Raw genomic sequence first — 60,948 nt, forward strand, 5'->3', positions numbered from 1 at the left:
CACTAATCTAAACTCCCTCACTGAGCAACACATTCATGACCAGCTTCTGAAAAACACTCAGAAAATGTCTCTTCATATCAGGGCTCGCCAGAACCACATTTGATCCACCACTTTTCAAAGTATTAGGGCAACGGCCCACCACTTTTTGAGTTCAGGACATGAACATAAAACCTCCACTTTACCTAAACTGCATGAAGCGCTGACCAGCACGGACAGGCAGAGTAAAACTGAGGGGCAGAGCCAATCAGAATCTCCATTTCAGCTGGAAGGGGGTTTCAGACTTCCCCAGGATGGTGCAGACTGTCCAGCCTTTTCTTTCATTCGGTTTTGACTTGGACTCCTCCCGAAATTGGGCAGCACCAAACAGCTGAGTCATGCAAATTCATCACAGCATTCAACACCAGAGCATGTTTTTATCCAGTGCACATTTTTGCTGCACACTCTCAAAAATAAAGGTAGTAAACTGTGACTGGGGCAGTTCCCCTCTTATCACTGGGGTGGGACCCTCAAAGGTCCATCTCAGTACCTTTAGTCAGGGAACATAACTGTACCATAATCCACTGAAATGATATTTTCTAAGCTGTACTGACTCCACACACCCCGTCTCGTCTCCAGGCTTTTTATTTTATTGTTCTGTTTTAAAACATTCGGTTATAAAAAGATACAAATACAAACTTTTCACCTGGAGAAACTTATTTAAGGTTCACATTCAGACCCTTAAAACTACTGTTGTACCTTTGAGGGAACATTTACATTGTTTGTGCCTTGATGAACAGAAAATATACCTGCACAGAACCTTTATTTCTAACAGTGTAGTGTCTGCAATATCTGCTGCTTTAACATGAGACTCTTTACAGACGCTCATTTCATTCCTGCACTGCGTGCTGCTGTAAATAACGAGAGACAAGCAATGAAATAATTATATGCATTTGATGATGGATTATGGTGCAAGTTTTTGGCCGAGCATCAGCGACCGGAACCTCGTCTCTATTTTCTAGTTTTTATGGTGGTGAATGAGAGTAACAGAGTATTTACATCTCTGCAAAACTCATGTGTGTAATTTAGTCCACCTTAGCTCTTACAGTCCACCAACTGAACCAAAGGAAAGAGATATAATATCACACAAACTGTAGTTCGGCCTTTAGAAAATGAACCAGGTATGAAAACAGCCTGATGTTCTTCAGACATGTTTGCTAACAAACACTGCTATCTGAGTCTACAGTTACTGAAGCAGCATCAAAACAAACATTGACATTGTTAATGCAAGCAGTACAAATATTGCCACCATCAAAACATACAGAAATAAACACAAACATGGCTGAAATGTAACAGAATAAAAAGATCCTTTACTCAATAATATATTTTAGTAGAAGTAAAAGTGTCATGATTTGAAAAAAACTCAGGGAAGTAAAAATCCATCGATTTTTACTGAAGTGCATGTATTTCAGTAAATGTAACTAGTTACTACCCACATCTGAATAGGCTTCTGAATAAAGACAGTCATTAGCATAACATGAAAGAAACTTTAGTCAGTGGCTTAATTGCATTTTATTTTATTTATTTATTTTTTTTGGTGAAACAATATGCTTTGCCCCACCACTTTTTGAGGTGTGGCGCCACCCCTGCTTTATATCAGCATGAACTCTATGAGAATGTAATCCCTTATATTCCCTTAAATTAAATTTTATATCAGTATTTCTCCAGTTAAACAGAGTTATTCTGTCAATTATCCATTCTGGATCAATACATACATGTGTCTAATATTCACTTACACATTTTTAAAGAAATCTCATTAACGAACACCTCGAGATACAATTATACGTCAATATTCACTGTCATTCACACATTTGTAAACCCATAATGTGATTTAAGTCTCTTTAAAAGTGTTTTTATAAATTATGTACATTTTTCAGCTCTTTCTAGTAGAGTTATGTGATCTGCACTGTTCTGTTGCTGCAATTTCCTTCAAGATTAATAAACTTTCTGTTTCTGTCTGTTTTATAAAATGCTGGGAGTGATATGATATAGAAGCTAATATTACTCATATTAATCATTTTAAACACTGACTGAAAGATTGACCTGGATATAAACTCCCTTTATTAAATCAGGCTCTTGTGGGAGTTTATTAAGATCAAAGCAGTTGATTTAAAGTGAAATATTATTCTTAGTGTAGTATTTATTCCAGTTAATATTTCAGCTCAGTTCAGTCGTTCTGTAAGCAGTTAAACTATGTGGTTTAGAACCTGCTGGAGCAGCTTTAAACATTTAGAACTGAGAAACTATTTGGAGCACAGCTTTGAGATTCTGTATGAATTAAATGGAGGATCTGATTGATTTTTCCATGTATATCTATGTGTGACCTGCCAGGCTCTCTGTGAGCTGGAGTGAAACAACTCATTCACATCATAATCTAATGGTTTTATTTTCCATCAGCTGTGTTACTGAAACACTTCTGGCTCTTTATCTGAACCAGCAGAGAGGCTGAGTGAAGGAGAGTCAAACACTGTGGAACAGCAGGAATAATAATAATCATGTGAAGAGCTCATAAATGGGTCAAATTTAGTTCTCACAGTTCCCTTGTAAACCCAGAACCCAGCGTAGAGCAGCTGAGTGAATGTGGTGTGGACTGTGTGTAGGAGGGTCATTGTGTCAGAGACGCTGTAGAAGGACAGAGTTCCTGCACTGTGATCCACATACACTCCTATTCTGGAGGATGATGGACTTGAGATCTCAGTCTGAATGTCGTTGTGCAGGAAAGAGAGAGAGGGAGAACACTGCAGACGCCAGGACTGACTGTTGAATCCAAACAAACACTCATCACCCTCTCCTTTCCTGCTGATCCCTTTATATGAGACTGATACATCCACAGTTCCCCAACGGCTCCACTCAACCTCCCAGTAACAGCGTCCACTCACACTCTCCTTACACAACACCTGTAACAAGCAGTCAAATCTCTCTGGATGGTCAGAGTATGACTGGAATGTGAAATTGTAATAATATACTTACGCATTTTTATATTAACTATTTTCAGGCTGTGTAATGTCGATCGTCATGCTACAAATGTTTTTTTTTTTTTCTAAAATACAAATAATATTTATTGGTTATTAGGCATGAGGGGAAAATCTATTCTTAGATGCATCACGATTCGTACGTAAACGATTCTAAATCAATTCACAAATGTCAAAAATCAATTTTCTAAATTTTAGTTTATAACATAATGTTGACGGAACACAAAAGGGGGAACTTGCAAGTGGGTAAGTGCAGCCCCCGGACAGTCTGTGACGGCACATAACAAAAACACAACTGGATGAGCGAGAAATTCGACTGGCAGCCTCTGCATTAAAGCCAGGTTATATCAGGAGTCACAACCCAAATATTAAGAAGAGCCATTTTGTCCTTTCAACAAAAATCAAACCACCTTGGGAGCCGCAACATTTAATGTCCAGTATGTCTCAGTATGTGCTGATGTCCTGGTATAGGGCTAAACAATATAAACGAAAATGCAGACTTACTTTGCTCTGCTTTAAGCTTTAGCTAACATTATAGCCGCTTTCTTTTCCGCTAGGACACTTTTCCTCAAAAGTCGAATAGCGTCTTGTAAAATGTCTCTCAACGTTCGACTGTTTTACGAGGCTGAAGTCGCTTCTTATTCGCCAGCTTCTTGTTCGATTTTCCCTCTCCACCTTAAATGGTGCCACATTTACATTCGGCACCTTACATTTAATTCGAAAATTCAAAAGAGAAGCTGACTTCAGCTTCACCACTTTTTAGTGTTTGACAGTTTAGTGTTTGAGCAGATTTAACATACCAGGAAACCAACTGCAGTGCTTATAAATGCAAATAAGTCCATTCATCTCCAAATGTTCATCTTAAATCTCTCTCTTTGCCTTTTCATTAGCTACTAGCCAGGTGACACTGCTTGCTATGTGCTACTGCACGCCAGTTCTCAGTCTTTGAGAACCAGGGCTTTCGTGCTATGTTGCACACATCCCATCTCGAAGATATTTTACTGACACAGCGATCTCCCAACTCTCTACAACGAGACCAAAACCGAAGTTATAAAATCACTGAAGAAAACGGGCAGGACAGCTATAACGTGCTGCGTGGACATCCATTGCCACAGGGTCTTATGTCACCATAACTGTGCATTTTATCACAGATGAGTGGCAGCAGCGTCTCGTGTGCTCCAAAGAAGAGCAGTGAATGAGAGCCTTCCAGTTCACTTGCCACATCACTTCCATTTGATTTATTAATAAAAGATATTGGAAGTAAATTCATTATGGATCATTACAAATACTTTGCTGTAAAAGTACCGAGTTCTCACACAGTGAGAAAAAAGAAATCCTGCATAGAAAAAAAAGATACATCAAGATGCATCGATAATCGTTTTATAATCACATCGCAGCCTCTGAATCATAATCGAATTGTGAGGTGTCTAGAGATTCCCACCCCTATAGGTTATAATATATTATAGAGTCTTTCATATATTTCATATATACATATTTATGGTGTTTCACATCAATATTTTAGAGCTGTCAAATGATTAAAACAATTCAATATGATTAATTGCATTCTTTTGTGTAGTTAATGGTGATTAATTGTATTTGTCCTATTATGCCTCCCGCTGACCCTGCTTTCAAGGGTTTAATCTCCCAGGATTCCCTGGGAGATCATATGACTATCACACCATCACCATCAGCCAATTGCCGTTCATCGTCACCTGAGCACTGATATGCCTCACCTGTTCCTTGTAATCATTGTTTGGTATAGTTAGTATATAAGGCGGGCTTTAGTGTAGCCTGTTGTGAGGTATGAGCTTTTCTTATTGTGGTTATTGTTTACCTGTGTATCGGATCCTGTTTTGTATCTTTGACTTTGCCTTTTAAGTCTTGTTTGCTTTTTTTGTTATTGTTACATTTGTCCCTTTTTGTTTTTGGGTCATTCTGGATTTGACCTTTGCTTGTTTCATGACAAGTATTGACCACGTCCAACACAGTAAAGTCTCCATTCCTGATTTCACCAGCGAGCGTCTGGCCAGTTCTGTCAGTACATATGACTTGTTTTGAGGGGAACGGCAGTTTTCCACTTTACTACTGCTTTTGTCATTTTCTCTCCTGTGAGCTGTGTCCAGTGTGATCTGCTTATTTGGCCCTCCGGTGATAAAGTCACTGATATGACTAACATTGCAGCATCAGTGGTGTGTTTTGTTTTGAAAATGAATCTTCAGACTCAACATACTGCAGTTACAACCTAATTCACAGCATGACAGAATCTGGAGTCTCATCACCAGAATAAAACATACAGCACACAATCAGCTGGGCTTCAGGGTGGAACTACAGACAGTTTTGAAGTGACAAACTACGAAATGTGGTAATGATGTTAAAAATTTAGTGGCTGTGACATTTATCATGGATAGCAATGCTGGACTGCACTGTGTGGTCAGTATGTAAAGGATCAGTGAGTGCACTAAACACAGCTGACCAGTAGAAAACACTCAGTAGAGACCAATAAGAGGAACAAAGGCATATTATATAATTTCTATGGAGCTTCACTTCTACTCTTTCTGTACAAGTAAAGATTTCCATCCTTATGTTCCGCAGCAGGACAGCTCCTCTTACCATGTGGAGGGATTTTACTGAACTCCTCTCTGCAGAACTCCTCTAGTTGCTCTTTCAGCTCAGAGAGAGATCTCCTCACTCCATCAAATGAGAGGTGTTGATGGACAGTGATGCTGGGTGAGTCCTCAGATCCAGAAGAGACACAGAGAGACTGGAAACTCTACAGAGAGAACAAACACAGTGGAGAAAGATAAAGGAGTACAAGAGAAATGAAGGAGCTCCAATCAGACTAAAGACAGACTTGTGATCACAGACAGGTAGATTTACTGCTGCCTTAATGAACTTTTGCTGAGAGGAGTTTTAGAAGCTGGATGAGGAGCAGGTTCCTCTGTAGATGAGTGATTGTTACCTGGAGGAAATGGATGTGATCCTCTGTGTGTGAAAGCTGCTCCAGCTCAGTGTGTCTCCTCTTTAGATCAGCGATCTCCTGCTCCAGTTTCTCCAGGAGTTCTTCAGCTCCACTCAGTTCAGCCTCCTCCTGAGCTCTGATCAGCTCTGTTACCTCAGAGCGCTTTTTCTCAATGGAGTGGATCAGTTCAGTAAAGATCCTCTCACTGTCCTCCACTGCTGACTGAGCACAGCGCTGTTAGGACAAGAACACACCAGATGGAGAAATTTACACAAATTGTCCACAAATCACATCAAGTAATGCTAAATCTTCTTGTTTGTGTGGTTTCTGACACTGTATGACACACTGAGTATGTGGCTCACTACGAGTGTAGCTAAACACACTCTTCTGCTTGCCTGAATTCATTCATGGATTGGTGGACTTTGAGAGAAAACCTTTTGGCAAGTTTGCCCAGATTAAAGATCATTGTGCATCTTTTCTGCCGTATAGGCGTGTTATTCCTGATGCCCAGAAAGTGTTCCCTACTCTGATATGTTGCTTTGGATATTTATTTGCAGACCATAATGATTGTTTGCTGCTAGATAACTGTGGATTTGTAATGTGATGCTGTATAACAAGGTTTTGTGAGATCTAATGTCGTTATCATATCATTCATATTCGTGTCTCCACTTCCACTAACTCCTGCACTACGTTACGTTAATTTCTGAATTTGTGATTTCATTGATGGAGTGTGTTTGTGTTTGGATCAGGTTTGTGTGCAGTTTAATTGACAAGCCGGCTGCTGCCCCTACGGTTTATTATGCCCCACCAGGCTTTCTGTGCTAGAGACACCACCAGAAAGTAATAATCTGGTAACTGCAGAAAATTAGATTTTGGCAATAGTCCATTCCAACATGTTCATAAATACTTCAGTAATTTGATAATGAGAAACATCCACATCTACACAAGGCAATAATCAGATTTCTTACTAAATACACAATGTGCACCTCTTCCATCACTTAGCAACTCACCAATAAAACCACCAAAATGCAGCATGTGATGCAAAATTCAAACTTCTTGATGCAGTTTTGTTTTTATCATGGAGTCTCTTTACTTTTTTATTTGCCAGTTTTTGTGGCTCCAAATTGTACATAATACAGTAATTTGTGGCCTGTAGCATTAAAATAAGTGTTTAATGTTCACTGTTTCCCAGGCAACTGTCATAATCGATAATGATCATATTACTGGTGGGCGTGTAAACACACTCACTGTTATCTAGAAAAATGGATGAACAAAATTATCTTCAAGATTGCTGCTGTTGCTGTTTTAGACTCTGCATACTTTTGGTCATTTTTGTAGATATTAGTGTCAGAAATCTCACAGGCATTTCTGTTTGAAATTAAATAAAAACTTGGTGTGGTTTGACTGTGTGATGATTCAGACAGGCAGTTTACACGATGCTAATTGGTGGGTAGAAGCTTTCATTACTTGTGAGCTACATTGGCCTCTGAGCTCCAGTGCGAAGAGAAGTTTCAGACACCAAACATGTCTTGGCTGAAATCACACTCCACATCTCCAGGTCCAGCGTAACGGGGAGCAGCAGAAGCAGCTCGGAGTTCTGTCTTCTTCAGTTTCTCCACCACTTCAGCCAGCATGTTGTTTCTGCTTAAAACAGGCCTTGGAGTGAAAGTCTGTCTGCACTGGGGGCAGCTGTAGACCCCCCTCTGATCCTCCTGATCCCAGCAGCCATTAATACACACCATACAGAAACTGTGTCCACAAGGAAGAGACACTGGATCCTTCAGCAGATCCAGACAGACTGGACAGCTGAACTGGTCGTGATCTACTGAAATACTGGCCTCCGCCATTTTCCTGCACTTCTACACTGAGAGAGAGCAGCTCTCTGAGATCAGTTTTATTTACTCTGAACTGAATAGGAGGGACTTCCTGGTCCCTAGTGTCATAGAGAGGGGGCGGAGAAAGAGAGGGAGAAAAGGGAGGAAGAAAGAGAAAACAGAACTGTTTGTTGGAGTTAGAAAAAAGTCAGGAAGCATAGCCATTTAGTGTAATAGATAAAATAACCAGCTTGTAAGAGAGCTGCAGTCTCTGTGAGGATCTCTGCCGCATTACAGCAGAACTACAGCTGAGAAATAAAATCACCACCAACCCAGACCTTCTGCTGTGCTCTCCACTGACCTGAATCAGAGAGCTGGAGTTGTGAGCATCACACATTATTTCCAACTGTCATCACTTGTAAATAACTTTTAATGGAGGATTTACATGCGAATATGATCTGATATATTAATTTGGTCTGTTAAATGAAGAGTGACATTGAGGAAAGCAGTGAGGCAGGTGGAGATGGAGATGCTAGCGCTGGGTCAGAAAGGCCCTGCAGTCCAAATTATTAGACACACCTTCCTGGTTGGTACACCTAGCAAGTTTCCAGTTTGAGACTTCAGCTCATCCTTTGCTTTGTACACTTCGAGCTGTTCTTCCTCTGGTCCTTCATGAGCGCTAGGTTCTGCCAACAGGACCTGTGAAACACCTACAAAACAAAATGATGAAAATTCTTAGCTTAACTCTTACAATTCAGGTAGCTGAACATTTTTTTATTCCCATGCCACAATCCTTCTGAATAAGAACCTTTCCCACTTTCCTCTATGGTAGTGAGTGTTCATACGGACGTGAACTTGTGACAATGCATTTACGGCATTTGGCAGACGCTCTTATTCAGAGTCTTGCTCAAGGCACTCTTATTGGTATACTATAAGGTGCCCAGACAGAGGATCGAACCCCGTTCTACAGCAAGTAGGCCTGAGGTGTTACCCACTATACAGTAACATTTACAATACACTGTTCATATATATGCCTCAGTACTTGATTGTAGCTGCACTTGTCTCCCATTGCACATCCCGTTTACTTGCAGATTATTTGTGTAATGTCTATTATATGTTTTATCCGTAGTGCATCTTTTGTAGACGTGGGCAATATGGCAAAAGTATGACATTACAATAATTTAGGAATTTTCACAATACACAACTAGTCACAATATTTATTTTTTCAGACATCTGATCAGTTGGAACTGAGAAAAAAACCCAGTGGTGCTACTTTTTAAAAAAATACTATTAAAAACTGTGAATACAATTATTTTTATGCAATATTTGCCTTACTGTGTTGCACTAAATCAGTTAAACGGTTGCTGTCTTTATAATGAAACCTGCAGCTGGTCAGGTACTGACGAATCCACATGTTCAGAACAGCATATTGTATTATATTGTGACATAATTAATCACAACAACAATGTGTACTTTCATATTGCCCAGCCCTAATCTCTTCTATATTTATTTTATTGGATTCAATTTTACGTTAACACCTGCACCAAGACAAATTCCTTGTACACCTAGAATTTAGTGAGGAAAGATTCGAATTGTGACTATTATATAGCATATAATATAACTTATCTTTTAGGCTGTGTACCAGTGAGGCACACTTGTGTGTTTTAATTATTCATTAGGTGCTTTTAAGCTAATCTAAGCCTATTTTTAATCAAAGATGTAGGCAAAACGTACTAACAGCATTTTCTTAGCTAACTCTGTAATGTTAACTTTAGCTAATATGTTTATGTCTTATCTGGCTAGCTAACCCTTTCCTTACAGAGAGTTAGAGTGTATAACCAGTAAACTTTGGTATAACCAGTAGTGGACGAAGTACATAAATCATGTACTTGAGTTAAAGTAGAGATACCCAAGGTAAAATATTCCTCCAGTAAAAGTAGAAGTTCCTCCCTTTAGACCTCCACTTGAGTAAAAGTACAAAAGTATTTGCCTTCAAATGTACTTAAGTATTGAAAGTAAAAAGTACTAAAAGATTAATTATGACTCTAATGTCCTATTATCATTTCAGTAACAAGACTCTGCTTCATTAACTCATTTTGGTTGAAAATACTCCAGTGTTACTCTTGGTAAACCAGTCTTTTAATAGAATGTCATTAATTAGTGACGCTGACGTCTATTAAAATTATCATAAGCACAAAACACTGAAGGCAAACAGTTTCCATTAGGTAGAACTGAGTGGCTCTGAAATCACTTTTTGCAAACAAGCAAAGATTTATTTGCAAATTAGTTACAAGTTTAAGTTTAATAAAATCTTTAAACTCAGATTCACAAATGAGTTTTCCTTTACTAAACTGCAGACTGGTCTCTGTTCATAAACATAAACTAGCCAAAACAAATTTACTATAAAATGAAAGTGTTTGTATAAATTCAGAAAAAAGACACATCAGTCACAACTGCATATGTGTACATATTTCTATAATGTGGTCTATTTACGCAAAGTTAGGTTAGTTCATCATTTATGTTGGAATAGACACAAATTTTACACTGCTGCACTGACGTTCAACGGTATGATTGCACTGGGTTGGTATGACCAACAGGTCAAAACAAGCTCAGAACAAAGTGACCCCTGTGCCCTGAAAAAGTAAGATATTTGACTTTGAAATGTAGTGGAGTGAAAGTAAAAAGTCGCCTGAAATGGAAATACTTCAGTGAAGTACAGATACACAAAAACTACTTAAGTACAGAAACGAACTACATTTACTTCGTTACTGTCCACCACTGGATATAACTTACAAAATACCAATGATCCGCTCACATTACTGAACATAACGTGATTTAGGAGACTCCAGACTTGTAAATCATGAATGTAGTGAAATGTAAGCTAACATTAGCTTGTGGACGGTTGATTAGCAGCGCTGAGTCTGAGATAAATGTCCGTTGGTCGGCGCTCGCGCTGATTTTGAATTTGTGGCGGTTCTGTGTTCCTCCGCGGCTCTTATAATTTGATGTATAATTATTGTTTATACTTTGATCATTTGAGACCTTGAGTTGTAGTTACATTTTCAGTTGTCGTTCCTGGCTTTGACCGCCGGGTGGCAGCACCGCCGAGCTGCGCCCCTCCGTGCACTAAACCCCGGCGCTGCGCATGCGCGGCCTCTTTGCTCCTGCGCTACGAGGGCAGCCATGGTATGTAAAACTCAGGAGAACAATTTCATCCAAAAATCCGATTTAATCCTCTAAATGTCACAACTCTCTTTCCTGTCAACCCCTTAAATACGAATCTACAACACATCGGCTCTGATGTTGTCGCATTATTTGATTGATTTACTGTATAATTTGTTAATTAAACTCATTTTCGCCGGTACCAGAAGTGTTAGCTCGACACACAACTTTCCGTCAACTGATGTGCAGTAAAACCAGGAGAACCAGGTGTTTTATTACGGTTCTCATGTAAAGTGATCAGAGTCGAGTGTCCGCGGCCGTTTTTAGGTGTTTAATGCTGCAAAATCTGTGCTTTGATTCATTTACTGTCATGCTATGCTAACGTTGGCCTGTTAGCGGCTAATGTACATTCAGCGCCACGCCGAGTGAAGTGTAGCAGAATATCAGCATACGTTTCGTGTTTCTCCGTGTTTTTGTGTTTAAACGGGCCGTCGTTACGTTGGGCTCTAAACGGAGCCATCCAGAAAGAGGTGAAATTCGCTAAGCCGCTCTTGTTTGGTGTTTTTTCCAGGTGAACGTACCGAAAACCCGCAGGACTTACTGCAAAAAGTGCAAGAAGCACCAGCCTCACAAAGTCACCCAGTACAAGAAGGGCAAGGACTCCCTGTATGCCCAGGGTAAGTGTTCACTATGACTGAAAATAACTAAGTGTAGTGCCATGTGCTGGAAGATGGAGGAAGTGGAAGATTGTATTAACTTTTATTTGCATGTTTGTTTCAGGTAAGAGGCGATATGACAGAAAGCAGAGCGGTTACGGTGGACAAACAAAGCCTATTTTCAGGAAAAAGGTAGGAATGTGGCGAACATGGATGGTGGAGCACATGGTTTTGTGTGGACCAAGGATGCTCAGTCCTGGTCCTGGAGATTTCAGATCAGACACGCTTGGCTCTCATATTCAGATATTTCTGAAGGCCTATATTACCTGGATCAGTGTGTTAGATTAGAGTTGGTGCTAAACTCTGCTGAGTAGTAGATCTCCAGGATTAAGTTTGGGCACCCATGATGTTACTTTTGGAGGTGGGGCTGCTTTGTGAAATTGAGTGAATTTCTGCATAATAAAGTACAAAGATGTAAACAAAGTAATTCAGAGTGGTTTGGTGTGAAATGCTTCATTGTAGAGAAAGTTGCCAAGTAGGATTGTTCAGTGGTGGTGATAGGAATCGGACATCTGAAAGGTTTGTCTCTAAAAGCTACATCACAAAGACGTGACTCAAAATTGTTATAAACATGCTGTTTGATGTCTAGTATTGTTTTATGGTAGTTTTGTGTACTTTTATGTCCATTCATGGTGGAGAGGTACATGCAAGGTGTTATAAGGCAAAATAGTCCACGAAGAATTTTTTTCCAGAATTTCCACAATTTTACCATCAATACCATATAAGAACACGCATGTAGGTTCACTGGTGGTTTTGGATAGTAAATAAAATGTTTATTTACTGTAAACATTGTGATTCCTGGCTCCTGTCACCACCAGTGTAAAGAAATTAGTTGGTAACTTTCTCTACAGTGAACAGTTTTACTTCAAACCAGTCTGAATTACTTTGTCTCAATTGAATTATGCTACTTAAGTGTGAAAAATCTGTGTAATTCTCCTGCAAGAGACTGGTTCAGCAGAAGTAAAAAACAAATAAAAATGCATTTCTTTTTACCCAAATGTGGTCCATCAGCCAAAACGTGTTCAATGTCTTGAGTTTGCTTCTTTAGTTTTGCAATTTTATTAGAAGGCTGACAAGTAATGCAGGGCTGTCACCCCAATTTTTTTTCGTGATGTGTTTTTCTACTGTAATACCTTGCAGTTCAACTGCAACATAGAAGAAGCAAACATGTCTTTGTTGGTGAACAACATTTTGGGTAAAGGGGTAAATGGTTTACTTTGTGAACATTTTCTTTAAAATAGTTATTCATCCAAAACTTTTGGCGTCTGAAGTTTTTTAGTTTTGAAGTGGAGCTATGAGGCAAATGTGATGGGGAATCTCTTGCCCAAGAAGAATTAGGATGTCGCAGATTTCAGTTACTTCTTAGCTACGTTAGTGTCACAATTCCAGTGCGAAATGTCTGTTCTCCAGAGAGAACCCAAGATTCCTGTAAGGAAACAGTCTTTTATTTAGTTTTGTATGTTTCAAAGTGCTCTTTCAAGGCAGTCTGTGTTGGACACTGTATATATTTGAAAAATAATGTGTAAAAATAAATAATAATGATCCAAACTGCTAGGCAGCAGGGACACCAGCGTTTTGTGGTAGATAAAGTTGAAGGATTAATGCTAATCAATGCTCCTAAACCTGAAATTCAGCATAGATGACGCTGGCTCACGGTTTCGTTTATTTTTCCATTTCTCACTGTGGTGTTATTGTTAATGTAAAGAGCTTTTTTCCTCGCTGTAGGCTAAAACCACAAAGAAGATTGTGCTGAGGCTGGAGTGCGTGGAGCCAAACTGCCGCTCCAAGAGGATGCTGGCCATTAAGAGGTGCAAACACTTCGAGTTGGGAGGAGACAAGAAGAGAAAGGTAAGATTTTTCCATACGCTCGTCATAAACTGTCCAGCCGTCTGGAATTCTTAATTTTTGTTTGGTTTGCCAGGGAGTCATAGATTTAAGTGAGATTTTAGTAGACAGTGAAAACTGTCACAAGTCTGTCACAAGTGCTCCATCCTGTCAATAATGTTAATGCATTTCCAGTTCAAAGTAGTTGCAAAGGTCCCTTGGTTGCTTTTTTTTAGTTGTAGTATAATTTATTTGGAGGATTATTTAACATTAAACATTCCCCCCTGCAATGATGTGTAACACCAAATCAGTAATAAGTGTGGTTGTTCCCAAAACAAACACAGCTAGGTAAAAATTAGATACTCAGAATCTTGGTGCTTACAAGGAACATGGTGATGTGAAGTCCTCCAAACAGGACACATTCATGTGCTTATTTAACGTATTCTGCAATGTGTTAGAGCAGAAAACACTCTAAACCAAGCAGTGTTTGAAGACCCTGCGTTAATGTTAGAGGAGCGCAGTGTGGTAGTGAAGTGGGTTTGGTTTTGTGATCATTGGTTTGTCATCAAATTTGCACTAATTGAAGTCAGGAGGTTTGGTATCATTGGGGTTTACACCATAATGTAAATGTTGAGCAGGGAAGTGGTTGGATTTTATGAATCTTCATTTCAACTGATGGTCAAAGTTGGGGGTGATATAAATTTAGCCAATGTACTGTGAATGTGCATGTTTTCATGTAAAATTAGTCTTTGATTTTAACCTTCTAATATTTGGACTAGACTTAATCTGTGGCTGAATAAATTCCAAAGCGTTTTCCTTTTGGGTGCTGGAGTTTTTTTTTTTTTGGTTCAAACTTACTAGAATCTACAGATTGTTTTGTGATGCATCCCAACACCTGTCATTTAGGTAGGTGATTTTCACCTGATTCAGGTGTACTAGAAGTGGGGTTAGGTTAAGTTTTCAGAATGAAAGGTTCCTGAGGACTGGGGTAAACCCTGTTACCTGGTACATAGCACCATTTTTGCCTGTTGTTTTGCGTGCTTTTAGCTTATTTTTAAACAACCAGTAGGTTGTTTTTGAATGTCTCAGATTTCCCCATTCATATTATAAATCAGATGCCTAAAGTATTTTATGGACCATTGAAAAATCAGCAGTTTTTAATTTAGCCACAAGGTGGTGCTGATGGTCAGACATGTCGAGCATGTTAGTATGTAGAAGCCTGAATCTCCAGTCTGATGGACTTTGGGCTTCCGTTCATGAAAAAAGCTCTAAAGTGCTCAACGTTATCACGTTTGTTTCCGATGCCGGTGGGCTGCAAATAGAAGTACTAATGAGAGACGACGTTGCACACTTAAAAAGGAATTTAAAGACAGAATTGATCTCTAAGTAACTAGTTATGGGCTTTTAATTGTTTTACTTCCACTGTAAGAGAATCGTTTGTCAGTTTATATTTTTTTCAGAATTACTCCCGTTCCCTTTATCCCTTATCGCCATGAATTTTGGGGGATTTTTCACCAGCAAAGTCTTCTAAAGTTTGCATCCGTAGCGGACGCTCTAGAAGTGCACAAAGTTTTAATGACTCCCCTTACAGACTAATGGCACATGGACTTTCTCTGTAATGTGTAAGTCTGCAACCCCCATTCAGATGTGGCAGTCATTTCTTTACTGCACTCACACTTATAGGGCCACACACTGACCATGGTTTCCATGAAAGAGGTCAACAGAGTCACAGTTTGAAACGTTTAGTTTTCTGATACTGTGTTGAAGCCCAGCTAAAATTGAGTTTTGTCTAACATGCATGTGCAGTTAAGTTGCGACTACTGACTCCATTATGAACATAAAAAGTACGGTAAGGTTGCTGGCACGGTGACGATATTGGTCAAGCCTGTTGTTTGGTTCCCGGACATTTAACATTCCTGTACATAGAAAATTTACATTTCCTCCAGCGACACACACCTAAATATCTCTTTGTATATTTGTGTATGTAGGTCAAAGTTCTGTTCAGCTTGTTGCACAAACAATTCCCTCGTCGTTCCAGTGCAGGCATGCAGTTTTAATGTGATGCTTCAGAACGACTCAATATATAGTGCTCAGTGCTCAGTTCATGCTTGTGGACCTTGTAGGTGATTGCCGTTCAGAGCATTGGTGTGAGTGGAATATTGAAATAGCATTACTAGACTGACAGATTCATGGTTGGAGCGCTTTGGCCTGTGTTATGTTTTATGTAGGAGGTTTGATGTTGAGCTGCTTAGTCAGAATTGCTAAAAATGTGCTGATCAGCCTTAATGCTGCATGTGTTAACTAATGTTTCTCCCCTTTCTCTGTGTTACAGGGCCAGGTCATCCAGTTCTAATCTGGGCAGTGGATTTTTTTGTGGTGTTCCATCAGCCAATAAAAGTTGTATACGTAAACAGACTGACTGCTGCATTTATTTACAGCTGAATTGAACAGGTTTGTTTGTAGTAGCCAAACTATGTACTGAAGTTTTAACTAGGGCTGCACAATATCAGCATCATACCAGTATCAGTGCATATTTACTGATGCATCAGCATCAGATGTTTCAATTTTACAAATATTTTGATCCGATATTTGATGGTGCACCTATAGTACTTTGAAAGAGCAGAACATTGAGGCGATGCTGGGCTAAATTGGTTTCATTTTAGTCATTTAACTCTGTGTAATCCTATAAAAATAAGTTTTTAGGAGTAAAATATTTACATATTTACTGATGCATGAACAAGAAATATGGAATCTTTATTGGCCCACGGTTTCCATACTGATGCGTCTTTAAATTCAACTTTAGCACTGAAGATGAAAGATTTTTACAGTTTTAATAATTTGAATAAAAATAACAAATGGTTTGTCACTAGATAAGGTGATGAGTGGGGCTGCACAATATAGAAGAAATTTCATACTGATTATAGTGCAGTTATGAAAATGTGTTAAACTCTTGGTGACACTGATAATAGCCTGCATTTTTTTCCCTCTTTTGTTGGATTCCCTAAAAACGAGCAGAAACTAATCTGAAACTGATTGGTCTGCATGCTCAAAACATATTTAAACATGTAGAGATTGGTTATAGGCTCATTTGCATATAGTAGCATTTCATCATATCAATATTCAGAAGGCCAGTATGATGGCAGTTACTTGGTATTGTGCGGCTTTGGTGATAAGTAAGGGCTCGAACCAGTTTAAACCATTTAGTATCTTCATTGACTTTTGTAAATCAGCTTTAAGAGTCTTGTAACTTGCCAGGTTTGCAGAAATGAAAGCTTTGCAAACGGCAAAGCCACATAACTGGATAAGACAGGTGCAGTAGCTCTGCTTAGTGTTGTCCTGCTTGTACACATGCTGTGAAATGCTGCTTCAAATTACAGTTCAGCACCATTTTACTCACGAAAGGCACCCTGCACTGCAGAATAGAGTCTTGTAGAAAAGCTTGTCAGCAGACTCACTTAACTGCTCTTCCACAGAAGGTGTAAATGCACTTTGGGTTCATGCATTAGTGAATAAACATCTGAGCAAGAAAACTAACGGTGAGAAAACGAATGTTCGTTATAAGATGGCTGAAAAACTGGCCCTAGATCTGTGCATCATCTGTTGCTTGCAGGCTGAGTGCTGTTAGACTTCACTACAAGATTCATACAGAATGTGGTCAGAATTATTTTAAAAATTGAACTTTTGAAAGTGAAAAGATAATTACTTTGTGCTTGAGGATGAGTCATAATTAGGGTGAATATTTGGCTATTTATTATTGGTGTAATGCTTACAGCTGTTCTGTTAAGGTTAGGGCAGGTAAGTGCGTTTACATGCAAAAAAATAAGCAAAGCCCAAATGACTGATGGTTGTTACTGGTAGTTTTGGCTGGTCAGAGTCCAGTTTTAAACGCTACAGAGAATATTTGGTCTCATATTGGACACAAACTAGGTTGGCAGTGTTTTTCAACTTTAAAGCCATCATTGCTCAGTGGAACAAAATTGACTTCTTTCTGTAAAAGATTCTCTTCAAGTTTAAAGAAATCGAGGAAAAGCTAAACCATGCTAACTGCATCTATTTAATTCTTGCTAGTTTACTGTCTAATTATTTGTTGTTTAGACCATCCAAAAGCTTAATGTGCCATTTTTGTTGCATACCAAGTTATAGCTTGTTTTATTTTCCTGACTCAGCAAAACTGCTTCTTCCAATTTTAACAAAAAAGAAAAATCTGATGTATTGCAGCTTTAATTTTAGTGATTTTTAAGTTACATTCATGTAGTATTTTAAATCATGGAGCCCAACCTTAATTGCACTTGAAGTGACAAATATGTCTCTTTTCATATGGTCTCCTTGAGAGCCTCCAGGCTGAAGAGGAGGATTTCCCCTCGCTGATCTTTGATCAGACACTAGAGGGCGCTTCTGAGAGTCTAAAATGAGGGGACTTGTGAAGCGGTCTTGTGCTAGTTGATGGTGCTAAAATATAAGCAGTGGCCCAGCCACGATAAAACTTCGATTTTTCGCGACTTTTTTTCTTTTTCCGTTTATCATCATTAATGATGTAGACTTTAAATATTACTGAAGAGATCATACATAAATATGCTTTGAAAATCAATTTTTGTCACTCATTTTTAACAAAACAGAAAATCTAAATCGGAATCAAGCTGTATTGGCCAGGTATGCTTACACATACGAGGAGTTTGGCTTTGGTTACAGGAGCTCACAGTGCACAGTATCCAACAAACATTTTACTGTGTGCACAGTAGATGTTCATTCAGCATATAATACATACAATTTAATCACTTTGACTAAATCAGAACAAATTCTATGTCAGTTTTCTTTGTCAGAGAAGATTTAGTCGTTGAACATAAACGGATTAGCAATAAAGCACTTTTGGTCCATCGATTGAGGTTTAATGGGGTCATTTCTGACTATTTGGGGGCTCACAACCCACCCGCCCCAATCATATTCTTTTATTTGAAAGAACAGAACAAGAATTATTACTATTATTATCCTAATAATACAAGAAAACAGTATTTAAAGTTATCCTGTATCTAAAGTTATCTCAGGATAAATTTTTAAATAAAATAAAGAATATATTCACAGGCTGCCTAAACAACAGCTTATATGACTTATACAGCTGTATGCAAAATTTGGGCGCCCCTGGTCAAATTCCATGTAATTGTTGATTTTATAGGTGAAAATATGTTAACACACCCAAGACACTTCTGCACATTTTAACACACAGTAAAAGCTTATTTGCTGAACATAAACCTAAAATGTGGCCTGTGCAAAAGTTTTTATGTTTTACTTTCGTCCCGATACGTTAAACTCGGCAAATAAACAGAAATTGTGCACTAAAATTGGCAGAAAAGTGGCATGTTTGAGTTCCATCAAGAGAACCTACTTAGAAAATTAACAAAACATCAATTGACTAAGGTGTTCAAGGGTTTGTATATGACTGTAGCTACAAACTGAAAAATGCTGTGTGGATTTGGTCCCTGACTTCACTGAGTTCACTGTGCAGCTTTTCTATGAGTTTCTCTTTTTGTATCCAGACAGTTTCTGTGTGAGATTCTTTTTTTGCTGACCCTCTAAGCAGCACTCGGGCAGCTGCTGGCTCTTTCCCAAGTGGCACGATCATGCATTGAGGTCATTTAGCTGAGTGTCCCGTGCAGTGCAGTATTAAAGCTGAGCATTTGGAGTAAAAGCCCAGAGGAGCATCAGCGCCCCCTCAGGGTGGGCCGCGGTGCTGTAGCGTCTCTGGACATGTTGATTAAGGATCGAGTGTGACATGTTGCCCCATTTAAAGAGAAGTGTGTGTGTGTGTATGTGTGTGTGTGAGTGACCCCGCAGGCTAGGTCAGAGGTCATCTCACTACAGCTGGACTCGGAGATGGATGGTTATAAGAGCAGATTCTTAGAGGGGCTGGTGGTCCGCACTGCTGTGTTATTTCAGACTCTGTAGGTCTGTTGATTTTGTGGTTAGGACGAAAGGTAAAATTCATTAATCATCTATTTTCTGGTATTTTCACGTATAGAATAATGCATGAAAAGTGTATACAGTAATTCGAATATGCACGTCCCAGGCAACTTCATAGGTTTCAGATTATTTTTAGGACGAAAAAACACAGATGTGTCCGGAATGATGAACAGTTCTAATAAATCAAATTCTAATAAAATTAATTTCAAGAATGATGTTCAAATAGTATTAACATCCATAATAAAGTTTTGAAAAAAATAAATAGAGTTAAGTTTTATTAAAATTACTATTCCGAATGAAGCTATAATTAAATTAACCTCCAGAATCACGTTCTAATAAAATTAATAACCGTATTACAGAAACTTTCTTTTAAGATCTGACAGGTCAACATAAGATTTTTCACAAATTTATATTACAGACGCAAATCTGATCTTAATTTAAGAATCTTATCTTACAGCATCTTATCTCCAGTTAGGAAACCTTAACCTACTCAATCGAAGTCGACAATCAACCGTCATGTCTGTTACCTAGCAACTGACGATATGTGCATAGCTGAAACATAAACAAGTCATCTGAGTAATCATGTTAGTTAGCCAAACAGCTACTGTTACTGATGTAAAAAAACTGTGTGATAAACTAAGTTGTGAATACTGTGAGAGCGCCCCCTGCTGTTTATCAGTGTCACTGCTCCCCAGTTTCAGTCTCCATTTCCCAAATGTTTTAGCCGAGCGCGCTAATGTTATTCCTCCTAATAAACAGACACACATTCAGCTCCAATATTTCATCATCAACATTAACACACAAAGGTAATCAGAGGGATGGTGGAGATCGAGTCTGCAGCGTCTGAGATTTGTAAAACGGTGTTGGATTAAAAACCCTCAAAAGTCAAAGGACCGTTTTCAGTGTAGATAAATGTGTCTTTATGCCAGTTATTGTGAAATATCCTGCCTGTCACTGCATAAAAGGATAGAAACAGACAGTTAAAACAGAAGTTAAGACGCCTCTGCAGTTTATCTTAAAGTTAGTTCAGTATTTAGATGGTTTAGTCTAGTTAGGATGTTTGTGTGATACTGTTTTCTTATCTGGAGTTAATGATAAGATTATGAACTTAAACATGAACGTAACAGCTTCTGTCCTGGATTCAGTCCTAACTGAAGTTGTCATGGTGATAAAACAGATAAGATTTCAGACTTAAGAAGTTTCTGGAATACAGCCTCAGACTCATATTTCCAAAGTGATCAAACCTTGAGGCGTTCTAATTTTAATTAAATTAATAATATGTTACTAATTTTGTTTAAATCTTCAAAATATTGAATAACAGATGTAAAATAGATGTTGATGTCTAGTTCATGATTTTAAAATCTGCATTATTTTTTAAGAAAATAGTTTTTGAATTGGGGGTGACAGAGCAGGGGTGATTCTGAGACAGTCGAGTTGTATCTCTGTCCATTCACTTCTTCGTCTTCTTGGGATTTCTCTTCTCTTCCTGCTGCTGGAAGGAGGCTGATCTGATGAGGGAGTGAGTCATTAGAGCGTGCCGTCGCCTCATGACTCAGGGTGAATGTTGGTGGTGCTGAGGAAAGGATGACTGACAGATTGATGTCAGAGAGGAAGTGTGTGGAAGCTGACTGAACCTGGCTCTGTGTGTTTTTAAGGTTAATGTATTTTTGCTATGTGAATGTTCTGATGGCGTTAAACTGTATTTGACTGCTTTTAATAATGAGTCAGAAAGTATTTCACCATTTTATTCATTTTTAATAAATTACACTGAAGAAAAAAACAAGTGATGAGTGTCAAAAGAACTCAAAACCTTCGGAGAAATACAAAAGAACACAGCCATTGATGTAATTTAGGTTTCCCTACACATTTTGTTAGGTGGCAAAACAAAACCCTGTGCATTAAACCTGATTTACTGGTGCATACAGTGCTGTGCAAAAGTCAGAGACCACCCTTTATTTCTTTAATTTCCATGCAAAATGGCCATCAGGTTTTTTGTTTTGTTTTTTTTCCCATCCACTCTTCACCTTTATTCCAGCTTCCATTCTTTTCAGGAGACTCACTTTCAGTTCCTCAAAGAATCTGCAGACACACCTCCAAAGTTCAGTCTTGGAAGTTGGTTGATCATTTTCTGAAGTAATCAAACCCATTCAGTGGTGTTGAGGTCTGGACTCTGGGGTGGTCAGTCCATCGTTCAGCTTCTTTGTTTGAGGTGTCCGTCTCCTTTTCTCAGTCAGGTTCTTCTTGAACAGCTACACATCCTTTCAGACCCACAGCGCTGATTCGTCTTCTCACAGTGGAAGGATGGACAGAAACACCTGTGGATGTTTTCAGATCTGAAGCAGTTTGATTTTCCCCTCTCTCTCAAAGATGAAAGCTTTAAGTGCTGTTTATCTGATGGGGGCAGTTTTAGTGGTCTAACGCCAGAGTCAGAACCCAAATGTTAAGAAGAGCCATTTTGTATTTTCAACAAAAATGAGTCCACTTTGGGAGCCACAACATTTTATGTCCATTTCATGGAAGTTAGTTTTACCATCTTGGCCAAAAAATATATCTTTCTTAATATGTGCTAATGTCCTAGTATAGACTAAAAAATATAAACGAAAAACACAGACTTACTTTGCTCTGCTTTAAGCTTTAGCTCAGCTATAGCTGCTTTTCTCGCATCTCCAGCAGGAACCTTTTTACAAAAGTAGAACAGTTTGTTGCAAAATGTCTCTCAATGTTCAACTTTTTGCGAGGCTGAAGTCGCTTCTCATTCACCAGGTTCTTGTTCGAATTTTCCCGTTCCACCTTAAATAGTGCCTGAGGCGACAGAATGTAACTGCTGCACCATTTAAGGTGGAACGGGACAATCAAACAAGAAGCTGGCGAATGAGAAACTGACTTCAGCTTGAGTTTCTCGTTGCAGATTAAACGTATCAGGAAACCAGCTGGAGTGATTATAAATGCAAATGAGTTCATTTGTCTCCAAATTATTAATGTTCGTCTTTAATCTTTCTCTTTGTCTTTTCTTTAGCTACTAGCTAGACAAGATTGTTGTCTGTGTTGCTATGGTGACCAGCAGTCTGTGCTGATCTTCAGGGTTAAAGGGTGAATCAGCAGTTCTACATTAACTCCAGAGTTTAAGGCCATTTATTGTTAAACTGTGTTGAACGATCAGCAGAGCTTTATTTTACTGTAAAGGAGGATTATTTTATTTTTACCTACAAATCTAATTCTGCTGTGGAGCCACAACAGGACGGTAAAAGAGCTGCCGACCCCTGGTCCAACAGGTCGTCCAGGTGGTTGTTAGGAGAGCCAATTCCTCCATAGTGTTTAATAATTTTTATTAATCAGTTCCAGTTTTGGAAACTTGTGTTTTTTCACTTATTTTCCTTTGATGATCTTCTCCCTCATGCACATGAATTATCTTATATCTGTCTCTGACTTTTGCACAATACAGTATCTCCATGGTAACATCGCTCTCTGCTAACTCGTCCATCAGCCTATGGGTTCTGTAAAGTGATTAATGTGCACCAGCTCTCTTGTCATATTTCATTCAAGTTATATGACAGCAATTGATTTGTTTCATGAGCAGATTTGTTTTATCTTATTAAGTAGAACTTAAGCCCAGGACACACAGACTTAGCATTATCCTAAAAGGGTTCTTACGCAGGTCTAGAAAGAATGGAAGTTGAAGGGACACTCCAGACGAAGTAAAAAAACACAACTAACGTTATATTTGTTGTAAATAGGGCTGGGAAATATGACAAGATATATTGTTATCGTGATAAACTATGCCACAATACTGTACTGTGTGTTTTTCTGAAAAGATTATGCATATCATCAGTACTTGTAGAACGCTGACCAACTGCATGTTTCATTATACATGTTTCATTGTAATAGTATGTTTTTAATGTAGCACTACTGGTTCTTTTTCTCTGTTCTGACTAATCAGATGTCTGTAAAAATAAATACTGTTACATATCAAGTATCGCAATATTATATTTTTCTGCCATATCGCCCACCTCTTTGTAAACATTTTTGCTCGCCTCTTACAGTAGTAATGCAGCAGTCACCACGTTAGATTTGGTGGTTTGAATTCTATGAAAAGACATCCTTTATGTCAAGGTAGTAAAACTTGAACTACAAGCTATAGTTAGTGGTGAACTGTTTGAATGCTTTTTGCTAGCTGGCTCACTAGTTAGTCCAATTTGTCTAATACAAAAGGAAGCCAGAAAGCTACTACACTACTGCTAGGAGGCCTAATAACTTCACATAACTTTGCTAACTGTCAAATCATTATCACAACAGAGAGCATGGATTAGACAGAGTGACAGAACACGACGACAAGCTAAAAGATAAAGTTAGCAGTTACCTCTCTCTGATTTCTGTTTGTACTCAATAACATTTATTATCTTCTTTACAACCTGCTTTGGTGGATATCTCAGTAATTCACCTTAAAAATCCATCTAATAGTCCTCTGATTTGAAATGCTGGCTGTACGTCTGTACATAAAGATTATATGACCTCCATTGCTATGGCTGCTGACCACTTTTTGCAAGGTTCAACCTCTTTTTTTGGGTGGAAAGGTGGAAAACATCACCTTTTTGTGTTTGAAAAAGGTTTTGAACATTAGAACATTTTAAATCTCCTTTGGATAAAAAAAACAAAGTTTTTATATATTCTGTAAGTCTCCCTCATGCAGATTTTTTTGCTTTACACAGCCATAATACAGTAAATATATATATATTTTTATTAATAGCAAGGATATAATAAGTCTGGAAAGTATAAACAATCTGAAAATAAGTCTAGAAAATATATGGACCTTGAAGAAACACAAAAACTAGCAACTGACTGAATGTTAAAAAAATTAACCAATAAGCAAAACCTTAAATAGTGGAGAATACTCCAGAGAATTCTGAATAGTTAGGACTAGGTAAAGCACTCAAATCCAGTGTTTGGGTTTATTTGTGTTTTGTGGGAGGATGTTGAGTCAGTGTGTCCTGGGCTTCACATACTCACTTTCACACGCTTACTGACCTTTTGGTGCGTCCATATCAGTCTTTACCTCATTGCGTATAAAGTGTAGGCTGGAATGGTTCATATTTTATCATCAGAGAATGTTTTGACTGACGGCGGAATCCTGGGAGTCATCAATAGGACATCATGGAAGGATATGGTTATCATAAAGGGAGCTACAGAATCCTACATGGGAGCCAAACAGAATGTTCAGTTCAGTCTGCTTGCACTCCTAGTGCAGTGGTTTAATCCTTGAGATGTTCGAGCCCCTTTCACATTTCACAGTCTGTGCGTTCCCTGCACTCTTAGCATTCTTCCTGCTTCAGCTTTCAAAAGAGTCATATTCTACATTTATTTGTAGTCATTTTTTCCCTGATGCCCACTTCTAATATTTATGTTTTATGTACCAACAATTCTTTCTAATTCATTTTTATATGGTCATTTTCCAACCTGTCTTTATACCCTAGAATTAAACAGTATTTTTGTTACTGTGCCTTTAAGACTGCCATATGCAAATGACCTCTGTATTCACTGGCTGCTTTAAAAAAGCAGTCCAAGCTGAGACCTGTAAGAAAGTTTGGACTGAAATCCTCAGGAGCATCAGAAACAAAAATAAACTTCAGACGCTCCTTTTGGATGTCTGGATGCTTTGGAAGATTATACAAAAGGTGGTCATATGCAAATGAGTGCGTTTACATGCACTCAATAATCAGATCAGATAATCGGTGCATGTTCCAGTTTCTTAGATCGAAGTTACGTCTAGAAATCTGATTAAGAAATCCGATAAAGAGAGCTGGATTTTAGCCCAGTAATCAGATTTCTCAGTGAACTCTTACTCTGATTTCTTTCGGATTTCTCATGTGCGAAAACAGACTTGATTGCTGCGAAACACAGCAAAACACTTTTGGAGCAACACTGAAACCAAATACATGTCTGATGAAATGAAGGATTTAAATATTCTTCATCTTCTAGATGATGTATGCTCATATTTTCAGGTATAGTGGCGCGAGATTAAAAAAAAATTGCCTAAAGTTTGAGTTTTACATCATGCTTATGTCACGTCCTCTGTCAGTTTTTTGGCCGGTTGTAAACCAGAAATCTGATTACTGACTGACTCATGTAGACCCAGAGTTTCCCCATTATCTGATTACTCAAGTGCATGTAAACATGTTGATCAGATTACTGACAAAATCTGATTTTCTGCAGTTATCGGATTATTAAGTGCATGTAAAAGCACTCAATTTTTCATGGTTGTGGCATCACAACAATGCTGAACTAACAATGGGTCACAGCTTAGCTTCTGCATTTGGACTGTATCTACTGAGGAGTGAACAGTGTGTTTTGAAACCTTTTCAGGTCATCGAAGGATTCTTTTCCATGAGATGGCCCCTTTAAATGGTCAGACACCTATGTTCCACTGATAGGCCCACTGACCATCCTGGGGTCCCCTAAGTATCCTGCCCTCAGAACATCAGGAGCTCTAAGCCACAATGGCCTGTCAAATCGTGAAGTGTGAAAGGGGCTTGTTTATGTTATCCTGTCCTCGGGGCAGCAGCCCTCACTCACAGGACAGCGTGGATGTCCTCGTGGCGAAGCACTTTATATGTGAGCCAGTAGAAGACGTTGAAGATGAGGAAGCTGAGGGGGAAGACGGCACGGGAGATGGTGTCAATGCGTTTGGCACGGTCGATGAAACGGCGGCGGATCTCGAAGAGGGCGTGGCCGGGAGGCAGACCAGCAAATATGGCAGCCGTCTCAGAGAGCGGTCCATCTCCGGAAAGGAAAGTGTCCAGACCGTATCCGGGGAAGAAGAAATCCTGATTCTGCTGACCCAGCTGCTCCTCCTGGAAGGACAATCAGACAAGATCTCAGTACTACAGCGGACGTCTGAGGTTGTGCACCGTGTGGTTGGTGTCAGGCCCACCCATATTAAAAACTCAGGGTCTATGCCATGACTATCATGTCCTGTGGTAAACAACAAGTTCAAAACATGATAAATTTTGTCCTACATACATTTTTCCTCTGAATGTCACTGGATCCTCTGAATTATGAAGTTGTTCAGGAGCTGAAATATTAATTTTGGTAACATGCGAGCTAACGCTGCTGTGCACTGAGTTGACATCATAAGACTAACCTCACCAAAATAGTCCAAACAAACCAGCAAGTGTTGTCCAGTGTGGGTGTTAAGTGGCATTGGCAGTAGTAGAGAACATCAGGGTGAAATTATGTTTTATATAATAGTCCTGAAGTTGAATAGTAGACCTACATACATGCAGCGTTATTTCAGTGTGCTCTGTATGTCCAGTGACATACAGAGGAAGAATGAACGTAGGACAAAATGTATCAGGCTTGGAACCTTTTTGTTTACCGCAGGGCACCAAAGAGATGATTTTCCAAAACCTCAAACAAAAATCTAGCTTAGATACAAAGTTCATAACATGAGCATGACTGTAAATGCAGAAGGTCAGTGACTTGAGACTAGGGCTGCAATGATTAGTCAACAAAGTCGATTCTGAAAAAATGTCGAAATGGTTTTTTAATGTCAACACATTGTTTACTTTTTTAAGAAAGTGCTCCAAAAGTGTTAGAAATAATCACAGTCCTTCTGACAGACTCTAATACATAACATGAACTGTAGGGGGCGATAAGGTTTCTGTTGCCACACTTCCATTTACCATCAGAGGCACCATCTGATGTACTGAGGGGCCACCTGACTCGGTCAGCTGCATCAGACAAGGCCGCAGTCTCAGGGTTTGTGCTCACAATGAGCTGTGAACCAGTTGGTACTGCAGCTTTAATGACTGTAATATTTTCCAAATTCCAGGAGTGTCTGATGGTTGGAGGCACGAGTATAAGGGACACACATATGAGACAATTTTGATGAAGCTTAAATTGGCTTGTCATTCGAATTTTCCATTCCACCTTAAATCGTGCTTTCAGGGGCCTGTACAAGTGTCTGAATGTAACTGCTGCACTATTTAAGGTGGAATGGAAAATTTGAACACAAAGCTGGTGAACAGTCCAACTTAAGACCTGTAGAAATTCAGACATGAAACAACATTTAACGATGTTTTGCCAGGCCTGCAGGGCGAGTGTTAGAAAGCAATACTGACACTGGTTAATCCATATATTGTTCAGTTTTGTGTTTTACTGTTTTGCACAACAACAATACTTCAGATTTACTTTGGTTGTAACAAATGGTTATTATCAAAAAGTGAAGCGACTTCCCAGAATAATAAGCCACAGTGAACCAACAATAATAGGTTCAGTTAAGCATATAAAATGGTTTTACTGGAAAATATATATATATATACCTTAACATAAAGTGGCTGAAGCTGTCAGAAATTTGAATTATACTGTGATATATATTATTGACCATACCACCCACTACTACTTCAATAGTACAAAAAAAATGGCTTATTTATTAAGAGGTTTAACTGATTGATTCAAGAAAACAAATTAAATCAAATTAATGATTTTGATCAGCTACTTAATCAGCTGTGAAATAAAGGATAAAACCAATAAAAATGAAACCCTGCTGAAAAAAGACCATTAGAACTATTAAATTTAGCACCTGATGGTTTTGCTCTCTAACAGGAATTGGCTTAATAGGTACCACTGGTCACTGGTTTCCTGTAGGATACCTTTAGATTCTGTTAGGAAAACATCAAATGTATCTGGAATCATTCCATACCTGTTAAACCATTAGAGTCCTCCACACTGTGATATCAACCCATCAAGAAAACACAAAATATCATTACTGACTATTAGACATCACCAGAAACCATCAGAAACGTTTAATGGTTTCTATGAAAGCATTACAAACCTGCCCAGGGTAAACAAATGTATTATGCTGTTTTGTGAATTATTTTTCTTTTTATAAATACACGTTTAATGAGCAAAGTAACTGATTTGAGTGTTCATCCATTTGGAAAAACCTTTAGGAAAAAAGTTGTCTGTAGAACTTGCTTGCTGTAGCATTTTGCAGCTATATTAAACAGGCTTTACTACTGTACCTTGTCGTGATATAATAAAGTGCTTATTTCAAGAGTTCTTTAATGAAATAAGCTACCACAGATTTTATAATCTGGTTTCTCAGGAGACGCTGCTTTTTAGCCTTTAGCTAATTCAGCGTTTCCCAGCTTCATCAGAGTTTCATGTTATTCCTGCTCCATCACGCCTGACTCAGCTCACAATTAGCTTGTGACTCAGGTGTGTTTTAGCGCTGAGAAAACACAAAACTGAGCCATGCAGAAGGACCTCAGGCAGTGCAGTTGGGAAATACTGGGTTAGATTTTAAAAGAAAACGCCTCGAACAACAATGCTAACCTTGCTAATGCCGAATGAAAAGTGGAAGGTGCTGTTTGTAAAGTCTCCAGCTAGCCTCAGTCACCGTTAGCCACATTAGCACGGTTTGTGTTATGAACTCCTGTTTTTATGCAGTAAACTAGCTTATAAAACATAAACGATGAAAGAATGCATGTGGATCTGTGGAGCTGGAGACTAACGCTAGCATTCGGAGCTGTGATGTAGAAAAAGAGCAGTGATGGTGGAGGGAAAGACTGGGTTGGAAAGTGGCTCCAGGATATAGTTCTAATCACTGATTATGAACCTGCTGGCCATTTTTATAATCACTCATTGTGGCATTTGTGATGAGAAGCTGACACAGCATGACACATCAGCGAGGCATCTGTGTGTAGTGTACTGACTTTATATGAGTGTACACTATATGCAGTGTGTATGAGGTTTTCTCGTGTGTGTGTGTGAGAGAGAGAGAATCAGTTGACCGACTGTACCAGAGCCTTGTACCCTGACTCATGTTAGCCTTCATTGGCCTCTTTCATGAGTGACCTGGTTTTGACCAAAGGGCAGTTCTTATCTGGATGCTTCTAATATATAGCATCTGCTTTGTTGCTAGAACAGCTCATTAGTAGAAAGAGGCAACTGGACACACAGCAAAAAACATGTTACCACAATTTCACAACTCATGGGCTCACAATGATAAGGTAATTAGCTAACCTCTAAAAACGGCCATATCAATTTTAGCATATTAGCAGGCAGTATTGCTAGCTATTTCATCATCTCTGCAAAGCAAAGAAAAAGCTAGCTAGCAAATTCAAAGTAGTACTTTTTTATGAACAGTGATGAAAAACTGCTTGTCTAATGTCCCTCATAGAAATAGTTTCACGCTGCTGACTTTTTTTAACTGTTGATTTGCTCCTGCTCAAACTGTTTAAATGCATCATTGACCAAAGGCAAAAGTTTCTAATGTTCATTATCATTCAGATGATTTGTTAAGTGTTAGATTTTGACACTTCATTGTAGTCTTTTTAATATTTTTTTTTCTTTGAGGTAAAATTTACAAACTTTTTTCTTTTTCAGCTGAAAACTTGCTAGGTTTTTAGGCAAGATCTACACTGTAAAACAAAACCAAAACAATCTGTAAAAAAAAACAGAAAAAGTATGTTTTCTCAATGATGGTGAAAATCTGTAAAATAACAGTCATTTAATTTTTCAGAAATACTGCCGTTCACTGTAATTCAATAGTTTCACTACTGCAATTAGTTCTGACATACAGTATTTTACCATAGTAATAAAAGTAATAGCTATTAAAATAAATGCAAATGTCTGTAAAATAAAGGTTTTTGTTTTGGTCAATTTACTTTCTATTTCTGTAAATGAACAACAGCAATGTTACAACACAGAATTTTTTTTTATGTATCTAACCTTTTTTTTTTTTCAAAAAGAAGTATAAACAAGTAAATTTTACAGTAGTTTTTGTGGTGTAATATGGATAGTTCTAGGTTCACATTAGTACGTATACCACGCTTTACTACGCTGCCCGGTGGAAAATTGCCAATGATGTTAATGTATTTAAGCAGCACTCTGTAATATTGTTGAGATTTGTTCAAACTAAAAGAAGTAGCATTACTGAGTCATGATAATAAAAAACAGGCTAAAATATGGTGAGCGTGTCCTGCTGTAAGAGCCTGAAATATTCAAAGTCAAAGGCGTTAGTTTGGGAGTTTTTTTAACCACGTCAAATGTCTTTAAATTCTACCCTCACACACAGACTCAAAAAGAAGGTCTGGCTTGATGTTTAGGACTCAAATGATCTCAATCAACATTATACTGATGAAGGTATGATAGAATAATTCACTCACGTCCTCAGAAAACATGTTTCACCAAGTTTTGACCAAGTTCTCTTTGAATTCTCTTTCAACATGCTCGCAATCATCAGATTCATCCAATTGAGGGTCCGAAGAAAATAAAATGATTTTCCGGATTGTTTGTGCAATTGCACATTTCCACCAAAGAGGTCTCCAAATCCCCAAAACTTAGTGCAGCTTTAATCTGATGTTTCGGTTACTGAGGTTAACATTAGGGTTGAGTAAGGTGTGTGTGTGTGTGTGTGTGTGTGTGTGTGTGTGTGTGTGTGTGTGTGTGTACCCGTGCACAGGCGCTGCACTGGCGTTGTGTGTTCCTGCAGGACGTTGTGCTGCCTGTAACATCGTTGTTCTTGCCTTTCGTCTCGGCTCCCCCGAGCTGACCTGAAGCCTGAACAACACACACACACGCACCTTTAGTAAGAAACAGCCATAACACATCATTTATTCACACAGTAAAATTATTCTTCCACCTCCTCTTCTCCACTCAACACACACTCACACACAGCTCTGAATCGAGGTCACTGTGTACCCCAACACACACACATACTCATACACAGAGAATTGAAGATGACTCCTCACTTTGCTGATGCATCAGCTGGTCTTCAGACTCCCAGAGCAGCACAGCCGACCTCACATGTTCAAAGACACAAATACAGCCCGCAGCTACAAAGTAGCCGCTCAAAAGGGGGATATTTAAGATATTTAAAATGTTAACCAGACAGAAAGGAAAGTTTACAATCCAAAGCACCCAGCACAAATGTCAAGCCCTGCACGGCAAAGAAGAAAATAGAGTTTAAAAACTCAAAACAACCTGCTTTACAACAAGGACATCACTATTTCATGGCCATTATCATGGAGGCTCTTTATGTATGACAGACATTATGCTGCAAAAGGCCTTTAAAGCTGTTATTCTGGGCAGTAAGCACTTATTTATTCAAAAATAACTAACAAGCAAAAAAAAATAAAAAATAAAATATATATATATATATATATATATATATATATATATATATATATATATATATATATATAAACAAATAGTGACTACACTGTGGTTCTCCTCGAGTAAGTCAAGTATTCACAGTTACCAACTAATACCAGCTTTATATGAACAATCCTTCATTAAATTAAATCAGATGCGCTGCTGATGAATTCAAAGTGTAATTCCACTGATTTGCCAATAGTACCTCTCCACTGTTAATGTGTTAAAAAGTTCCATTTTAAGCCAAATTCTGATTTCAAATCTGTCGTAAAATAAATCATCAGTGTATTTACATCCACGTCATGGAATATCATGTAATAAAAATCACCAGTTAAGGATGTAGATGTGCACGTGTGAACATATCACGTGCGGCGAAAATAAACATTATATCTCGCATAGAAAAAACAGTAAGCTAATGATAGCATTTCGCTAGCTGAGGTGCTGTCACGCATCCCTCCAGAACTGACTCTCTAGAGAACTCCAATTCCCAGATCTCCCTTGGTGATCACATGACTGTCACACCACCATCCACAGCCAATCGTCATTCCCCTTCACCTGACTAATGATCTGACACACCTGTTTTGTTTGTCATATGACTTGTGATATTTAGTATATAAAGTCCAGGCTTTTAGTCAGATCTTTGTGAGGTATTGTCTCTTTCTCTTGAGCTACTGAGCTACTGAGCTGTTGAGCTGTCTTGCTTGTATTGCCTTTTTGTGTATCAGACTGTGTTTTTGGATTTTTGACTCTTGTGTTTACCTGCTTTTGTCATGTTTGTCCCTTTTGCATTTTTGGCTTGTTTTCTGACCACAAGTTTGGATCACGTTCTAACCAGTAAAGCCTCCTTTTCTAATTTTACGCACAAGCATGTGGTTAGTTGTGTTACATTGCAGGTGCTTCTGTTATTAATTGTATTCCAAACATTAAAATAGCTCAGACTAAAAAAACCTGGGGGGGTGGTTAGAGGGGGCACACCTTTGTTGGCGGATTTCACCACAGTTCAGCACCAACAGTTTAACGAGTTGCCCCCAGGTGTGTATTCTCATTTTTGAGATCAGGTCTGACACCATAAAAGTATTCTATTATTTCATTTGCTAGAAGAAAATGACGGATTTATATGTTAAACATTCTTCTTTTCTAATTTGCATGAGTTTTGTTGTTTTGTTTGCTTCTGAGTCTCTGACGTTTCTGCTTTGTGCATGGTGTGCATTGTGTGTGTGTGTGTGTGTGTGTGTGTATTTGTGTGTGAGAGAAAGACCTGTTTTTGCCCAGAGGTAAGTGTGTTTCTTACTGGGAGATGTATTCAGTTCTGTGTGTGTGTGTGTGTGTGTGTGTGTGTGCGAGTGCAAAATTGTGTGCAGGTCAGTGCTTGGTGAGTAAGTGTGTATGGGATCAGACAGTAGAGAAATTCCTATCCACCTATTTTATGTGAATTTTAAAAATGAGCACTAATGAAAGCTGGCTGGAAAAGCCAAAAATTCAGAAAATTGCCTAAATACCATGCATGGATGAGAGAAATGCGTTGGTTTATTGATAAAGGCAATATTTTTCAAATAAGTGATACTGAGTGTGTTTACATGCACTCAATAATCCGATCATAATCAATGCTGCTGTTATCTGATTATTCAAATGGTCGTGTAAACAGCACACTCTGATTTCCTAGATTGGAATAAGGTCTAGATATCCGATAGAGCTGGATTTTAGTTCAGTAATCAGATTTCTCAGTGCATGCATGTTTCACATGTGTGAAAACAGACTGAGGTACCGAAAATAGGCAAGCAGTGTCGCCACGAGACGCAGCAAATCACTTTTGGATCAACGCTGAAATCGACTACATGCTTGACGAAATGAAGGATTTAAATATTCTTCATCTTCTAGATGATGTGTGTTCATATTTTCAGGCACAATGTTTAAAAAAAAAAGCCACAGCATGAAGTTTGAGTTTTACATTACGTTTTACATTGAGTTTTACGTCACGTCTTCTTCTGTGAGTTTATTGGCTGTTTGTAAAGCAGACATCTGATTACTGTCTGACTCATGTAGACCTGGAGTTTCCACATTATCTGATTACTCAAGTGCATGTAAACACGTTGATCAAATTACTGACAAAATCTGATTTTCTGCAGTTATGGGATTATTAGATTCATGTAAACGCACTCAATGTGGTGGGAACGAAAGTCATATATATCCACTCCATCTAACAATAACAAACATAGAAACAAAGGAAAACCATTGGCTTCGTCTCAAACTGTATTTGCTGTACTTAACACTACATCAAACTATCACTAGTACTAGTATTACATGCTGTTTAGTATGATAGTATATGAATTGAGACACAGCCATCAGCAATACATTTGGACTGACATTTGCCGGGGTTTCGCTAGGTGACAGCAAAATGTGACTTCAGCCCTCATTAAATGTGTCACTATTCACGCTACTCGGCCTCTCTGAACTGTTAACGTACAAACACATTAGGATGTGTCAACTCACTAATGTCGCTGCAAGTTTGTATCTTCGAATGCATTCGAGGCCGCTGATGATGGCACACGTGGGCATGTACACTGTCCAGCTTCTAACAAGAACATGTAAAAAATAAAAACATACAGTTTTTAATCATGTTACAGGGGTTGGTGAATATAGTGTGAGGAGTTCTGTCTAAAGACTGTTAGTGCTGTAGCCTGGGTAGGGAATTGAACCCCAGTCAGCTGCATGAAGCTGCAGTTTAGTTTAAAATATATAAAAAGTTTACAAGTTTCTAAGTTCCGTTTTTGTGAAGTACTATTGGGAATAGGAATGAAAAGTTCAAAGAGCAGAGGCTCGATTTTGTTCCTGCTTTATCATCTCTAATTTGAAAAATATCACTGCTCTGGGAACAAAACCTCGTATCTTTTTTTTTGACATTATTTGAAAATGCCTGTTGCTCTTTGCGTTGTTTGTAAATTTCATGATGAATGTACCAAAAGAAATGACCCAAAATTACTAGGAAAGAATTCTGGTTCCATTGACTTACAATAAAAGTAAAGCATGTTTTTTTCTTCACCTGTAAAGTTACCGATTTTTTGTTATCATGTTTTTGTCAATGCTTTTCTCTTCTACCGATAAACCAACTCTTTCACCTCATTCAAGCGTATTTTTTGTGACATTTAGTTTTTTTTTTTTTCATTTCTTTTCCATCCTGTTTTTTAATGCACATTTTCCACATTTGCTGAAGAAAGTGAATGGAAACCCTGTGTGTATGTGCTGCTGTGCTGCCTTTACGCATGCTTGCCTGCATGTGCCTAACAAAGCTGCTCTGGGGCAGGTAAAGGCAACACAGCTCCACCTGCTCACACACACAGACACACGTACACACTCTCCCCAGTGGGTCAGCGTGCCCTGCAGGAGGATGGAGGGATGATGCGGGGGAGAGGAGTGGAGGAGAGGAGATTATTTCTGCTTTCTGCTCTCTCAGGCTGCGAGTCCCCGAGCAAAAAAGCCTCTAAAGTTTCAACATTTTTTACCAACACTTCCAGAATCTTCACACACTTTCTGATGTGCAGAGTCAGAGAAACCTTTGGAAAGAAAAAAATCCTCAACAAAACAACTTAAAGGGTCCATTTCATGAAAACCCTTTTTTTTTTTAAAGAAAGGTTGATGTAGGATGTAGACATTAAATATATCAGTCACTCCCCAGTTTGTACAGTCCATATATGGAAACCAAGCTGCAAAAAAAACAGTCCCTTTTGAATACATCATGGTTGTGATGTAATGACCACACACACATAATACCACCCATTCTGCCATGGCAGTCTAGTCCCGCTTATTCAGCCTACAGCAGCTGTTAACCCCACCCATTCCTAATTAAGTGATGCAAAGTGTTGTTCCTGCGGACAGCCTGCAGCAGAGTTATTGGAGTGAAAGATGCAGGAAATTGATTAAATGTTGTGCTCTTCCTGGCTGTCGGGAAGCAACAGTTGATCACTGCAGTCTTCCAAAGAATCCACATGTCCAAAAGGTGTTAAATACTTTGGTCCACATTTCATTCCACAATTTTCCAAGAGGTCCAGAGTGCTTTTTGAAAGAGGCACAAAAACAGGGTAGCCAATCAGCACAGAGCTCAGCCATTTTAATTCTAAGGGATGAACAGAAGTTAGTCTATATTTACTTCAGTTCAAATAAAACTACATAAATGAAATTCACTCAAAAAAACTAAACTACAATAAAATGCAAGGAAAAAACAGAATATAAGCAAATACTGTGTTTGACTCCAAGAAGCATTTACACTGCCTTTAGTAGAGAGAGTTCCACAGTTGTATGACTTCATTAGCCAAGAGGGGAAAGAAAACGTGGCCTTTTGCTTTGGCCTATATTTCCGTGGCTGATGGAATGCTGGATTATGCAGATGTGTGATTCCATAGAAGCGCTATGGCATGGCAGAGCAGCCTGATGCTCTCGAGAGACAGATAACTAGAGTTGCTCTCTTCCCAAGGCAATGGGGGGGTGGGGTCTACAGGAGACAGACGTGCCTGTGAACAGCCCACAGGTGTGTGTGTGTGTGTGTAAATGTGTGTTACTCACAGCTCGCTGCCGCTGTTCCTCTCGTAATCTCCTCCTCAATCTGAAGAACTCTTTGTGTTGCCGAGAGACAAAGTTTACGGCAGCATATTCCAACAATGCGGCAAATACAAACAGCAAACACACCGCCATCCAGATATCGATGGCCTTCACATACGACACCTGCAACACACAAAGTAAGTAACTGTAGCAATACAATTTATCACATTGTCTCGTTCAAGTTGAGCAAACAACACTTTCAACACACACACAGATTATCTAAGCCTCTTATCCTCCTGGGTGGTGGGGGTGCCAGAGCCTGTCGCAGTGTTCACTGGGCAGAAGGCAGGAAACACCCTGGACAAGTCACCTGTCCATCACAGGGCATATGAAGATAAGAGGTAGCTGAGTTTGTCCAGTTTGCAATGAAGAACACTAGTACAGGCAATATTCAGGCCTGAGGCCTTGTTCACACATGCTTCTGCATGGTGTCAGCAACCTGGCAGCATGAGCACTATGGCTTGAGCATGCTGGCCTTTCATACATATAGCGTTTGAGCTGCGGAGCAGTGAGAAAGTTATACAGACATTCCTTTTTCCAGAATAATAAAATAAAGTTTAAATTAAAATATAATTTATAAAAGTACGCAGCATATTTGTTTATCTTCGACAGCATTCTGACTTGTGACTAGGCAAAAGTTTCAAGCTTGACAGACCAACCAGGAAATCTGTTTGCAGCATGGAATGTTTAACTAGTGTTCCGTCATGAATTAAATTAACATGAAAAAGATGGTATTTTTAGGTTTGTATATGGTTTTCTATTTAATCTATTTAATTTTAACTGATTTTCATGGCTTATTTCAGTGTATTATGCTGTGACACCGGATCTATTCTCTAAATACTGCACCACTTCAGTGCGGCATCTGGGACACTCTGCTGCTTCAAATGCGCAGCCTGTGTGAAAACACTGACCAGTTAACATGGGTGACACAGCATGTGTGAATCAGGCCTTGCAGTGGCTGCTGCTACCGTTTTTAGCAATGCGATGTACATTTGTCCACATTTGTAGATAACAGTAGGTGTCAGAAACCACATAAGCAAGTCTGTTCAAGACACATTTTCAGGCAAGTATGTTATGATATAGGCAAGCAGTTGGCACCAAGCTGATTGGTGTACATAAACCTCCATTGCTTGTTAGCAACATTAGCCTCATAGCTCCAGTTCAAAACCAAAGAAGCAAACTTCAGACAGCAAACATTTTGGCTGATTGACTTCATATGAAGAAAGGGAGAAATTGTATACATTTGATTTTTTTGACAAACTATTCTTTTAACCCATTTTCACAGTGTTGATTCAGTATTATTTGAGATCCTTCAGTTGAATGATGCATGTTTTTTCTTCAATATCATTGCTGGAATTGTTGGAAAGTGTATGATTTTCAAAACCAGAAGTGAACTGGATTTTCATCTTTATATGTGAGTAAGCAAGGTGTGAATTGTTTTACCCCTCATTGCTCAATAGCAGCTCAACACAGACTCACAACCTTTCACACACAGAGAGACAACTGTGTCCTAGTTCATCTGACAACAGAGTTATAGGCTTAATATTTTATTTGACTACATTAGTTAAAAAATTATCCAAGTCAATTTCCATTCCAAAAGCAGAATGGCCACTAGGGGGCGTGTCAAAAAAGCCTATGTTGCAACCAAATTTTGTAGATTTCCAGCTTTGGGCAGCTTTGTATTACATTCATTCCTGAATTGCTGTGCAAAGTTACTTTAAAAATTACAAAATTCTATAGTTTTTTGGAAAAAGCACTTTTTCTATAAATTAAATGAATGTAAAATTGCTGTTTCCACCTCACTATACTTTCATTTCAGTACACATTCTGAGCAAGTAGAAGAGCAAACACACTGTCTTTCAGATATTTTTAGCTTTTAAACAGAACAACCCCACATCAGAGTTAATACATACCGAATGAATTATACAGATATTAAATATTTACTGTACATATAAAATCTGAGCTACACATGCAGCCATGCATATTAGGACTCTATATAGGACACTCACAGCACATGCATGCACATGCACATGTTCCCATCATGTAGTGAGACGTTAACCCTAATCACACTGATGACACTCTTATCTGGAGTGACTTAAAGATGCCAGTTCAAGGACAAACCCCTCAGAGCAGAATGGGCATTACGAGTCGAGCTGAAGGGCGTGAAGGCAGCAGCTAAACGCTATCAGCTACAATCAAAGCCATGACCTACTGAATTATAACTGAGTTCTCTGAGCAATGAACTAATAACCCCCCACAACACATTGCTGGATGGATGGATGGATGGAGTAAATAAGGGATTGATAGGATCATTGAAGAATCAATAAGATGGTTGGTTGGTTGCATGGACAGTTGGGCAAAAGGATAAGTGGGTAGATGGATGGATGGATGGATGGATGGATGGATGGATGGATGGATGGACAGAGAAATAAATGGTTGGATGGATGGATTGATGGACATATTAATGGATGGAGGAATGGATAGGTAGATGGAAGGATGGTTGACTTAATGCCCTGTGGTTACAGTACTGTAGATGGAGGGATGGATGAAAGGACAGATGAACAGATGGAAGGATGCATGGGCAGACTGATTGAAAGGTGGATAAATAAAAACATGTTTGAAGAAATAAAAGCATTGATGGTCAAACAAATGAGTGGAGAAAACAGGGGATGCACGGGTCAACTGGTAGACATTTGGATGGCCTGATGGCTGGGTGGATGGTTAAATTGATGGATGAAAAGAGGGATGAAAGAAGAAATGATGTGTGGAGATATTCCACTTTGGCTAGAGATGGATGGAGAAGTGGTACTGATATTGATACCCCACATTGGGAAGTGAAACTCTGGAGCCAGAGCTCTGAGTGGTCAGTGATTTGGTGATGGTTTGGATGGATGGATGGATGGATGGATGGATGGATGATGCTTTGTATGGATGAATGGAAGGATGTTTAATGGATAAATGGACAAATGGGTGAATAAATGCTCTATGAGAACAGTGCTGTGGATGGAGGGATGAAATGATTGGACAGATGGAAGGATGCATGGGCAGACTGATGCACAGGTGGATAAATAGAAGGAAGGATGCAGAAACGAAGTGATTGGAAAATCAAACCCCAGCTTGGGAAGTGAAGCTCTGGAGCCAGAGCTCTGAGTCATTAGTAATTTGGTGTTGTTTTGGATGGATGGATGGATGGATGGATGGATGGATGGATGAAGGGATGGATGGATGGATGGTTGGTTGGATGGTTGGAGAAGTAATTTCATATTGATACTGTAACTCAGTGGTGATGCTCTGTAGCCTAAGCTTTGAGTGGGCATGGTCAATATACTGGTGATGCTCTTTATGGATGAATGGAGGAGCGTTTAATGGACAGATGGACGGATGGGTGAATAAATGCTCTATGGGTACAGTGCTGTGGTGGATGGAAGGATGCATGGACAGACTGATGCACAGGTGGATAAACAGAAGGAAGAAATTAAGTGATTTGAAAATGATACCCCACCTTGGGAAGTGAAGCTCTGGAGCCAGAGCTCTGTTTCATCAGTTCTGAATGGATGGATGGATTGATAGATGGATAAGTGAAGAAAAAAAGGGATTGATGGAATCATGAGTGATCATGGTCAGTATAGTTGTGATGCTCTGAGTAAATGTATGGATGGAGAAGTGATTTAATATTCATACTCCACCTTGGACAGTGAAGCTCTGGAGCCTGAGCCATGAGTGGTCACGGTTGGCGGAGATGCTCTGGATGGATGAATGGATGGATGGATGGATGAATAAATAGAAGGGATTATGAAGAACTGATTTAATATTCATACCCCACCTTGGGCAGTGAAGCTCTAGAGCCTGAGCTCTGAGTGGCCATGGTCAGTACAGTGGTGATACCCAGCCCCACTCGGGCCGGTGCAGCATCCATGTTGATCCAGAAGGAGACCCAGGACAGGATGACGGTCAGCAGGCTGGGGATGTACATCTGGATCAGATAATAACCCATCTGCCTCTCCAGGTGGAACTTCACCTCAATACAGGTGAACTTACCTGCAAAAAACATACACAGACATACTGACTGGTGCAATACTTTTCAAATTTTCTTATTATTATTCAGACATTTGGTCCTCACAAAGGGCTAAATACAAAACACACCCTCTCTCTCTCTCTCACACACACACACACACACACACACAGAGTGCTCTCTTCCTTAAAAGGTCTAAATTCATTTAAATTCATTCAGTATGACACAAAATTGCCACAAGAAAACAGGAGCACATTGTGACCTTTTTATATGTATATTTGTGGGTAATGAGTGACACAGATTTTTAAAACAAAAAACACCCAGTACTGTATCTTTTCATACATCCTATTATAAAACGTTGGAGAGAAAATTGCCATGAAATTATTACAGTGCGTATGCTGTGTTTTGTAACTGTCAGCCTTCTTAATCATAGTAATTAGTGACAATTGCCATTTGCACATGCATAAACAGAAGAAAGGGTAAATGCTTTAATTTGTGTGTACCGGTGTTATAATGTTTAGTGCAGTATCCCAGATCTTTCTCCTCTTTGAGCACAAACTGAGGCAGCATTAGATCATCAGCAACTTGCACAGGGCCGTTATCCAACCACTGAAATATCAGATCATTCATAGTGTAACCAACTGCAGAGAGAGAGAGAGAGAGAGAGAGAAAGAGAGACAGAGAGAGAGAGAGACAGAGAGAGATAGAGAGAGAGAGATAGAGAGAGAGAGAGAGAGAGAGAGAGAGAGAGAGAGAGAGAGAGAGAGAGAGAGAGAGAGAGAAAGAGAGACAGAGAGAGAGAGAGACAGAGAGACATAGAGAGAGAGAGAGAGAGAGAGAGAGAGAGAGAGAGAAGAGAGACAGAGAAGAGAGAGACAGAGAGAGATAGAGAGAGAGAGAGAGAGAGAGAGAGAGAGAGAGAGAGAGAGAGAGAGAACATTGTCTGAACATTTCATGACAAACAAATCAGTGGAAACAGTTCAAACTTAAAAGGGATAAAATCTTACTACTTAGAAACTTATCTAAAGAGCCAAAGTAACTACAGCAGTACTAAGATATCTAATTAACCTTTTAACTGTCACCTCATTTTTGCCTGAAATGGCATATCCAAAGGCAAAGGACCACTGTTTCCACATACTGTGGGCTGCAGTCTTGATCTTAGTCTCGTTTGAATGGTAACACTCTCAACTCTTTTTCCCAACCATCAGAAACATTGTATGAATTACTGACACAGAGTAACAGCTAAAATAACCAGAGATGTACCAATGTACTTAACTAAAGTACCTAAAAAAGTACTGAAATACTTCACTAAAGAACTAGAGTAACTAAACTTGTACCAAGATACTCAACTACCGTTATTTAAGAAGTGCTAAGATACTTAGCTAAAGAAGTCAAGTAACTAAAAAAGTATTAACATACTTAACTACTGAACTAAAGTAATCAAAGATGTACCCATGTATTGAACTAAAGTACCTAAAAAGTACTAGGATACTTAACCAAAGAACTAAAGTACATAAAAAAGCTTTAACATACTTAACTAAAGAAATTAAATAATTAATGACATACTAAAATACTTAAAGCGCTAAAGTACTCAAAGATGTACCAAAGTACTTCACTCAGGTACCTAAATAGTACGAAGATACTTAGCTAAAGAACTACAGTAAATGAACTAAGTTATGAAACACAAAGATAATTAAAGTAAGTAAAGAAGTACTAAGATACGTAGCTACAACAAACTAATAAAGATAACTACTAAAGTACTGAGATATTTAACTAAAGTAACTAATGAAGTATTACGATTCTTAGACTGTAAAAAGTGTAACATGGCTGGAGTTCCTCTGAAGTGCTTTTGAAGTTTTAATTGATGCAAAATATAGATTTTGTTCATCTAATCAAAAATTTTGCTTTGTATTGTTTCGTATTTAGTACTTATTTAAATTGAGTAAAACCAGTTCAATTGCTCGTTACACATTAAGCATTTTTTAGTCTGAACTGGTGAACCTTTTTCACAGTGGAGTTAAGTTGATGTACCAAGTATTAATTTCAGACTGTACCATGTATCTGTACAAGAGGCAGCAAAAGACCTGCACATGGAACAGAAATGAAAAGAAAAGACAAAGTGAAATGAGGCTCACAGCTCTCAAGCTGCATGGTGCAGGTCTGAATGTCCATGGGGAAATTCTTCAGATCCATCGCACAGGACAGAATCAGAGTCAGCCTGAGAGAGAGAGAGAGAGAGAGAGAGAGCGAGAGAGAGAGAGAGACAGATTTACACTGTCACATCCTGAGACAGGTACACACACATGCTGTCACGCAGGTGTGTGAGCACTGAGGCAGGTGACAGGCAGCAGGTGCTGGTGGATCTGAGCAGGTGTAAAAGCAGGTAAAGGCAGACCAGCTGGACAGCCTCATACGTCCAGACACTTAGCAATGAATCCGTCAGACGCAAACAACTCAACATCTACATAAACACTCAGTAAAAATGAATAGATCCCCACTCGCTGTATGATTACAGACTCACAAATTCACTAAGATGGTGATTTAAAGCACAGATTAGAGGGCAAAAAGGCAAGTAAATTTCTCGTCTATCACACAAAGCTGGGAGGATGAAGGCCAGCGCACACTTCCTTAAAGACACGGGAAGCTCCATCACATTTTCTCAAACTGCCGCTAACGTTACGTCACTGGACAGCTCAACACGCTTGGATGAGAACACTAAGTGTTAATTCTGTTACATCAGCTAACAGAAGCCCACACTGGCTAGCACTGCACTGAGTGGTGGTATTAAAGGGTGGTCCATCCTACCCACCCGGAGAGAGAGAGGACAGTAATGCTCTCCTGGACTCCTGGCCTCGGACTCTATCTACTGATGATAGGAACATCTAAAACAGGGGTTGGCATATGCTCCGGAGCCACATGCAGCTCTTTTACTGTCCTGTTGTGGCTCCACAGCTGAATTAGATTTGTAGGTAAAAATAAAATAATCCTCCTTTACAGTAAAATAAAGCTCTGCTGATCGTTCAACTCAGTTTAACAGTAAATGGTCTTAAACGCTGGAGTTAATGTAGAACTGCTAATTCACCCTTTAACCCTGAAGAACCGTGCAGACTGCTGGTCACCATAGCAACACAGACAACAATCTTGCCTAGCTAGTAGCTAACGAAACGGCAAAGAGAGAGATTTAAGATGAACATCGATAATTTAGAACAAATGGACTTATTTGCATTTATAATCACTCCAGCTGGATTCCTGATATGTTTAATCTGCAACAAGAAACTGTCAAAAAGCTGAAGTCAGTTTCCCGTTCTAATTCTCCCGTTGCACCTTAAATGGTGCAGCAGTTACATTCTGGCGTCTCAGGCACCATTTAAGCTGGTGAATGAGAAGTGACTTCAGCCTCATAAAAAAAGTCGAATGTTGAGAGACACAAACTGTTCTACTTTTGTTGAAAAGTTTCCCGCCAGAGATCAGAGAAAAGTGTCTATAACTGAGCTAAAGCATAAAGCAGAGCAAAGTAAGTCTGTGTTTTCGTTTATATTATATTTTGTAGCCTATACTAGGACATCAGCACATACTGAGACATATGGTAAAAAAGATGGTAAAATGGACATAAAATGTTGTGGCTCCCAAAGTGGACTGATTTTTGTTGAAAGGACAAAATGGCTCTTCTGAACATTTGGGTTGCCAACACCTGGGCTAAACGATTGTGCCATTCAAGAGACTCTTAAAAAGATGGTTCTTTAAGGGTTCAGACATTGGTTCTATATAGAATCATAAACACTCAAAGAACCATTTGCATGCTCTTCATGAAATGTTTCTCCACATTGATGAAGAATGTGTTGTATATGGTTCTATATAGCAACAAAAAGGGTTCTTTTACTGTTAAAGCTTGACATCGTAACAATAGCATAAATAATATAGAACCCTTTTCGAAAAGGTTCTATATAGAACCATATACATTCTCCAACAACCTAAAGAACCATTTCACCATGCAAAGAACCCTTTAGGCATGCAAATGGTTCTTTGAGTTTTCATGGTTCTATACAGGATCACTGCCTTTATTACAGGACCCTTGAAGAACCATCTTTTTAAGAGTGTTCTATAGACACAGTATACAGTATCAGAAGGTTATTAACTGTTCTTTAATTTTATTGTTATTAAATAATAACATTATTAACCAGTTAACCACCTTTTAAATTAGGTGAAGTCTTTCACCTGATTTTGTTCAGTTATGTTTCATGAAAAAATTGGGTATTTTGATGTTGTTCTATCATTCTCTCTAACATTTCAAATCATTCATTCTGTGCAATCTGATACTGTACAATGCTAAGAAGCTGTAATACCCTTGGGGGCCAGTAGGGGGCAAAGAGGTGGTTCTAACCTGATGCTGTAGAGCACATTTCCATTTTGGAAGATTCTCAGCAGCTTGTTGTCGGTGGTGACCTCGTGGAAGTTGGCGCCCTTCTCATTGGCAAAGAACAGGTCGGGCTTCCAGATGGAATCCAGCATGGAGGGATCCAGATCCAGAGAGTCGTCCGGATACTCTTTGTAGGCCAGCCGGGGGTCATTCCACTGCTGCCGTAGAAACACGTTCAACCGGTAATCCTGAGGAAGTACGATGGGTTAAAATTTAGATCACTTATCTTACTTAGTTGCTAAATTAGTGGGATATAAGCTTCCATTACTTGTTAGCTACATTAGCCAGGGCAAAACTAGGGAGGCAAACTTCAGACACCAAATCATGGCTACATAATATTGTGGCGTCTGGCACAGGATCCGCACGGCCATGAGGCTTTAAATCTGACATTAACTACTGCTGAGATTAGCTCTGGTGTTATTATATTGATATCAAGCGAGCAATTCATCCAAAGCCAGCTAACACCACCAAACATAAATGCGCAGAATAAGACAGAACATCTTGTGACATCTTGTTGTGACATCACAACCATGATAAAATGTATCAAGCCTGGAGACAGGCTAGTTTTTCAGCTTAGTTAACCACATATAGACTGTGACATTTCAAAATTTGAACAGGGTTGACATAGTACAACTAGTTTATTACCAAAAAATGGAAAAATTGAGTTTTCCATAACACAGGCCCCTTAACATGCCCCTTCGCTACAGTGTACCTCTGACGTTGTCTGATTTAGTCATCAGGATTTGCTCTTGCTCTGCCAAATTGCTATAAATTACTCTGGTTAGTATTGAGTCGCTCACAATCAGCTGAGACTGATCCACTCTGCTTATATGTCTCTCCTGCTGTTTATTTCATGTGCTGAAGCCGAGAAGCGTGCGACAGTAATATGACCTTTGTGAGCATGTTAGCGTGTGTGTGTCCCACATGCTCCATTATTCATAGTGGGGTCTCTCTGTGTTTCTTAGCATGTCTGCTGGTCGCTCTGCGGTTTAGAGGTGGACCAACTTGGTGTAATGCAGAGTGACACATGGTGGTCCTGTGGCAGTGCTCTGAACACTTGATAGGAGTGTGGGCATGTGTGTCTGTGATGGCAAGACAGATGCTAAAATTGGAATGAAGAGTGTGTTTCACGTGTCTATGAGTATTTTTAACATTGCAAGATCCAAATATCTTCAAAAATAAAATAAATATATAGAGAAAAACTTGCCATTTTCCACTTTCCTCAGAATCTGCTTATTAAAAGTAATAAGCAATCTTTTTTGAAATAGACCACTGGACTGCTGATAAGCAAACAGACTCAGTGTCGCAGAGTGGTGTTATTTATTTGTTTTCAATGCTGTGCAAAAGTCATTCATTTATTTAATTTCCAGTCAAAATGGCCATTAAGGACAAGTTCTATATCAGTATTTAGTGTTTCCACTCCTCACCTCACCTTCAGTTTCTCAAAGAATCTGCAGATACACCTCCAAAGTTCAGTCTTAGAAGTTGGTCGATGTTTTTTTTAGTAATCCAACACATTCAGTGATGTTGAGATCTGGACTCTGGGGTGTTTATCTCTTATTCTACTCAACAATATGATGAAAATCTCTGTTGCCATGCTCACTACAAGTAATCAGATCCAAAATTACGCGCATACATAAAGAACCACTTAGTGTAGACGTTACCATGACAACTAGCATCACGTGAGTCCAGTCAGAGAGGCCGAGAGGAAGACATCGTGTTCTAAAAACATGAGCTGGACGTCCGTCCCACCGCCGTCTTTTAAAGATCAGAGCATAAACTTCGTCTCCTCTGCAGACCAGTTTCTGCTCCGCCATGTTGAACGGTATAAACTTTCACTATGACGCGACGAACACGATCAGAACGGACTTAAACTTTCCGATAGGGAATGTAATCAGATACAGGCGTTTACACGGTTATTATTTTTCTATTTAATGGATTATTTACAGGATTACTCACCTCGTTCAATCAGATAGAAACTGTACTCCAAATGTTCTCAATCGGACTAGACTATTCTGACTGAGGTGTTTACAAGGACATATTCTATTCTGAATGAGCTATTAGTCAGATCATTAATGGACTATTAGGCTGCATGTAAACGTGGCTAGTGTTTGATAGCTAGTTTAGCTTCCACTGGAACTACATATAATTGTACATGTACTTATTCTGCACTACAGAATGATATTTACTATTTAATGAGCTTTCTTATTTTGATTCTGATCTGTATGCTTTAAGATCTATCTTTACATTGACTATTACATTACTATTAGGCTGGTAAGTCATCACAATGTTATGCATGTAGCCTTCAAATGTACTGAAGACCTTTTTGTGTACTTTGTCTCTGAAGATTTGGATACATTAATCCTATATGACTAAGAACTGCATTAAATGGTTTACACTTGCCATTGAAAACTCAATATTTTCAGATATAGCAACAGAAACTAAGGGGGCGGGGCTTAGTGGAAGGCCAGTTTCTAAATCTGCTGCAACTATTTTTGATTTACACTTTGTTTTTAAAAGCAAAAGAGCTCCAAAAGTTTTAGCACCCCGATCAAATTCCATGTATTTGCTGATTGTCTGAGTGAAAATAAGTTAACACACGCTCTTCAGAGAACACACCTCTGCACATTATAATGCACAATTACTATTTATTTGCTGACACTTGAAGAAGATTAAAACATAAAATGTGGCCTGTGCAAAAGTTATGACACACTGCCATATTTAAGTTCCCTGTAGAGGTTGTCTTGACTTATTATCACAATGAAAGCTTGACTGAGGGTGTCCAAACTTTTGTGACAGTGTGGTTAAATTTGGGTTTAGGTTTACCATAGTCGTCTCAGTGACGGAGCCGAAGCTGTTGATGAAGATGTTGCAGGTGACGTTGACAGGAGGCCCTGAAAGAGACAAACACACACACACACACACACACACACACACACACACAAAACACACACACATCCATAAACATAAGTCCCCTACCTGTCATTCTGTGTAAAATACAAATGATTCATCCACACACACACACACACATTCACTCTGTCACACATCATTACGGGAACCTGTGACTGATTCAGTACCAATATTCTTACTCCAGTAAACAAAACATAGTAAAGAACGTTGTATGTGTCGCTGCTCAGATTACACATTTGGTTGATTCTCTAAGATTCTCTAAAAGAGGTTGACACCATCTCTCTGCATGGAATGTAAATATGACATATTTCTGCAATTTTACAGCACTGATATTATTTGTTTGCCAATGTGGAGGAGGGGCGTGGTTGAGCATCACATGCAGGATGGAGAGCAAGTCATGATGAACCAGCGGGCTGAGTAGTTGATAGGATTCACATATGCCTTGTATCTGCCGGGCTACTTATAGCCATGCCTTTTCTCAGTAGAGGGGCAGAGCCTAGAGAGAGAAGGAGACTGGTGGAGATTTGATTCGATTCGATTCAGTTCAGTTACTTAATCTGAGTCAATTGTAGACAATTCCAGAGCATAATAATTTCTGTGAAACTTCTCAAGATTACACCCAACAGCATGGCTTACTGTGCAGCTTTCACTGTATTTTGTGTTTTGTTTACTAATACATTTGTTCTTACTTTCTTTTCTGTTGAATGGTCTTTTGGTTGCTGTCTGTTCTAGTGTATTTTTTTTTTTTTACTCCTCCTACATGTTCTGTTGTCAGTTTGTAAAGCGACCGTGAGCTTGGGAAAGATGTTATATAAATAAAACTCAACATTATTATTATAATTATTATTATGGGTTCATCAAGCAGATAATGGACAAGAGAAAACTTTCTGCTTGTTATTTTCATTTTCTGAAAGGTCATTTTAGAGATCTGATTACATTTTGCAGCTAACGTTGGAGGACTCCAACATTATATGATGGCTAAATTATTGACATATCGGATTCGATATCGGATTTGATATTTGAATGCTGAGCACTAAAGCCTAGCTAGCTAACTTCTGGACCATACTTCTGAAAGTGAGATCACTCAAGCACCTGTTATGAGTCGGCATGCTCATATTTGCGAACACTGTGGACTTATTATATGTCACATCTGGGAAACACTGTGAGGCTTGATGACAGGAGGGGTAGCTAACGTAACACTGAGCTAACATTTCATTTTGTTCCTACAGTTAAGGTGGACCACTAGCTACCGCGCTCTCTTGAATGAAGTTCATTAGCAGTAGCAGTAAGTAGGAAACAGCTATGCTACAAACAATGATGTAATACTCCTTAGTAACAAGCACCGTTCTCAGATTCAGAACAGCTTAAATAATCTGCCTGCTGGGAGTTTTGTCAGGGACTCAGAGCAGCAGGAGATCAGTCACTTTATGTGAAGGAGGGTAACTCAAGTAGTGCTGGACTCAAGTGCTTTGGTAAATTTGACATCATCTATGCCAAACTGAGTGCCACCCAACTCAAACTGAACAGAAGAAAACAGACGAAATTAATCTCTGAAATTTCTCAACAGAAAAGACCAAATGCATTCTTTCTCTGAGACTGAGAGTCTTACGAGACGGACGATTTTTCTCCACCACCATCCTCGTGTTCACCGAGGGGAGGTGTTTCTGATCAGGCAGTGCGTCTTGAGCCTTAACAGTATGAGCCACTGACTCAAGTCGCCGAAGAGTTAATGTAGTGCCAGAAATGGATTAACTGCAAGCGTCAGAGGCATCGAACAGTTGAACATTCCCTAAAACCGTGACAGCTCACTTCTAATTATCTGTTCAGCAGGTCCATATTCGATATGACCCTTCAGAACTGACCATGATAAAAATGATATTTTTACAGTTTGGAAAGATGTGTTCACATTTCAAGCAAGGCTGGTGTATTTTATTATTACAGAGCAGTGCGTTTCAGCTATTAATGAAAAAAGGTCTTAATTACTCTTTAATCCATGTAGTCTTTTAAATCAGGTACACACAGTATGCAGTAGCAGTGCATATAAAGTTGTTACACTTTGATTTTTGCTGCCTGCCTCCTCAGATGCATGTATAAAAAGTAGTGGGTTTACTCTGAGTCTGACTCATGAAACTTTGCCTACAACGTGGAAACAAGCAGAGATTTGAGTCCAAGTGGTGAATCAGACTCAGTTCGTGAAATCAAGCACCAGCCCACCAGCATCTCATTTACAGCTGTTGTAAGTGATACCTCACTTGGCCATAGTCTGAAAACAAACTGGCCTAATTTTTTAAAAAATCTGATAAATAATAAAGCAGAGCTGATAATAACTGGGACACAAGCTAACGCTCCACTTGTAGCTCACTGCAACAGATATTATTGACGTGGTGAATTATCCTAAAGGTTGCCAGATTGTCACATCAGTTTCAACCCCCCAAAAAAAGTAACAGCACAACAGGAGCTCATTGCCAAAAGCAGCCAATTGGCAACCTCTCACTCTCCAACAGCCTACTGCTGGCTGTGTTGAATTATCCTGTATGGTCCAATTAGTGCACAGATATTCGTAAGGATTTGCGGTAAATATTTGATTGTGTCGTTTCCACGGAAATGATCATTTATTGATAAAGCGTTGTTAAAAGTGATATTTATAGCTGATCAGTTGGGACGTTCCCTCACAAGCACTGACAGACTTATCTCGGCGATGTGGAACAGAAATGAAATATACATGAGTTCAGAGACCGCCCACAGAAAGGGAGAGATAGAGAGAGAGAGAGAGAGAGAGAGAGAGAGAGAGAGAGAGAGAGAGAGAAAAGAGTGTTAGAGCAAGGGAAGAGAAAACTTTGAGCTGAGGAGAGAGCTGGAGAGAGAGAGAAATACAGAGAGAAGACAGAAAGGAAGAGATGACGGAAGAAAGAAATGGTGAGGGAGATTTAAAGCCCTGCTGATAGAAATAATTTAAACCATTAAAAGTAAAAGTAGAGAGAAATAAGAATAGATCTGGTTGGCCTACATGTTTCATTATTACCACTGATATTACTGCATTCATATGTAAAGCAATCATGACAAATAAAAACAAAATTAATTAATAACAGAAAAACAGAGAGAGAACTTGCGGTGAGTATGTCAAGCAGAATCTGTCTGAATGAGTAAACGGAGCAACAGAGGAGAAAAGAGAAAAAGAGAAAGCGAGAGAGAGATAAACAGAGGGAGAGCAACTGATTTAGGTCTGTGGGTTAAGACGCAGTTGAGCAGACAGGAAAGCAAACTAAATGGACCCACTGAAAGAGAAAATTCCCTCGACGCAAAGACTCACGGACGAGTTGCTGTGGCACTTTTCGGCGCAGAACAGCGCGCCGGGGCCTCACGACATTCGCTTAAAGTGACATGCTGCCAGAGCTGTTATCTCAGACTACGCTTTAATCGAGTTCCTGAGGCCCTCTCTCTCAGCAAATCAATTTTTCAGGAATGTTTTTATTTTTAAAACAAAGGCCTGTATGTTTGGATTGAAGTGAGTGTAGCAGAGCAGACGTGTTTTATTTTCCCTTACATTTTGACAAACCTCGCCTCCTAGCTAGAACATGTCCTGCCTCCATTTGGATTTACTAACCAATCATAGCGCAGGAAGAGGTGAGATACAATTAGCCTATTCTGGTCTAAGCGCAAGAGACAGAATCTGGTTTCCAGTCCAGCTATGGGATAACACTAGCCAATCCTAGTGCAAGAAGTGGGATAACACTAGCCAATCCTAGTGCAGGAGGTGGGATAATACCAGCCAATCCTAGTGCAGGAAGTGGGATAATACTAGCCAATCCTAGTGCAGGAGGTGGGATAATACCAGCCAATCCTAGTGCAGGAAGTGGGATAACGCTAGCCAATCCTAGTGCAGGAGGTGGGATAATGCCAGCCAATCCTAGTCCAGGAGGTGGGATAATACCAGCCAATCCTAGTGCAGGAGGTGGGATAACACTAGCCAATCCTAGTGCAGGAGGTGGGATAATACCAGCCAATCCTAGTCCAGGAGGTGGGATAATACCAGCCAATCCTAGTGCAGGAGGTGGGATAATACTAGCCAATCCTAGTGCAGGAAGTGGGATAACACTAGCTAATCCTAGTGCAGGAGGTGCGATAATACTAGCTAATCCTAGTGCAGGAGGTGGGATAATACTAGCCAATCCTAGTGCAGGAGATAGGATACAACTAGTCATACCACAAGAGGTGGGACACTAATAGCCAGTCTGAGCAGAGGAGGCAGGAAACTACTAAGCAATCCTAATCAGAGCAGAGAAGTCAGGAAAGTACTAGGTAATTATTATCCTAGCAAAGGAGATAGGATACTACTAGCCTATCCTACTATAGAAGTTGGGATACCACTAGCCAATTTAAGCATAGGAGTGGGGGTGTGACTAGCCAATCCTAAGCCTAGCACGGTATGTGGGATACCATCAGCCAATCCTAGCTGGATGTGGGCTAGGACAAGGCAATTCTGGTCCAAGCACAGTAAACATCACTAGTCAGTCCTAGTGCAGGAGTCAGGACACTACTAGCCAATCCATGCACAGAAAGTGGGTTACCAGAAGTGAATCCTTGCGTAAGAGGTAGGATACCACTAACCAATCCTACTGTAGGAGTTGGGATACGACTAGCCAGTCCTAATCCTATGAGGTTGGATACGACCTAGACAATCTAGCACAGGAGGTGGGACAGTCAATTCTAGAGTAAGGGGCAGGATTCTGTTAGCCTATCCTAGTGCAGAAGGAGGGATATTAGTAGTGGATCCTAGCACAGGAAGCAGGATACTACTAACCATAGCACAGGAGTTAGGATACAACTAGCAGAGTTCTAGTGCAGGTTAAGTGATACTGTGAATCCTAGTGCAGAGGGGTGGGGTACAACTTGCCAATCTTAGTCTTAGCTCCTGAAACAGGATACTACTAGTCAGTCCTAGTACAGGAGGTGAGATACTACTAGCCAATCCTAACTTGGGAGGCATTCATAATAGCAGTCAATACTAGCACAGGAGGCAGCACACTACTAGCCAATCCTATTCCTAGCACTAGAGGTGGGATACCACTAGCCAATTCCAGCACATGATTTAGGAGACAACTAGCCAGTCCAAGGCCCAGCACAGGAGACAGAATACTACTAGCCATTCTCAGTGCAGGAGGTGGGATATTAGGCAGGATGCATCTCGCCAATCTTGGCCATAGTGCTAGAGGCAGGACACTACTAGAGAATCCCTGGAAAGGAGGCAGAATACAATCAGCCAATCCTTGTACAGAAGGCAAGACATTGCTAGCCAATCCTAGCACAGGAGGCAGGATACTACTAGCCTATGAATTGAGATACAATTAGCCAGTCCAAGTCCTAACACAGATGATGGGACTGTACTAGCTAATCCTATCAGAGGAGACAGTCTAAATACTAGTCAATTATTGTCCTAGCATGAGATGGGATAACGAGCCTATCCAAGCACAGGAGATGGGACGATACTAGCCGATTCTGTCACAGGAGGTGGGATGCTACTAGTCAATCCTAGGGCAGGAGGAGGGGTACTACTAGCCAATACTAGCACAGCAGGTGGGATAATATTAGTCACAGGAGTTGAGATACTACTAGCTAGTCCTAGCGCAGGAAGTGGGAAAGTATAAGCCAATTCTATCACAGGATGTGGGAAACTACCAGGCAATCCCATCACAGAAGGTGGGATAATATTTGTCAATGTTACCATCAGAGTTGGGATATCAGAAGCTAGTTCTACCACAGGAGGTGGGATAATATTAGCCAATTCTAGCAAAGGAGGCTCGAAACTACTAGCCAATCCTAGTCCTAGTATGGCAGGTGGCACACTGCTAGCCAGTCCTCATGCAAGAGGCAGGATTTGTTGAAATAGGGGAATAAAAAAATAACTTAGCACAGACGTCCATCTCTCTGAAGCAGAAATAGCCCACGCTGACCTGAGTGCTCTGCTCAGACAGTTCTCTGCTTCACCTTTCCGACCTTTTGAATTTTCTCAAGCTTTTTCACAGGTGAGTCTGTCAGATTAGAAAAGAATATTTTTGCTGCACATGTCAAATCATTTTCTTACATTCTCATATTCTCTCCTTCTCTCTTTCTGCCTTTCACACACCCACACACACACACTCTCTCTCTTTCACTCCCTATCAGCGATTGTCTTTGTATTCCCGCCGTCCGAAACTGAGTGAAGTTTCGGACTGAAAGCATTTTCCGGCTGAAATCAGCAGGTTTCCCTCCGCGCGCTGCCGCTATTTCAAAATGTCCCATAGTGACAAAAATATCACCAGGAGACAGCAGTGCAGGACAGGCGGGGGGGATGAAGGGATGAGGAAGGAAGATTTAAAAGAAAAAAAAAAACTAGATGAGGAAAGAGAAGAACATCAAAGAGAAAGTTCAGCCATGAAAATTAACCCCTGAAAATAGACCATGCCTTTTAAATGAAGCACTCTCTTCTGCAAGAGTAATCCCGTTTGCATGCACTATGCTAAAACCTTCTGCAACAAACACGTCTCTAAATTGATGTTTCAGTTTAAAAACTCATCCTTGATTACACAGTGTGCATTCTGGGTAACTGATGGATTCAATGAAATTGGGACAGGAGCTGAAGCGAATGCCTGTGCTTGCTGTACCTTTAAAGTTGGGCCTGATTCGAGCATCATAGCCTGATGTTTTTCCCATCAGCTTGTCCAGAAAGTCAGAGGGGGACATGGGCTTCACCTTACTGCTGGGAGACTTCATCTCTCTGCCAAACACAAGCCTGAAAATGGACAAAGAAGAACAGGATGAAGCAAGAGCAGGAAAGAAATAGAAAAGTGAATGGCTGATATTCTCCTTTCTTGAAAGACTCAATAAGCTCAATAGTTTGGCAAAAAATCTAATCATTATGCACTTATGATCCTGCAAAGAAATGTTGTGCCTTAACTATACTCAGTCTAGGAGGAGCCATGCATTGCCTGAGGCAGTGGTGGGTTTGGCGCCTTGCCTAAAGGCACAAACAGCCAGTCCTGGGATGTGAACCCGTGACCTGTTGGTTGTTGTCTCACCTCTTCTAGCACTAAGCACCTGGGCACACTTCTCTCAATCCATGTCACGTCGTTAAGTAACCTCAAATAGACTTGATTATGTGATTTCTGATACTGTGTGACACATTGTTATCTATAATGGGCAAAAGAATGGATACATCTCAGTCTTCAAGATGGCTGCTACTATTGTTTTTACTTTTTTCTGATAATCAGCCATTATAGCACTGGCATAGGCAGAAAAACATTTTTGGGTAGACCTGTGAAAAAATGAATAGGCCAACTTAGTAAATACAATTTCCAAGCATGCTATGTCTCGCAATATCATAACACCAGGCTATAACCTACTGCTGACTGTCCAGTCATCACTCTTCCTATTCCAACACTTCTGCCCACTGCAAACACAACTGTTAGCCAGTGAAGACGGCATAATTGAGTTAGACAACTGAGATGTACAAAAACGATGAAAATATGACAGCAAACTTAAAACCTAAACATAATCAAAAGGCTAAAAGCATGCAGACATGAAAAAAGTTTATGAACCATTTATGTCTTATCTTTGATGACTCAGTGCATTGAATTAGATGTTTGCTTTGACATTTTGACACAATCTATTTTAGCTTTTGTATTACAAGAGCATTTTAAGTACCAAATTTGCAGACCACTGCTGACAATGTTTTGTAAATTTGGCTTTGGATGGGTAGAAAACATTTACAGTTCCCCCAGGTTCATCTTATTATTGGAGGGCTAAGAAAACAAGGTGGAGCTTAGTGGAAAGTACAATGGTTTTGATTGGCCACAATACAACATTTGTTTTCTGTGAATGACAACATTCACAGAAAACAAACCAAAGGTCAGTATCTTAAAAAATGCTACTTCTAAAATATTCTTTCCCCAGTTGATCAGATGGTCCAGTGGTTGGACTGGGTAGAGCTGCCACCGCTGATTTCCATTTCTAACAACTGGCCTGAAACCTGGTTAACCTATGGCTCGTACTCACAGTCAGTGATCTATTTATCTAACGTATCTAACTATACAACATATCAAACTTACAGAAGGCCTATTCCTACATTTGATCTCATTAAATTAATCTCTACTATTGTAAATCGAAACATGGCTGATTCCTCTGTCAGTTCTAAATTCTGTTGGTAGATAATCTAGACTGTAAGGCCTTTAGTTCTGCCCCTGAAGGCCTAACCTATGGGAGAGCTCGCTTGGCTGTATCTGCCTAGATACTGTTGAGAAAACAATCCTGACTGGACAGTTTACCTTCTGGCGTTTTGAGAAATTATTGATTTTAGCTCATATCAAAACTTAACAATGAAATAAGACACTACAACACGTGCAATACAACAGGAATGATGATGAATTCAAAATTACACGTATAAACTTTAGTTACCGTAAATTGTCTAAAGGCATAGAAGGCTCTGATGGCTCCCATTGGTGTACATAAGCTTGCATTTTAGCTACATTAGTCTCGAAGTCTCGTAGCTCCAGAACTAAAAAAGCAAAACATGTCTTGCCTGATCAATTATATTTGGGGTAGATTACTGTGTAAATTTGTTTTATTTCCAAAATATTCCTTTAAAGGTGTTTCATGATTGCGTCCATTGCTCTTCTAACCCCATGTGGCCAGTAATCACCATATACAAACCCACCAGAGCACCCCTCCAAACTTCTCTGACCATGACCTCTGTCTGGAACATTCTTCCAGCCCAGCACACTAAGAAATCTCCACAGATCCTAGTCCTAAATTGCAAGTTGTTGTACGTATCAATATTTCATGTGTGACAAGAAAGCTTAAATGATTATAAGAATAACTATAAAGTACTTTCTCTTACACACTTGCGCACACACACACACACACACACACACACACACACACACACACACACACTGTCACAGTCCAGTCAGTTTTAGTCCACTGAATCCCACTCCACATTTAGACACATTTCACGCTCGAGCTGCTTCTCCTCGTGTTCGAGAACAGAAGTGTGTCACATTTTATTGCCAAAACTACAAATGCAGCCAGACGCATTAATAGCGACCTGAACTGCGAGTCCACGCTAATTCATTCTGGCTTCACGTTTGATTGTCCTACTGGCCCACATTTTTTTCCGTTCGGTGAGTTTTTGTTCGGGCTGACAGCATCGTGACCGGACTGCCTCATTAAACCCAAACTGAATTTCTAGATGCAAATTTTTCCCCCATTTTTGTTCATTGGCAGCAAAAATATGAATCCAGACAGTGCTGTCTCTGTGTGTCAACTTCATCATTTACAGAGCACACACACATGCACTCAAGAATAAATAAAGAGCACCCCACACGCCTGCACACACATGCACACACTCACACACACACACACACATATATATGTATATATATATATATATATATATATATATATATATATCTTTTGTAGTTTTTCAGTTTTTGATAAATGAACTAAAAGAAAGGACCCAAAATGACTTGGAAAAACATCTGGTTCCATTGACTTAAATTAAAAGTGAAGTAGGTTTTTTCGTTCTCCTGTAAAGTTACCATTTTGGAGATTTTCTTGCCAGCTACCATTTACAGTGTGTTAACAATTTAAACGGACCAACAAAAATGATCCAAAATGATTTGGAAAAAAATCTGGTTTCATTAACTTTCATTGAAAAGTAAAATCATTTTTCTTTCTCCTGTAAATTCCCATTTTGGAAATACAAGATTTTGCCATGATAGCAATGTAGATGTATACTACAATATCATCACTGTCACAAACGTTGTACCTCTAATTTGAAGACACCTGCTGCCCTTTGTCAAAACTTCATGCCGAACAGGCCAACAGAAACCATCCAGAATAACTTGGAATGAAATCACTGTACATTAATCATTAACTTAGACTGAAAAGAATGTTTTATTTATAAAAGAAAATAATATTTAAACATTAAGCATTCATTTGTTCAGAAAAGCACTAATAGAACAAATATACATTGCCACTGATGTAAAGCAAAGCCAAAATGTGCTAACAGCGCCCCCTGTGGAGATTCTTCAGTCTGCTAAGCTTGAGTGAGTTTGTGTGTTATTGTATTTGTTTAACATTTCCAAAGCTCTCCTCGAGGAAGCCCAGTAATATTTGTAGTTCTCCTCCAATATCTAGTTTAAATAATCAATCCTTTAATAGATTAATTCTGGTGCTGTTGACGGAATTAAACAAATCCATGTGAAGACTGGAGGGCAGCAAGAAATCAGGAACCTATTTCACGTTACTGCCACAGTAAAATCTAGTACCTTTACAGAATAAGGGGAATTTTCTTTTAATATAAGTCAGTAGAAGAAGATTTTGTTCCGAATAATTTTGGAGAATTTGTATTGGTCTGTTCATTGTGAAATTTTGACACAATGCAAAAAGCAGCTGGAATGTTCAAATTCTGCAAAAATGTTTGAAAATATATAAAATACTGGTTTATATATGTAAACCGCTTTTGTTGTTTCTTTTTTTTTGCATTGTGTTACAAATTCACGATAAACTAACAAAAGAAATGCTCCAAAATTAATGTTGATTACAAGTTGAGAATGTTTTTGCTTTTTAATTCTCCTGTGAAGTTACCAAATGTTCTGACAGTGACAATATGCTAAAAGAATGACTTCCAAAAGAACTTGTTCTTAACATACACACAAGCCTACATTGTCCTCAAAGATGCAAACTCATGAAGATGGATCTGATGGATGTACACAACACCTGTGACCCAGCAAACGTTTATATTTACACATATGACACTCATTTGTGATGTATTTACCTTTGTACGCTCTCTGTGAAACACACTTGATCTAACACACTTGATCTAATTTAAAGTGCACTGTGTAAAGCCAGTAAAGATCTGTACCTGATGACTCCACTCGGCCCAAAGAAGAATAAAATCCACAAATTCCTCCACACTTGCGTAAACATTATTCCTCTTTCTCTTCGTTCTCTCTCTCTCTCTCTCTCGGCGGTCTGAGGTGGTCTGTGATGTTCTCCGATGCGCTCACACACTCACTCACTCCTCTCCTCCCACACAGCTGAACTCCGCCACATCAAGCACTCAGAGAAGTTTAGAACTCTGCATATTGGTAGGTCTCTCTCTCTCTCTCTCTCTCTCTCTCTGTCTCTCTCTCTCTCTTTCCCTCCACACCTCTATCTTGCCCTCTCTGTCTCTTTTTTTCTCTCCCTCACTCTCTTTTCTCTTTCAGTTTTCCTCTGTCTTCTTTTCTGTTATTTTCTTTTGTATATCTCACTCTTTTCTCTCTTTCACTCCCACTGTTTTCTGTCTTTCACCATCTCTTCTCTTTTACCTTCCATTTTCTCTTCTCTCACTTTTTTCTGTTCTCTTTCATCTCTTTCATCTTTTCATCTTTTCACCTTCCTCTCTCTTTTCTCACTCTGTTCTGCTCTTTTTCTCACTCTTACTCGCTCTACTCTCTCTCACTTACACCATCTCTTTTCCCTTTATCTCTCTCGCTCTCTCTCCCCTCCTCCTCCTCCTCCTTCCCCTTTCTTTTTTCTCTCAGTGGCCACATGTTAGCCTGAGGAACCGGAGCAGACAGAAGCAGAATGTGTGTGTGTGTGTGTGTGTGTGTGTGTGTGTGTGTGTGTGTGTGTGTGTGTGTGTGTGTGTTTCAAGATTTTCATCAGATTTAACAGTGGTGACATATTTGCACCTTAGGGCCTTAAAAAACCCACCATCAACAACATCATCACCACCATCACCATCATCATCATGATCGACATTATCACTAGCACCATCACCTTCATCACATCACTATAATCATCACCATCATCATCCTCACCATCATCATTACTGTCATTATAATCATCATCACATCACCCCATCATCATCCTTAGTATCATTATCATTTCAGTCATCATCATCATTACCATCACCATCATCATCCTTAGCCTCATCTGCATCATCATACCCATCACCATCATCACTATCATCACCATCACATCATCATCACAATCATCACCATCATCATCACCATCATCATTACCATCATTATAATCACCATCATCATCACATCACCCCATCATCATTATCATTTCAGTCAACATCATCATCATCATCATCATCATCATCATTATCATGGTCAACATTATCATTATCATCATCATTATCATTACCATCATCATCATCATCATGATAATAATAAGGATACTTAGCCTCATCTGCATCATCATCATAACCTTCACCGTCATCACTATCATCACCATCACAGTCATCCTTAGCCTTATCATCATCATAACCATCACCGTCATCACTATCATCACCATTACATCATCATCACTGTCACTATTATCATTACCATCATCATGCTTAGTCTCATCCACATCATCATAACCATCACAGTCGTCACTATCATCACCATCACATCATCGTCACAATCATCATCATCATTATCATTACCATCACCCTTAGCCTCATCATCATAACCATCACCGTCATCACTATAGTCATCATTACATCATCACCATCACCATTATCATTACCATCATCATCACCTCCACCATCATCATCAGCATCATCTCCATCATGATCACCATAATCACCATCAGCATCATTACCATCATCATGATCACTATCATCACTATTATCACCATCATGCACTATTTTCACCATCATGATAATGTAATCATTATCTTTATAATCATGACCGTAATCACAATCTTAACCATCAGCATCATTACCATCATCCTTATCACTATTATCACTTTCATCAGTCATCACCGTCATCATAATCCTCACCATTACCACCACCACACCACCGTCACTAGTGCCTCTCTATCTTTCTGCCTTTCATCCATCTTTCTATTTTTCTTGTTCTTGTTCTCATTTCTTTTTCCAATTCCTTATTAATCCCTCCAGCTCATCTAACTGTAGAATTCTGCTCTTTCAGCTGATGTTGGTAATTCTACACCGGTGTAGGGAGGCTGATGCATTAATGCTGCTAAATGCTGGCTAATTTACATGTGGTGTGTAAACCGTGATTCAGCTTCTTTTCTAGTGAGCAGTAAAGGAGTTTTCCTCTGTAGCAATAAAGCCTCTAACAGATCAGAACCTACCCTGCTTGTGTGACTTACTGGTCAGTTTATGTATTTACTGGAACAAACTGGCTACCTACTAGCATGTCCGTGCTAGTAAGGTTTCTTTACATAGTACGTTCTTTGGCTAAGTTAGGTGACTCTAGTTAGGTTTTTACAACTAAAAAGGTGGAACTAAGAAGGAGCCAATTATATGGCAACTAATTAAGACCAAAGACGACCGAAATAACTAGTATTCCTAAATCTGCAGCCAGCCTTTAATGCTATCAGTGTAGCTACTAACTAGTGCTATCTTGGTTTACCATGCTAATAAGTAACATTAGCCAGACT

General features: G+C 39.3%; 2 protein-coding genes across 2 annotated transcripts; one reads left to right on the forward strand and one right to left on the reverse strand.

Moving 5' to 3' along the window:
- Positions 1-10,874: 10,874 nt before the first annotated feature.
- Positions 10,875-15,898, forward strand: rpl36a (ribosomal protein L36A). The gene is made up of 5 exons (XM_036580004.1): positions 10,875-10,967; positions 11,515-11,620; positions 11,724-11,791; positions 13,385-13,507; positions 15,816-15,898. Exons 1-5 carry the CDS (start codon positions 10,965-10,967, stop codon positions 15,834-15,836), a joined length of 321 nt encoding a protein of 106 aa, XP_036435897.1. The 5' UTR covers positions 10,875-10,964; the 3' UTR covers positions 15,837-15,898.
- A 10,103-nt stretch (positions 15,899-26,001) lies between these two features.
- glra4b (glycine receptor, alpha 4b) lies at positions 26,002-58,698 on the reverse strand. The gene is made up of 9 exons (XM_036580927.1): positions 58,424-58,698; positions 54,165-54,292; positions 47,440-47,507; positions 44,578-44,801; positions 42,332-42,414; positions 40,700-40,837; positions 40,008-40,222; positions 36,149-36,307; positions 26,002-26,283 (listed from the first exon to the last, which is right to left on the reverse strand). Exons 1-9 carry the CDS (start codon positions 58,486-58,488, stop codon positions 26,002-26,004), a joined length of 1,362 nt encoding a protein of 453 aa, XP_036436820.1. The 5' UTR covers positions 58,489-58,698.
- Between the last annotated feature and the right edge of the window lie 2,250 nt (positions 58,699-60,948).

Source organism: Colossoma macropomum, unplaced genomic scaffold (assembly GCF_904425465.1).
Source record: "Colossoma macropomum unplaced genomic scaffold, Colossoma_macropomum, whole genome shotgun sequence".
NCBI lineage: Eukaryota > Metazoa > Chordata > Actinopteri > Characiformes > Serrasalmidae > Colossoma > Colossoma macropomum.

Excerpts from the sequence above, each read along its gene's own strand:
- rpl36a (XM_036580004.1), top strand. Across the intron at positions 11,621-11,723 it reads GGACTCCCTGTATGCCCAGG|GTAAGAGGCGATATGACAGA; the intron begins GTAAGTGTTCAC and ends TGTTTGTTTCAG. Across the intron at positions 11,792-13,384 it reads AGCCTATTTTCAGGAAAAAG|GCTAAAACCACAAAGAAGAT; the intron begins GTAGGAATGTGG and ends TCCTCGCTGTAG.
- glra4b (XM_036580927.1), bottom strand. The coding sequence starts at position 58,488 with ATGTTTACGCAAGTGTGGAGGAATTTGTGGATTTTATTCTTCTTTGGG. Across the intron at positions 40,838-42,331 it reads CACCATGCAGCTTGAGAGCT|TTGGTTACACTATGAATGAT; the intron begins GTGAGCCTCATT and ends CTCTCTCTGCAG. Across the intron at positions 40,223-40,699 it reads CACTAAACATTATAACACCG|GTAAGTTCACCTGTATTGAG; the intron begins GTACACACAAAT and ends TGTTTTTTGCAG.